The sequence below is a fragment of the Arachis ipaensis genome, chromosome B2 (genome assembly GCF_059453495.1).
Source record: "Arachis ipaensis isolate K30076 ecotype BB chromosome B2, ASM5945349v1, whole genome shotgun sequence".
NCBI lineage: Eukaryota > Viridiplantae > Streptophyta > Magnoliopsida > Fabales > Fabaceae > Arachis > Arachis ipaensis.
This window is the reverse complement of record NC_142437.1, coordinates 97,601,933-97,674,021: the sequence shown is the minus strand read 5'-3', so window position 1 is coordinate 97,674,021 and position 72,089 is coordinate 97,601,933. Positions and strand designations below refer to the sequence as shown.

Below are 72,089 nucleotides of genomic sequence, written 5' to 3'. Positions count from 1 at the left end.
ATTGTCTCCACACTTTCAGCACAAACACAATCACAGCAAGTTCCATGTTATGAGTTGGATAATTCAATTCATGCGGCCTTAGCTGTCGTGAAGCATAGGGACCTACGTTCCGATGTTGCATCAGAACACACCCCAAACCTTTCAACGAAACATCACAATAAATCTCAAATGGCTCATGGCGTTCAGGCAACACAAGTACAAGCATTGTAGTTAATTTTTCTTTCTGAGTCTAAAAACTCTCCTCACATTCGGACGTCCACACGAACGGTGTATCCTTGCGAGTTAACTTGATCATCAGCAACGCACTTTGCGAGAATTCCTTAATGAATCTCTGGAAATAACTAGCTAATCCCAAGAAACTTCTCACCTCTGTCACAGAGGTTGGTTGTCCCCATTTTGTCACTACTTCCACCTTAGCAGAATCCTCCGTTATACCTCCACGGCTCACTACATGTGCCAAAAATTTAACTTCCTCCTTTCAAAAGTCACACTTGGAAAGCTTTGTATAAAGCTTCCTCTCCGTAGAATCTACAACATTATTCGAAAGTGTTCTGCGTTCTCCGCCGTAGTCTTAGAATAGGTCAGGATATCAAAATGAACACGACAACAAACTTTTCTTGAAAAGGTTGGAATACTTTGTTCATGTAATCCATGAACACAGCAGGGGCATTTGTCAACCCAAAAGACATCACTGTATACTCGCAGTGACCATAACGAGTTCAGAAAGCTGTTTTCGGGATATCTTCTTCTCTCACCCTTATCTGATGATAACCAGACCTTAAGTCGATATTAGAGAAAACTCTGGCTCTTTGCAACTGAAGCATCAAGTTGTCAATTTTTGACAAAGGATATTTGTTTTTCATTATCACCTTGTTTAATTGTTTGTAGTCCACACACAAGCGTATACTACCATCCTTCTTCTTCACCAATAAAAAATCGGTGCTCCCTACGGAAAAACATTTGACCGAATAAAACTCTTATTTGTCAACTTCTCCAACTAAACCTTGAGTTTTGCCAACTCCAATGGTAACATCTTGTCTGGCACAATTGATATTGGTTTGGCTCCATGCATTAACTCTATTGCGAACTCTATTTATCGAGGAGGGAGAAATTCATGTATGTTTCTGGAAAATACCTCAGAAAATTCACTTACTATCAGAATCTAACTTAACTTCTGCTCATCTCCCAACGAACTCGCAACTAACAGCACAAATCCTTGACATTCACTCCTACTACAATTTATCACAATTGAGTTCAAATAGTAAACCTTTGCTACAATTGGCCCTTCTGACCCTTCAGTCATAGATTGAACCGAACCCTGAAAACAATCTAATAATACGTGGTATTTTGACAACCAATCCAAATCCAAAATTAAGTCAAGTCTAGTCAGTGGCAAGGATATCAAATCATGAATAAACTGTCTATTTTCAATTCGAAAGGGTACTTGTTGACAACTTAGCCTAGTTACCAACTCCTTAGAGTCTAGTATATGTACGTGTAAATCATAGCCTAAATAAGATATTTTCAACCCTAATTCATTAGCTTTCTCAAATGAAATAAACGAATGTGACGCCCCAGTATCATATAAAGCAGTTAAGATTTTGTTACCAATTTCACAGTTACCTCTGATCAAAGTGTCCGACCTAGCCGCATCATCCGCAGTCATAGTGAAAAATCAGCCATGTTCTCTAATGCGGCCATAAATTTCACCAGGTTGTTGCCGGTCGGTTCTTTTGGTTCTACATTACCTCTCCGTCCTCTCCCTCGACCACGTTCGCATCCACGAGACACCATTCAGATTTTGTTCACACCAAACAATTAAGATTAACTTGATCAGTCAAAATATCTTAAGTCTAGTGTTTCAAAGTCCCAAAAGTATTCTCATGAACATGCTATGTTTATCAAGCAGATATCCTAAATAGCATTTACACATAATTTAGAGTAGGCTCTGAAGCATAGTCAGTCCGTTCCTCAGGCTCTACGGGAACGAACTGCTCTGATACCATAATGTAACACTCTACCACACAAAGCTTTATGCCATAGTTGTAAATCAGAGATGGTGTGGCATTATGACTTATAAAAGCAAAAATACATACATATATTTGAAAGATAAAATATAGCTAGGAGCCTGTGAAGAAAGAAAATAGAAAAATGTCATACTGCACTTGAAAACGTTGAAAAAAAAAGCATCGGTATACAGAAAAGAGCGAGACATATAAATATATACATAAGATTCAAAAAGATACATAACAACACTAGTCTCGACCTACAAAGATAAGGCCGGCTAGATAGTATAATACAACCTGTTTCTCCATAATCAACCTCTAAGAGGGATATATAGTTACAATATACAAAAATGGAGAATAACAACATCTAAAACAAAATGAAAAGTCCCAAAAGACAGTCTTCGCATTCGAGAGGAAACCAGCACTCTCAACGAGGTGCATCGCATCCTGCATCTGTAAAATAAACAATTCCCAAAACGGGTGAGAACCAAAAGGTTCCCAGTAGGGTAATAATTTCAAATAGAGATAATATAAAAAGATATAAATCAGCTAGACAATCCTATACTCCGATCAACCCAAATTCAAGCCTAGCGTCCTTTCTAAACCAAATAAGGTAATCAGAAACTAAATATCAGCTAATTAGTGCTCTCAAATTTCTAATTTTTCTCAATACAGGTCATTAGTATTCTCATTATCACAATGGTTTCAACTCATTAATTTAGTATCAAAATTCAATTTTTCACAAACCTTCAATCATCACATCAGGAGCTACCGTCAGCGTCACCACCACTATCATAAGGGATCTTTTAGTTGTCCAAACACATACAAAATAATAAAAAAAATACACAAATAGAGAGAACAGATAGAGCAATTAGATCAAATAGCATACAGATACAGTTATTCAACAAGGCAAGCCAAATACAAGATGCACACCCAATCAATACACACAAATGCAAATGATGCATGTCTGCCCTATGGTCAATGAGTTCATCTGTCTGTCATACAGCCAAACCCGACATATCCAGTAGCGAACCTTGGACAGTCCTTCGGTACACGCATCCCCAAGAGGTATTCACTTCTCTTTGAGGAATCATCCGGAAAGGTATATGTGTTTGGCCACATCTTGCGATGGAGGATCAACAAAGTCTTAAATCTCAACCCGGAGCAAGTGGGGCGAACCACTGCATCTATCCAGGGAGTTCCAATCCTCAACCCAGATCAAGTGAGGTGAACCACACCGTTGCATCTACTCAGGGAGGTATCATATCAATCAAATTCAATTCATTATGCAAGCAGGATAACACACAGATCTCGCCATAAACAGATATTTAATTAATACACAAGCGGGATATCAATTAGACCTTGCCAATCTAGCCAATCAGGCCATACTCAGTCATCATCAATCTCATCGTTCATGTTTTATGTCAATTTAGTATTTAGTAAGTTCATTACTCACAAACTTTCATCAATATTCATTAACTTTAATCCACAATCTCATCCAAAATATCAATTTAATCCAATCCATATGTTCACACTCATTCTCGAGCCTAAAAACAAGTTGTCAAACCTCAATTAGGTGTTATGGAAGTTTATAAGCTTGTCGGAAAAATCAAACAGTCAAAAATAGAGTTTAAATGTGAAAACAGGACTTGTGCATACGCATCACCCTTGTGCGTACACACAACTTGAAAAATTTCTAGGCATGCGTACACATACCCCTCGTGAGTACGCACGAGCCTTATTGCCCATTCTGTGCTGTGCACATATACCATAGTGTGCGTGGGCACGCATACCAAAAATTCTGGTTTTCTGCATAATCTCAGAATTTAATATTTTATACTAGTTTTCATTCATTCATATCTTTCTCTATAAAATTTTGATTTCTTTCATTTTTAAACTATTTTAAAGATTTTTTAGCTAGCTTTGATTTGAGATAAATTTCGTACGAATCCAAGCTACGAGTGCCAAGTTATGGCATGCCGAAGTTGTTCAAAATTCTGTTTTTACCAATTTTATCAATTTGTCCACTTTCGCCAAAATTCAGTTCAATTTATTTTCAAACCATTCTAAAACCTCTTCTATGCATTTCAACACTCACTCATTATCTTATATCCATTCCACACCTAACCAAACAAGCTCCAACATAATCATTCCAATTTCATAATTTTTCCATCAAAATCAGACTAACAAGCTATTCATATAATCAAATCCTCATCAATCCAACAACAATTCACTCATGAAAAATTTATCACTTACCGTGACTTACCATATAGGAGATATCTCACTCCACCAATCAATATATTAATGATCATACCACAACATTCATTTATAACCTTAAATCTATATAATCATACATAGCTCACCCAACACACAATTTATACAATTAACTATATCACAATCCATCATCAACATTTTCATTCAACGTTAATCTAGGGGCAACTAACCTAGGTTTTCACATAGTCTTACACAATGCCTATCCAAAATCAAGACCCGTACCTTCGTTGACAGCGGTCTCAACCTCAAAAACTCTTCTTCGGTAATTCCCATCTTCACCGGCTTAAACTCTACCAATTTTACACCAAAGTGATCCAAGGAGTCCAATCCTGTACCAAAATTCACCAGGCTAGGTCCGCTTCACCTCAAAATCAATCTAAACAAGCTCTATTCCATCTAATCACAAAATTTTCACATAATTCATACCATGTTCATAACTCAAATTTAAACTAAACAATGAAAAAATATTCTCTTACCTTATTCTTTGTAGCCTTGGTTCAAAATCCTACTAGAACTCAAGATTAAACATCCCCTAAACATCAAAAATTCAATTTTTTTTCAACACCCAAACCAAAATACAAAATTCAAAGAGAAAAGGAGAACGGGGCAACAATTTTGAGTTTCTTACTAGAATGGCTACATTGAATCAAAGAGCACAGCAAGCGGGACGTGTGGCCATAAACGAGTCTTCGATCGGAGCTATGGTTTAGAAGTTATGGATAAAAGGGGTGATGATGAATAGTATTTTAGGGCTTTTGGTTACTCTCTCCTTCTCTTCTCCGTGGAACTCAATGAAGAAAGAGAAAATGCTGAATCTTGGCTTGTACAGGGGAGTTATGTATGTAGGCTTGGGCCCAATATAGGCCTGGTTCACTTGTTTTAGTTTATTAGTCCAATTTTAGACCAAAATCTTTAAGATTAGTATTTTAATTCGTATTTTAAATATTTTTATTTTTTTAATTATGAAATTTTAAATTTTAAATCCTTTTTGTTCATAATTAATTTATTAGTTAATTATTCATTATTTAACCGGGTTTTACATATAAAGTAAGAAGGAACAACATAGCTTAATGGCAAGAGGAGCATGCAATAACAAGGAGGATTGATAAACCCCGTTTTTAGGGTTTATCTTGTTTTGAATTTAGAGTATTTTGTTAACCTTTTTTCACATTTATTCAATAAAATAGCATAGTTTCATGATTGTCTTCTAATTTGTGCTTAAATGTGAAAACATGCTTTTGGACCCTTGATTTGATAATTTTAATCTTCCTTTGATTCCACTAGATGCCTTGATGTGTTTGCTAGTGATTTCAGATTGAAAAGGGCTAGGAATGGATCAAATTAAAGGAGTGAAGAGAAAGCATGCAAAGTGGAGAAATCATGAAAAGCCAAAGATTTGGGATACGTCCATGGACGCGCACGCGCACTAGACGCATACGCGTGGATTGTCAAAACCCCATGGACGCGTACGCGTGCTGTACGCGTACGCGTCGGTGCTGGCACGTAATTTTTAAGTGAAATTGTGCCTAGCGAATTCACAGAGGCTGTGGGGCCCAGTTTGGAACTAACTTTGGCGCCAAAATGCTTAAAAGGATCAAGGATTGAAGGAAAAAGGGGGACTCCATCATTTTACACACATTAGATACCATTAGATAGTTTTAGCTAGTTTTGGAGTTAGTTTCTAGAGAGAGAAGCTCTTTCTTCTCTCTAGAATTAGGATTAGGTTTAGGTTAGAATTTCTTAGATCTAGGATTTAATCTTTGCTTTCATCTACTTTTATCTTTCAATTCTTTGTTTCTACATCTTGCTCTTCTATCCTCTTGTTACAATTTCCTCTATTTTGTTTCCATATTTTGTAGTTGATCTACTCTTGTTCTCCTTGTTTTCTTTTAATGCAATTTGAGGTAATTCATGTTAATTGTGATTTCTTTGATTATTGTTGTTAATTCTTTGCAATTAATTGTTGTTAGAATTCATTCTTGTTGTCAATCTACTATGCTTTCCTTTTATGCCTTCTAAGTGTTTGATGAAATGCTTGGAAGGATGTTAGAGTAGAATTTTATGTTCTTGGCTTGAGATGGTAACTTAGGAACTCTTGAGTTACTAATGTCTAAGTGATTGATGATTCGTAGCCATTGACTATAGAATTTCACTAATTCAATTAGTGGATAGCTAGGATTTATGGACTTGGATTGATATAGCTCATTTGACCTTCCTTTACTTGTTAGAGGATGATTTAATGGGATTGATCCTTGCAATTATCATGTTGTGTTTAGTGATAAGGATAGAGATCCTTGACCACTAAATCTTGCCAAGACCGCTTTATCATTTGATTTCCATTGCAATTTACTTCTCTTAATTCTCATCCTAAAACCCCCAAAATATACAACTCATAACCAATAACAAGAACACTACCCTGCAATTCCTTTGAGACGACCCGAGGTTTAAATACTTCGGTTATTAGATTCATTAGGGATTTGTACTTGTGACAAACAAATTTTTGTATGAAAGGATTATTGTTGGTTTAGAGACTATGCTTGCAACGAGATTTCATTAGTGAAATTCTATACCATACAAAAATTCTCTCATCAAGGATCTAGGTTCAAACCACATCTTTAACAATTTTAAAATTTTCTCTAGCATGATTCGGTCGAATACTGGACCAGTTGTGAATTCTTTAGTTTATCAGTCGAACCGGTCGGTCCAGTCCGATTCTTACAACTATGTACTCATAAGGTATTTTTACTCGGTTATTGACATCTAATTCATCTTATTACAATATTATTTTAACACAAAATAGATCAATAAAATTACTTTATTACTTTTGCTGCGTATTATGAACACATACAAATCTTTTACAATGTGTCTGATGTAAAAAGAACCTTTGATAAAAATTCATATTTTTGCACCACCAAAGATTTTAAATTGCCAAATAAATTATGATGTTCTTTGACATACTAAAAGTCTCTCAACTCTAGATAATTAGACAAGGTCAAATGTCTGAATCTATAAAATGATACCTGTTTAATAAAATTTAAATATTAGCAGACAGAAAAGAAAAAAGAAAAACATAGTAACAAGAAAAGTATGGTCAAACAACATTTAAGCATGCATGTGTGTGGATCTTGTTGCTATGATTTCTCCTTAACTAAAAGTCAACGATAGACATAGGAAAAATTTAATTAAAACGATAATTAAGACAAACCTTATCTTCAAACATCTATCTTATTTATTTATTGTTCCATTCAAGTCTGCCTCCAATAATTTTCTTTATTGTAATTTTCTTCTATTTGAACTTTGTGAAGATCAGGTGTGCTTGTGTCTCCTGTAGAGAAAATTTTCATTCGAGGACATTCTTAATTTTACCAATACATTCTCCAACAATGGAAATAGAAAAGGGAGCATTTGCATGAGCAAAACCTACGCAACCTTGACAAGACTCTTTGCTATTGAGTATGTTATCAAATTGATCATTCCATTGCAGTTTGATACCTCCATAAATGTCAAGTAAGCAAAGGTAACAGAAGAAGGCACCAAGTTTACCAGACTAAAACACTGTTTAAAAACTATCATTTCAAGATGTTGAAGAATGGGGTGAATTTTAAATCCTTTTTTGCATATGTGATGAAGATCATGCAGCTGATATATATAGAATAAGGTCCTTTATTCATGCAATTCAACTAGGTATCTTTTAAAAATGATACAATATTCAATCTTTTATTACAATAATTTAAAAAAATTAAAATAAATACATCTAAAAATTATGAATAGATTTAATGTGTTTTTAAAATTAAATACACATTTAGAATATAAACTAAATAAAATTAAAATTAAAATTTTAAATTTTAAATTTCTGTTTCAGATTTAATATATTTAATTATTAATATATTATAATTTAAATACATATCTAAAAATCAAATTATTCAAAATTCAAAATTTTAATTTTAAAATTATAAAATAAACTTTAAACCATCTAATTATTAACTAAATCCGTACAAAACACTCAAAGAAGCATAGAAGTAACGTTTGCCCCACATCGAAACCCAGAGGCGCACATGAAAAACTCAGAGGCGCACATCGAGAAGTCATCCTCCGCCGTCGTTCATCCGCGCTACCTTCCTCTTCCGCGCTCATCCTCAACGCTGCCTTCTTCCTTCTCGGTTCTCATTCACAACGCCACATTCCCCTTCGTTAACACTCATCTTCATCACCGCCTTCCTCCTCCTCGTCACCGTTCGTCCGCATCAACGTCGCCATTCATCCACGCCGAAAACTTACCTAAGGTTTGGATGGGTTTCTGACACCATTACTTTTTTTTATCATTCTGTATAAATTTTTTATTTTTTTTGAAATAAAAAATCGAATAAGATGACCCGAAGAGATTTTTCATATATATTGCAATGTTAAATTATTTTTGCATGTGCAATTTCTGTATTTTGGAAGTGTTTCAAAAATATTTTCTGTATAACTTCATAATTTTAGATGTGTTACAATAGTTTTTTAATGTTTAAATTTAAATTTTAGACTTATGATTTTGGATGTGTTTCAAAAATATTTTCTGTATAACTTCATAATTTTGATGTGTTACAATTATTTTTTAATGTTTAAATTTAAATTTTAGATTTATAATTTTGGATGTGTTTTAAAAATATTTTTTATATAACTTAATAATTTTAGATGTGTTACAATTAAAAAAGAAACTACAATTGAAAATATTTTAGTTTGTGTATATAATTATATTCGACCATTCATCACTAGAAAGTTGCAAAACAGATCCTATATTTTATCAAAGGTACAATAAGTAAGGGATTAATTTTTTTCTAAATGCACTTGAAGGTTGTGGTAGGTTTAGAGAAGGGGGGTTGAATCTATGCATTCCTTTTAAGTTGCTTTTATTACCCTTTTAAAATGAACTTTCAATTCAAGTTCTGTTTGAACTCAGCAGCGGAAATTTATGAGACAATTTATTTTGTCTCATGAATATCAGAAAACAGAACTCAGCAGAAAAGAGAAAAACTAACACCAGCATGTATCCTGGTTCGGTTGCCTTGTGCTATGCAACCTACATCCAGTCTCCTCCACAACTATGGAAGAATTTTACTATAGTTAACTGTATTACATACACCCATTTCACAGGATTGACCCAATCCTCTCACACTCAAGTTCTAACCTAACTTGACATTGGCTATGCTAATACCTAACTATTCACTCTTAATGCTAACCCAACTAAGAAAGGGATACCCAACAGGTACAAGATACAAGACACTTAATCAACCTATAGAAATCTGAAATAAACTCTAGGCTTCTCTCTCAAGTGTTTCTCTCAGCCTTTTTCCACTCATGGTTTTTTCATAATCTTTCTCACAATGCCTTTTCTCTCAAGAAATTACAGAAAGATAAACTTAGAAAAGCACATTACAATCAGTAAAACATGAAGGAGATTGACTTCATCAGCAGCCTCTTTGCTATGCGCAAAACCAGATTTGCAAACCTCAGATGCAGTTCTTCAGTATTGGCCGAATGCTCCTTTGAAAGAAAGCATTATCCAAGCAGAGGAACTTCTTAACAGAACACTGTTCTCACACTCTGGTTTTCTCTCCTTGCCTTCTGAATGAACAGCAAGCTCCTTTTATCTCCTTGCATGTTGCTTGGTTCTTCTTCCAAGGTCAACACCTTGAGCCTTGAGCTTCACCAACCCACAGAATCACTTTTTCTCCTTAATCCTCAGAGTAGAAACTTTCTTTCTGACTTCTTCATCTTGACCAAAAGCCATAAAGCAGCAACCATAGAGATCTTCTCATGGTCAACTTGATCTGAGCCCTTGAAAACCAACTTGGTCCCCAAGTCTTGTTTAAGACCGTAGATACACAACAGGGAAGAACAGAAATCCTCTTTTCCTTGTATCCCATTTCGGATAGAGCAGAGGGTTGGGAAGAAGAGATGTAACCGAGTTGCATGTATGAGGAAAATATTTACCTATAACTTAAGCTTGATTTGGTTTGGATTTGTTGAGATGATTTCTGCCTTTCAAGCTTAGTTTCTCTTTCTTGCTTCTTTGATGACTATCTTGGTGAAGAAGCTCTCTCTCTTTCTCTTTCTTACTTTTCTGAAGTTGATTTGACTTGGTCAGAGAGAGATGAACGTTGCTTTTGGTTAAGCAAAAGAGAGGGATTTGCATTTCTGAAACCAGATCAGGCTTGGTTCGAGTATTGGTAAGCATGGCCCGATTTGATTTCTTTGGCTTCTTTCTTTGCTTTTCCTTGGGCTCTTAATTTTGCTTTCAGCCCAATATCCTTGCTGATTGCTTTCTATTCCATTTGGGCTATTAACATTTGGCCTATTAACATTTGGCCTGTAACAATAAACAATTAGTTAACAAGAAGATATAAATAATCAACACTAATTATTTATTTTGCCCAAAAATAATGTTTGTCATCACTAATTGATTTAATTTAGTTAATTTCTTAACTCAACAGCACTGACTTTGAATTCTTTTTTTTCTGTAGATACAAATTGAAATATTGTAGCAGAATAGAAGAAAGAAAAAAACCGTGTTACAAAGAGAGAGAAAACGTAAAAGGCTTAATTTTGTTGTACAAGTAGCATTTTCCTCTTATTCATGTGCTAGTTATGACTTGTCCTTCTTCACTAGAAACTCTATGATCTTGAAATATTTATGTAAAAGAACTCCATTATTCAACAGTTAATGATTCCAAATTCTGCGCATTTTCCAAAAACCAATATGGAAATGTGATGACTTCAATATCAAATTCGGAAACTCTAAGATGTTCAAGGTTCTTGTATTGGTCTTGTATGTGAATACATGCTTTGTAATATAACCTCAACATCATTATTGTTCACTATTAAAGCATTCAAGTTTGGAAATACCTGATGAATAAAAAAGACAATACAGGTTAGGACCTATAGAAGTTTATATTCCATTAATTATCCTGTGAATATATACAACAGCAAAGAATAAAAATATCTCCAATTCTCTAACACGATATATTATTTATCTTCAGAGTTTCCAAAATACTTTTTGTTACATAATGAGTGATTTTTCTTTCACGTAATTAATGATTACCATAAGATAATCAAAGAGAAATGACATTAAGTTACTATATTATTTGACTTTAAGAAAAAAATGACAGCTACACTAAATAAAAATAGTGAAGTTCATAATTCTCATATAAATATTATCAATATAGTTTTCTTATGAATATTTAGCAACACAATTCAGCTACTTTATCTTATCTAATTAGATTCCTTACACAAAAATGAAGAAAGACGTGGAAGTTCTTCAACTGTTAGTGGCATACGAATATTAAGAGCAATGCAAATAACTTGCCAAAAGAAAAAAAAATTAAAATAAATATTTCTGTCATTTTACCCAAGTGACAATTAATAAATTAAAGGTGGATAATATGTATTCAATCAAGTTGTTCCCTAATTCAATTTTTTATTTTCATCATGTCATTTGACTCATGCTAATATGCATGGTTAAATTTCACAAAATGACATCATTTTTTATGGTAGGCATCAAACAACACGAAGTAAGAAAATGTGTTGGGAAATAACATGATGCATGTGATGTGATGTGGTGTGTTGAAATTATATGAAATTTATATCATTCTTAATTAGGATCCTAACTATATATCTTTTATGATAAACATGTTATTTATTTTACAATTAAATTTGGACATCAATTTGAGCTTTACTGAAAATTTTTGCAGAATTGTTTTGTATTTGGATAATAACTTGAGTTATTGGTAGTGCTATAACACATGTTTCTTTGTCTTGTAGGAAAATTAAGAAAATTACTTGCAAATCTTATCATACCTGAAATATCAGGCATTCCAAACACACAAAGCATCGCTACTTATTTGGAGTTATTAAAGCCTATATTTGGTGAAGCCGCCAATTACTTAATGTGAAGAGTCCCTTTTATTGCATGATATATCGGATTCAGATAACATAGTTTGTAGTCCATATTATGATCATTGTTCTTATGTTGAACCAAGTTCACCGTGTGTTGCATAGGGGACATTTCACATAGAGGGTTATTTGGAGAGGAAAAAGATTAAGTGTGTGTTTGGATTACGGTTTGCAAACTGAGAGTTTTGTATAAAATTGATTTTGTAGAATTGATTTTGATCAAAAGTGAGTTAGTATTAACGTGGTTTATGTTTGGTAATTCTTATTCAAAATGGATTATAGTAAACTAAATATTGTTTGGATTACATTGTTCAAAATCACTTTTAGATAAAAAATTACAAAAAAGGACATGAATTTAAATAATTATTTTATGTTATCTTATAATTTTATTTTAAATATTTAAATAAATTTTAATATTTTTTTAGTACTCTCAATATTTTTTAGTACTCTAATAGAATTAATAGAATTATAATACAAAGTAAAAAAAAATATTCCATACAAAAAAGAAATAACAATAACAGTAAAAGAACTCATATAAAAAAACAGAAATTTTATAAAAAATAATAATATACATAAGAGAGTATTAGAAAAAAGTACTATAAAAAAAATAAACATATGAATAATGAAGGACATAATTGGTACATAGAACCTAAGGTTCAATCTAACGTGAAAAGGTGAACGGAAAAGCTAGAATTTTTAGCTTTTGGTAAACCTGGGTTGAAAGCAAAAATCACTTCTGCGTTTACAGCATAAAAATATTGCCAAACATAAAGATGAAGCTTTCAAGAAACTCAAACGAGCTTCTCTCTTCCCCAACGCAAATCCAAACACACCCTAAGAAGTCCACATTAATTCAGCCAAAAACTTGAAAATCAGATAATAATTAGATGGAAAAGAAAGAACTTCTAAAAAAAATTCAAAACTAGACAATCAAAACATCCAAAATTAAAATAAAAAAAAATTTGAAAGTGAAAAAATAAAACTAATTTCAGGCATTAAATTTAGGATTTAGAGTTTATAATTTTGGATTTAAAATTTAGAATTTAGGGTTGAGGGTGGCTGACCGGTGACGACAGCAATAAGGTGGCGGGCGACAGTAGTGGTGGCGGATGGTTGGTGGTATGGGTGAAATTATAGTATTAGAAAGATGGAAAAAAAATAAAAAGGATGAAAAGATAGAAAAAGTATAGGTAGCTAACTTTTCAAAAAATCTAGTTTTTAAATTTTAAAAAACTAGGTTTCCGCTAAAAAAACACGCGCCTTTTCACTTCACCTTTCTCACCTCTCTTATTGCTGATCATCACTCGTCATTCTCATCACTAGTGTTTGCTCTGTCAGTGTTTGCTCTCCTCTGCTTCCTCAGCGCCTGTGCCTCCTCTGTTAGTGTGATCCCAACCGCCTTGACTCTGTCGTAGTCGCCACGACATCGCTACTCTACCCCTCCGAATCCTCTTATTGCTGTACTGATTGTGCCTTCTCCTGCAAATTCACTCGCCGAATGCCGTGCCTTCCTCCTCTAACTCCTCTTGTTGCACCGCTGCCGCCTCTCTCACCAAATCATCTCGTCGTGCTGCCGCCCAATCCTTCGACGTTTCGATCACTTTCTTTGCCAAATCTTTTTTTTTTATCTTCTTCTTGTAGGTTTTGGATGATTTTTTTTTTACTAATTTTGAATGTGTCATTCTCTTAGGTCTCGGATGTAGCTTTTTTATATGTTTTTGAATATTTATTTTTCTTATGTTTTGGATGTTTTTTCTTTTTAGATTTTATATGTAACACATTGTATTTTATTATAACAAAATTAGATCAATAACCGGAGTATTAATATACAACATGGATATTTCGAATCTCATGAAACCCTGGTTTACAATCTCCATTATATGCAAATATCAAAGAATTGTATACTATTTACAATTGCTTGAATTAATCATGAATTACATGAAATTATGATGAAGTTACTTCACAATCATAGACCTTTGTCAATAGATTCAGAGCATCCTCACATTTGTGAGAGACTTCAGCCAAATGAACGTCATTAAACCACTTCTGTATTGCGGACATGAACAACAACCAAGAACAAAAAATTTTATAACAAAAGGATCAAAAGTTCTTTTTTTTCCCCCTTTATTCCCTTTTTTTCCTTTTATGCACATACCAAAAGATCAGAATTTTAAAGTTGATTTAAAATAAAATAAAAAGTTCAATTTTAATCACAACACTTCACCGTTAATAAAGAGTAAATTCAACATGCTTCACTATTTGGGTATGCTACTTTACCATTATTTTTATCAGTTCCGTCACAACAATCTATATATTATGGAAATAGAGTTAAAAGAAAAAAAAAATACTTCCTTCAAAAGTAGAGGCCACTAATTTATTAATTTTAACTTTATTATAAAGCAGACAACACTTATAAGCTATTGTTAAAACAAAAGTAACAAAATCTTATAAATAATGTGGACTAAAAATAAATTAGAATTGATGACAAATTGTAATGAGCTAGAGTATTACTGCATAATCAGCCAATATATCATGCAAACATGCACTGGCAGCAATTATTCTTTATTATTTGGATTTATGTTGACAATTATTACCACCAATAAACACAATAGAAATAGTAAACATGATGACCACCTTCAATTTCTCCATAAGAAAGTCAGCCTCACTGAGAACATCTCTAGCTTTTCCCACAAAAAATTTAAAACAGGAATCATATGCTTCAATGTCCCTGTTAACATCTTCAATCTCCTTATCAAGAAGCTTTTCAGACAATACACTCATACAGTCAAGACACAAAGACTGCTCAACCTGGGATGGAACAATTCAATTACTTTGAGTTTCTGGTCAATTTTTATGAAAAAAATATATGTATCTAAATAAAGATCATTTGATATGATAAATTTATTATTATTAGGTGAAAAGAGAAATGTATCAATGACAATTGCAGAATACAAAACATTCTAAAATTAAATATTATTTCTTCTTTATAAGTTTGAGTAATTTCTAATTCAGTTTTTTTTTTTTTTTTTTTTTGGTGGAACTAATGAATTTGCAGTTTCACCTAATGATTGCATTTGAGAAAAAGATCCAGATTGTTTAGATATCCTAATAACAATAAACTAAGCTTTGAAATTTGTAAACATCTTGCAAAGAACCCCAAGGACAGAAATGTAAGCTCTTATTTCCAAAGAGCGAAAATTCCCAAGTGTGCAAATTGTGCCTATATTCTTTATCAGTAACATATTTAAAGACATCTAGGTTTGGGACAAAATTTACTATCTCTGGCACCTGAAGATCTCTCACACTTAGAGGACATGTTATCGATAATACAAAAGAAAGGAAAAAAGCTAAGTATTAATAGATACTAAATAAAAGAATCATGTTTTAAATCAAGAAAGATATCCTTCACATGTGATACCCGTACACTTTCAGATAGTTCTAAGTAAATAATAATGGCATAAAGACAATTTCTGAGAATGGATAAGCAGTAAGATTATTTTCCATTCTTCACAAAAATAGTATTTGTTAGAGTATAATTAGGATCAATTAGATTAATTAGCATCAATTATAATTATTTAGTATATCTGTTATTATAGGATATTATTTCTTTATTACTTTGATTCGTCTAGCATCTATATATAGCCTCGTATATTGTATCATTGGTCACCACACTAAATAATAGACCTTACTTTCTTCAGTTTAGTCTCTTGTTTCTAACATATTATTAGAACCTGTTTTCTTTTTCTCTTCATGAAAATTAGTTTATAATTCTTTTTTTTTCTCTTCCGACAGTATTCTGTTCTTATTTTCACTCACTTTCTTGACATTTTCCTTCGTCACTAACCATACCATTGTCTTCGTCTCATCGTTCAAAGTACACAACGCCCAGCCCTGTCTCCGAATACTGCTGGACGCACCGCTACAAGGTCATTGTTCGCTTCCATGGTTTTTCTCTCTCTAGACGCTTCTAGCACCGTTGGATCTGCGGCAATGATCAATGATCCAGGAGCCTCACATGTGTCAAGCATCAACGCCTCCCACCAACCCACATTCCAACCCGCGTGTCACTCGGCCCGACCCGATGGTTTGACCCGCATGCCAAGCCACTCGTTGACGTGTCTGCTGACGTCGCAGATAGTAGGACCCCTCCTAAGATTTTTTTTGTGAGATCTTTCCGATTTTTTCTTCTGCTTCCTCGTTTTTTCTCTAATATTGCAGTTTCTTTCCTTTCTTTGTCTCTATAGAAAAATTAGATGTTTTTCAGCCTATTCCTGTTATTCTCAATGGCTTTAACTATGTTCATTGGGTTAAAGTTATGAGAAGATTTCTTAAAGTGTGCAAGTTATGGTGCTATGTGACTAGTGATGTTGTTTGTCCTATTAAGCCAACTGTGACTGAACAATCAAAAGATGGGACCTCCAAATTTAAGGAGGATGTTGAGAAATACTTTGTAGAGAAATTGAAAGATTAGAATAGTAAAAATATCAAATTGTCACTTGGTTTTGCAACACCTTTACTCCAGACATTAATTTACAGTTTGGACATTTTGAAACTGCTAAAGAAGTATGAGATTATTTGGCAAAACGTTACACCATTTCTGACCTCTCCCATCAGTACCACCTGCTAAAGGAGCTTCATAGCCTTAAGCAAGAATGTGGACAAGCAATTTTTGATTTTCTTGCTCAGATAAAAATTATTTGCGATCAATTGATCTCTTATGAGCCTGTTCTTAAAGATTCAACTGATGCTAAGGCATATGAGGATTATCGCAATTAAACACGTCTCATATAGTTTCTTATGGCACTTACTAATGACTACGAGCCGGTTAGAGCTTCTCTTCTTCATCAGAATCCTGTCTTGAAGATGCCCTTAATCATATTAAGTCTGAAGAAACACGCCTAGGATTGACTCACTCTATGAGTGAGACTGCCTTTGTTGTCACAGACAGAAAGGATAAATTTTGTGAAAACCGTAACCGTTCTGGGCACCTTTTTTCAAATTGTCCTTCTATTAAATGTCTGAAAATGCAAACAGAAAGGTCACTTTGGCTCCAATTGTCCAAAATTGTGTTGCCATTATTGCAAGGTCTTAAGACACTTGATTACTATCTGTCCTACTCACCCACCACATTCAGATCAGAATAAGTATCATTCTTGTCCAAACTACTCTAAGAATATGCCTGCTTCTACTGTTGTTGCTGCTGCTAATGAATCCACCAACTTTGCTTATCTCAACCTACCTTCTGTCTCTCCATCCGATATTGAGTCTCTTCTTAAGTAACTTCTTTCATTCTCCGCTGCTCTTTCCACACCTCTAGAGATTATAAATGGCATTTTGATTTTGGTCGTTTTAAGCACATGTCTCCTTTGTATCATCTTTTTTTCAAATTTGTCTACTACTACAAATACACCTTCTGTCAATATAAGGGTTTTATTTCTGATGAGTGGATATTTTATACGCTTTTTGACATCATTTTCATATAGTTTTTAGTAGTTTTTATTTAGTTTTTATTAAGTTTTTATAGGTTTTAGTGTTAAAATCACATTTTTGGATTCTACTATGAGTTTTTGTATTTTTGGGCAATTTCAGGTATTTTCTGGTTGAAATTGAGGAGCTGGAGCAGAAGTCTGATTCAGAGACAGAGAAAACACTGCAGATGCTATCCAGATCTGACCTGCCTACATTTGAAAGAGCTTTTTTGGAGCTACAGAAGTCCAAACAGAGCGCTCTCAACAGCTATGAAAAGCTAACTACCAGAGTTTTCCAGCAATATATAATAGTCTATACTTTGCTTCAGATTAGAAGACCCAAAACTGGCGTCCAATGCCAGCTACCTGCTCCCTTCTAGACGTCCAGTGCCCAAAGAGTAGAGCCCAACGTCCAAAGGCCCAGAAAGGACCCCTGGCTGGCATCCCACGCCTAAGAGACCTTAATGCACATGGATTTCATCAAAGCTCATCCTAAACACTCACCAAGTGGGCTCCAGAAGTAGATTTTAGCACTAAATAGACTGTTTTACCCTTACTAGTCATCTGTTTAGTATTTAAAGGATTAACTTTATGTAATTCAGAGTCTTTTAGACCACTTTTCAGAACTCTCCGATTCAGGAGAGCTCCATACACATTTTTATCTTTGTTTTATTTTGAGTATGAGTTTCTAAACCTCCTAGGTTGAGGGGAGGAGCCTTGTTGAGTCCTATGAATTAATTAAAGTACTATTTCTTCTTCTTCGATCCGTGTCTGATCTATCTCTAAGATGTATATCCCGATCTTCATCGTGATGAACAGGACGATCTGACAAATTAGCTATATTCATCACATTAAGACGAGCGTGCCTGACAAACACTCGTGTCTACTTGGGTTCGTGTGAATACTTGGCTGGAAAGCACGAGCCAACAGCTATGGATTTACATCTCTCAGACGGTTAATCCACGATTTCATTGGGGACTTCTCGAGACATCAGTTCAGCCGATCTCCGGGGAGATTAAGGTCTTCGTGGTATAGGCTAGATCCAAGAAGCAGCGTTCTCTAATTCGAAAGATTCTACCTTGTCTGTGGAGTTTTTAGTAGGATCGCCAAGAGAATGGATTGCTATGCACTTCATCCTCTATTGGATTGAATACCAAGGGCCCTGGCGTTCTTTTTGTAGCAGAGGAGATCAAAGACCATTGGAATGGCTTTGATCACTTACAGCCTGCCATAGAAGAAGATCATTCACAAGCAAAGAAGACGGTAGTACCAGAGTTACTTCAGAAAAACAAAGCAACTCCAACTCTCAACTCTATTCCCATTTGATATCTTTATTAGTTATATGTTTTCATAGTTTCACAACCAACTCCTTCTGATTCCGCCTGACTAAGACATGCAAGACAACCATAAGCTTGCTTCAAGCCACAATTCTCGTGGGATCGACCTTGACTCACTCAGGTGTTACTTGGACAACCCAGTGCACTTGCTGGTACTGCTGCTGTTGTACGAAATAGTGTGGGTTTTGCGTACACGCACACCAATTTCACAGTAAAATCTTAATCTCCCTGATACTTATTTTACTCTAAAATTAAAGTTTAATCTTATCTTTGTTGGTCAACTTGTTGATCTCGATTTTGATGTCAATTTTTTTATTTTGGTTGTCGTGTGCAGGATCATCAGACGGGACAGATCATCGGGACTGGATGTAAGGTCGGAAGATTGTTTGAGCTTGAGAATCTTCAAGTTCCTTCTACGTCAAATCTTTGTGTTTTTTTTTTCTGTCTATTCTTCACTTATGGCACCGCCGTCTTGCCCATAGCTCCTTAAAAAAATTTGCATCCTCTTATGTCTAAGGGTGTTTTAGGTCAAGTTAATAATGAGTTTTTTTATTGCATCTCTTGTCAAACTGCAAAACAACCGGCTTTAACTTTTTATAATAATTCATTGCTTGCTTGCTCTCCTTTTGGTCTTATTCACTCTAATGTTTGGGGCCCGCTCCCACGGTTTCTATGGGAGGAGTTCGATACTTTGTCGCTTTTATTGATGATTATTTACGTTTTACTTGGGTTTATTTTATGACTAATCGACATAAGCTGCCTCAGATTTATATTAACTTTGCCACTATGATTAAAACTCAGTTTTCCAATGTCATTAAACTTTTTCGTCGCGGTAATACTATGGAATACCGTAACTCCAAACTTTTAAATTTTCTTGCTAAACAAGGTACTTTGTTTGAGTTTTCTTACTCTAGTACATTTCAACAAAATGGACAGGCTGAATGCAAACACCGTCACATTCTTGACTATGTTCGTGTAATGCTTATTTCTTCTTCGTGTCTTGAGCATATTTGGGGTGAAGCTGTTCTCTCTGTTGTCCATGTTATCAATAGACTTCCTTCTTCTGTTCTTGTTAACATTACTCCCTTTGAGTGTCTTTATCATACTTCTCTAGATTACAACTCTCTGAGTTTTTGGTTGTGTCTGTTTTGTTCTTCTTCATCCCTATGAACATAATAAACTTGAACCTCGGGATCGCATGTGTTGTTTCCTTGGTTAAGGCATTGAACACAAGGGTTACCGTTGTTGGGATCCTATCTCTCGACGTATTCGTATATCTCATCATGTTGTATTTTGGGAGTATCACATGTTCTCTAATTTCTCCTCATTTGTGTCCATTCCCTGTACTCAGTCACCGTTTTTCACTAACCCTAATATTGATCTTTTTCCTAGCGATGATTATACAGGTTTTATGTCAAGTCATCCTCTCGAGCCTCTCATTCTTTCGGCTTCTCCACCTCCTGATAATTCCATACCGGACGATGATCTTGCCCTTGCTACCATGCCTCATCCCTCCACTCGTTTTTCTAGAGTAAGAAATTCACCTCGTCATCTTTTTTTATTATCATTGTTTTTCTACTATTCTTTGTCACTATGAACTTGAGTCATTCTGAGAAGCCTGCATCAATCTTAATTGGCATCAAGCAATGCAGGAAGAAGTCCAAGCATTAGAAAAAGCACACACTTGGGACTTGGTTGATCCTCCTTTTGATAAAGAAATTGTGGGTAGTAGATGGGTATACAAGATCAAGACTTGCTCTGATGGTTCTATTGACCATTATAAGGCATGATTGGTTGCTCAAGGATGTATGTAAGAGTATGGTATTGATTATGAAGAAACTTTTGCTCCTGTTGCTCATCTCACTTCTGTTTATGCTCTCGTTGCTATTATTGCGGTAAAAAAATGGTCTCTCAATTAGATGGATATGAAGAATGCTTTTCTTAATGGGGAATTAAAAAAGAAGGTCTATATGAAACTAGCTCCGAGATATCCTTCTCCTTCTATCAAAGTTTGTCTTCTTTATAAGATAGTTTATGGTCTTAAGCAAGCTCCTCGTGAATGGTTTGAAAAGTTTAGTATCACTATATGCAATCTCGGTTTTACTTGCAACCTTCATGAGAATGCTCTCTTTATTCGTAAAAGTGAACGTAGAGTTGTTCTTCTACTTTTGTATATTGATGACATGATCTAGCTGGAGATGATGTTGATGGTATCATTGATCTTAAAGCATCCCTTCACTAAACTTTTGAGATGAAAGATCTTAGTTCTCTCAGTTATTTTCTTGGCCTTGAAGTTATATCCTCTTATGACAGTATCTATCTCTCCCAAGCTAAGTATGCTTCTGATATTCTTACTCGAGCCGACATTACCGATTGTCACACTGAGTCTACTCCTCTTGAGCTTAATGTTCGGTTTACTCTTATGGATGGCACTGTTTTGGATAATTATACTCTTTATCGATAGTTAGTTAGAAGTCCCGTTTACTTCACTGTCACACGACCAGACATTGTCTATCTAGTTCATGTTATTAGTCAGTTCTTGTCATCTTCTCCTACTACTCATTATGTGGCAGTTTTTCGCATTCTTTGCTACATCAAAGGCACTCTGTTTCATGGCCTTTATTTTTCTGCCCATTCATCTTTAACCCTTCAAGTGTACTCAGGTGTTGATTGAGCCGGTGATTCCATTGATAGTCGTTCTATTACTGGTTATTGTTTGTTTCTTGGTGACTCTTATTTCCTGGCGAGCCAAGAAGTAAACGTTCACTGCTCGATCAAGCATCGAAACTGAATACTGTGCTCTCGCTGACACCACTGCTGAGGTTGTCTCGATTCGTTGGCTTTTCGAAAACTTGGATGCCCCTCAGTCGTCCCCAATTGATGTTTATTGTGACAATACCAATGCTATTCAGATTGCCCATAATGACATTTTTTATGAACGCACCAAAATATTGAGATTGATTGTCACTTTGTCCGATAACGTCTCCTTATTGATGCTGTTCGTCTCGTAGCTATTGGGACTTTGGACCAGACTGCTGATATCTTCACGAAGGCTCATCATTCTACTCGTTTTCGGACTCTAGTGTCCAAACTCAAAATGGTATCCTTAGTTTCCACTTGAGTTTGAGGGAAAATGTTAGAATATAATTAGGATCAATTAGCATCAATTATAATTATTTAGCATATCTATATATTTATTGTAGAATATTATTTATTTATTGTTTTAATTCTTCTAGCATCTATATATAGCCTTGTATATTGCATTATTAGTCACCACACTAAATAGTATACCTTATTTTCTTCAATTTAGTCTCTTGTTTTTAAGAGTCTTACAACTTTAAAGCATTTGTATCAAAAGAATAACACAAAAATCATGTCAAAACTTGCATAACACACAACAAAATATTTTTAATCAATACAAATTGGAGATATAAGCAATTATGTAAGCTTTTAAAAAAATAAAAAGAAAAAAATCACAAAAACTCACATGGACATAGCTTCATTGGGATCGAGGCATGATGAACACCATTCAAATACTGTCAAACAAATCATTTTTCCAAAGTCATAGCCATTAGTTTGTGAACTTAATAAGTTCAAAAGGGTATGATAATTTTTAATAATAACAACATATAGTAACTTACAAAAGAAATCTGGATATAGTCAAATAACAAAAAGATAGTTATATATCATGGTCAAATCTCATGTATGAATTTGGACGTAATATTCACAATAGTGACAGAGGTTAAACATACCAGATACAGAATAATTGTCTAAATAATTTATAATTGTAAAAATTTGGAATACTTAAATTATAAAATATTAAAAAATTATAGTTAGAATAATAAACATTAAAAATTGCAATAATTGTAGAATATTTGAATGTCTTTGTTTAGCAAAAAAAAAAATCAATTCATAAAGAATAAAATAATACTAAGTTAAGTAGATAAGAAAAAAATTACAAAATTCAGAATTTATAAAATTAATGAAATTTTGGAAGGGTTTTGTGGGTTTGTGTTTATTTTATTGAGTTTTTTAGTTAGTGAAAATTTAAGAAGGCCAATTATCTGAGTTCATCTCATCTATTAATCCAATATGTTATATATTATTACAATTGAGTTTGGATTTGAATCCAAATTCTCTAAGATAATTGAGTTAGGAAACTAAAAATATCAACCAATTGAACAACTAATACTACATATATCAAAACTACTAATTTTGTTTCAAAAAATTGGAGGGGGACGAGGAAGGGGGTGGGGGGTGGGATGGCCCCCATTTTCTAATTTATTATATAAATGTATAAAATATATGTGCATGTTGTGCGGTCAAAATATAGTTCTTTTCGAAATTGAAGGGTGAGAAAAACATTCCACTATAAGATAATCAAAATACTCTAGATACTAACAAGAATTTGCTAATGAACTGAGAAATGTGTCCAAATGGTATTCTCAATAAGTTGCGATTCAAAGAAAAACTTACTTGCACATACATACTGCATGCAAATAGAGGGCTTGACTTTGCAGAAGACCTTAATTTTTATTAGAATGTGAGACTACCTATTCACAAAACATAATAAAATCAAAATATATATCTGTCCTTAGTATGTAATTTCTATTGTACGGTTTTTATCAGTTCACTATTTTGATTTAAAGCCTCTATAAACGTACTAAATAGCAGAAAGTTAGAAGATATATATAGAAAGGAAATTTAAACTAGTCTAATTGTCTTACATATATATGTAAATTTTATAGTTAGATAAAAAGAATGAGAATTTTACAAATTTCTAATGATAGTGTATGCGATGCAAAAATCACAATTAATGAATTTTTTAATTAAGACTATGCTCTATATATTAGTCATGATCATGATTAGTAGCCTTCTTCCTACTTACCACTTAATCAGAGATTCAGAGTAATGCAAAAGGAATAAATAAAAAATAAATAAAAATGAAGGGTATATAACTGGCAGACTTTATGATCCTTTAGCTACATATGACACACTTGCAACAACGAGGATTTTAACTTTGAGGGAAAATATAAATAAAGTTAATGGTATAGTTTCAAATTTATTGCATACCTGATTATCTTTGAATAATTGTTCAATAGTAGTATTAAGATCACCTTTCCACTGCTTTCTTTGATTTTCCACTTCAACTGTCCTCAGATATGGTGCTATAATGGATCCTGGTGAGAAAACCTCAATTTGAGGACATGCTTCGACAATGAACCGTATCAAAGACGGGAATATGAGTGCATGTTTCCCATAGCAAAAGCTTCTCAAACTAATTAGAGTAGAGAGTTGTAAGTATTCCAAGTTCTCAAATATGATATCTTCCTCTGCTCCTTCTTCATCAACATTCACAACATCCATTATCATCTCACAATTTATTACTATTAACTTTTCTAGTTGCATTAAACTTTTAGCAACGGAGGATGTTATCAAATGAGTCATCCCCTTGCAGTTTTCAACATACAACTCTTTCAAACTTTGGAATGACACTGAAGATGACACCACGCTTGCCATATTAGGACAAGCGATAACACTTAAAGTCTCAAGATTTTGAGTGGCAAGTTGATCAGATAGAGATTCTTCGTGCCAAATATGTTTGAGATGCTCCATTTCAAAAAGCCCCAATTTCCTCACTTGTTGAGCAATCCTTGTACTGCAATGAGCACTTTCTTCAACAGGAAACAATGTTTGCATAGAACTTTGTCTTACTTGAAGAGTCACTATATTGGGAAATATTTGAAGCAAATCATTCCAACAAATAAGTTGTGTGTCATAAAGGCATTGCATGCGAAGAAATTCTACTTTCGAAAATTTAGCTTCTTTCATATGACCATTGATCATCATCATTGCATCCTTGCCATTTAGTGCCAATTCTTCCAATGAGTTGCCGCTTAGCTGAAATACCAAGCACCCAAAGGAAAAAAAAAAGGAAAAAATTCTCATTTAATGTCAAAAATAGAGTGAAAAAAAATTGTCCTAGTTTGTTTTATTTTGTTTATTTAAAAGTATAGTCCTAATTTATTTTGATCAATGCATATGAAGATAAACACAAAGTCATAATAAAACATAGCAACAATAATGTAACCAAGACTAGTGAGTACCTTTTCAATAGAAAAGAGTGCTTGAGGAATAGGCGGCGAATCATTAATTTCTTCTATCTGATGATGCTGTTGAAGACTTGAATGGTTGAAGGTAAACATTTGTAGTGCCTCACAGCGATATACATTTAATGTCTTTAATGAAGGGCACTCTAAAGTAAATCTTCCCAAATAGAAACTCTTGAGTTTTTTCAGTCGAATAAATCTCAAGAAACTCAAGTGAGGAAAGCTAAAGTTGATTTCAGTTGATTCTTTCTCCATTGAAACAATTTCTTTAACTCCACAAGACTTTATATTCAACTTTTCAATATATGGGAGATCAAGGCATACTGAGAGTGGAAATAAATACAACAGACTTTTGCACTTAACAACATCCACTGTGCACAAGTTTTCAAAACTAACAATTTCGCAAGGATCTGCATTCCATATGTGCCTTAACTTTAGTAAGCTAGACAAGCTTAATTTTTTCAATTTGCTAGCTTGTTTCACCATTGCTCCATTAGACTTCATTCCTTTCACATCAAACAGTGTTACTAATGAATCACAATTCCGTACTTCCAGTTCTTCTAATTCATGTAGAACTTGCAATGTGTTTGACGTAAAAAGAACATCTGACAAAAACTCACATTTTTGCACCACCAGAGATTTTAAATTGCCAAATAAATTATGGTATTCTTTGTCATACCAAAAGTCTCTCAACTCTGGATAATCAGACAAGGTCAAATGTCTGAATCTACAAAATGATACCTATTCAATAAAAATTAAATATCAATGGACATAAAATGGGAAAAAACATAATAACAAGAAAAAGTATGGTCCAATAACATTTAAGAATGCATGTGTGTGGATTTTGTTGCTATAATTTCTCCTTAACTAATAGTTAATGATAGATATAGTAGAAATTTAAACTAAACCAAAATTAAGACAAACCTTATCGCCAAACAACTTGTTTATTGTTCCATTCAAGTCTCCTTCCCAAAAATTTTGTTTATTGTTTTCTTCTATTTGAACTTGCTGAAGATCTGGTGTGCTTGTGTCTCCTGTAGAGAAAATTTCCATTCGAGGACATTCTTTCACCAATACATTCTCCAACAGTGGGAAGAGAAGGGAGCATTTGCATGAGCAAAAGCTACGCAACCTTGGTAAAGACACAAGTTCAAGTTTCTCCAAGCTGGAGAATGCAATTTCTCTGTCTTTCTCATTTTCATTTGTATTCACTATATCTTGTAGTAAATTGCATGACTCAATTTTCATTGTTGCGAGGTTGACAAGACTCTTTGCTGTTGAGCATGTTATCAGATTGATCATTCCATTGCAGTTTGCTACCTCCAAATGTCTCAAGTAAGCAAAGGTAACAGAGGAAGGAACCAAGTTTACCAAACTAGAACAATGGCCGACAGCTAACTGTTCAAGATGTTGGAGAACAGGGTCAATTTCAAATCCTTCTTTACATATATGACAAAGGTCATGTAGCTGAGCTAGATTAAGGTCCTTTAGTCGTGTGCTAATTGTGACTTGTCCCTCCTCAATACCAATGCTTTGATCATGAAATATCTCTACAAAAGAACTCCATTCAACATTTAGTGACTCCAAATTCGGCGCATTTTCCAAAAACCAATATGGAAATGTGGTGCCTTCACTTTCAAATAAAGACACTCTAAGATCTTCAAGTTTGTCGTATTGATCTTGTGAATACATGCTTTGCAATATAACCTCAACATTATTATTGTCTACTCCCAAAACTTTCAAGTTCGGAAGTACCTGTTGAATAAAACAAACCAAATATGATTATTTTAGAGATATTTTTATATACACTAATACACAAGATAAATAATTGATTACCAAAAAATAATTAAAGAAAGAAAATATATAATAAAAACACAAGATAAATAAATAGCTATAATCAAATATGGAGGGAGTAATAAGAATTTTTAATATATATATATAACCTCCAGTATTTAACTATTTATAGATATTGTACTACTTTCGTCAAATCACTCTTTCTTCTATTTAGTTAAATTACAACCATTTCGATTATTATCCTGGAAACCTATAAATATAAACCCACACGTGATTAATGAAAAGGATTTAACTACCCAAATTACTATTATAAAGGCAAAATAATTAAATAACACATGTTCATGTTCAAAATATGAATCTAATTATTACTTATTACCTATAGTTAATTAAGTGTTCCTATATATTTTTCATTAAAGAAAAAATTAAACTGGTACATAACAATTCTTTTTCTACTAATAGACATTTAGTAACCTAAAAAATCAACTTCTCACCAAACAAAAAAGTTTAACAAAAAATAACAACAATGAACAAGTGAGAGTAAATGTACTCGACATCTTTTATTTCTATAAGCATACAGCACTTTCTTCCTATATAAACAAAAATAAGCTAATCTTGACTTAATACCCTCACTATTAGTTATATTATATATATTGATTTTTTTGAAAAGTAAAATTATATAACTAATAATATCATAAATATCAAATATTATTTTTAATAAAGAAAAAACAAGAGACAAATATACATATGCCTATATACTTTAGTAGCTATATTTTAAGTTTACAATATTGCATTAAGAGAATAAATTACTAAATACAAAAATTTTGATGATTATATATCAAGATTTAAGATATATAGTTTTTCTCTATTCTACTAATATACTGAAATAACGAAATAAAAAAATAATTTTAAAATAAAGTATTATTTTGATCTTAAATGACTAGTGATTAATTAAAACATGAAACAATACATGCTCAAATAAGACATGTAAAAAATAATTACTAGACTTAGGGGTGTGCATGGCCCGACCCGGCCCGAAGACCCGGCCCGGTCCCGAACACTTTAAGGGCTATTTTGCTACGATTTCATCGGGTTTAGGGTCGGGTAAGGGTCTCAAAAATAGACCCGGTCATTATTTCGGGTCGGGTCCGGGCCATGACTCGGGTCACCCGAAGTCGGCCCGGTGGCCCGGTCATCATACACAATTAATAAAGGTAATGTAGTGTTAACGGCCCAGTTTTCACCCGGTTTTTACCTGGTATAATCGTGGCCCGAAAGTGTATAGGTTTCATCGGGTCTAGAGTCGGGTTCGGGTCTAATAAATAGGCCCGGTATATATTTCGGGCCGGGTCTGGGTCACATCAAACCCGGTTTCACCCGACCCATGCACACCCCTAACTAGACTTTGAATTCAACTACCTTCTTTTTCTTTCATGTTACCAAACTTTTATATTACTATGAATAATTATTTTTTATTGTTTCTACCATACGTAATAATATTTTGTATATTTTTGCGCACAAGTATTATTCGAGTTAATGTAAGACTCTCATCCCCTAATAACCACATTAAGAAATTAAATTACTAATAATATGTTTTATCTTCATGGATTTATTAACAAAAGCTATCTGGTATGGTATGTATAGTGTGTGCAAGATAAAATAAAATAAAAAATATCCCAATCATTCAATTTGAAAATATTGTTCTATAAATGAGATCTATAATGTATTAATGTCATAGAAAAAAATATTGATGCAATGGTATAAATTAAATGTTTCACGAAGAGTTGTTTTTTTTTTTTTTCAAAATTAATGTTCATGTTAAGAAAAAGTTTTCAACATGTGAAAAAATATTAAGAGAGTAACTGAGATGAAATATAATATTGTCCATACCTCTTCAACCTTAAGAAGAGGTTGATGTATTGGAATAGAAATTTTGTCATTCACAGCTCTTTCTTGGCAGCTGGGATATGGAGTCTGAAATAACTTCAGTCTTGGACAGTTGATCACATCTAAATGTTTTAAAGATTTACATTGAATAGAATAGATGCCAGAAACGAATGTCCTCAGATTAAGCAGATTTCTTAGCCATAGTTTCCTTAAATGAGGAAACACAAATTTAATCATCTCTCTTGGCCGTCTTTGATTATCAACTACTTCCACAATCCCACAATTTAATACTTCAAGATCTTCAAGTTGGGCCATATTTGTAGCTACAGAGAATGGAAAGAGACTTTTTAAACATGGACAATCTACAACAGAGACTTCACATAGATTCTGAAAGCTCGAAGTTGTGTTAGGATCTTCCTTCCAAATATGCTTCAAATTTGGAAGACTACAAAGAGTCAACTTTCTCAAAAAAGAACATTTCCTTGTCTCAATTTCTTCAGAAAATGTTGAGATATGAAACACAACTACTAGAGAATTACAGTCTTTTACATCTAACTCTTCCAAATTCACAAGCAGGCCAATTATATTTAGAGAAAATAACACACCGGATAAAAAGTCACACTTGTGAACTAATAGCTTCTTCAATTTGCTAAATATATTGTTCTGAAGTCGGTCATACCATAACTCTTTTAGCTCAGGATATTTTGATAGATTCAAATTCTCGAAACTACGAAAACACACCTGCGTTCAATAAAGTTTGTAAATTTATAACCGCGTGAGTAAACGTTAATGACATTTAATATTATTATATCTTTTTTAACTATGAAGCTATGTTTTTTGAAAAAGAATACTAACTAGAATATACGACAAAAACTCACTAACATGCCACAAGAAGAATGCAAATTCAAAATGGTTAAACTGTTATGTACTTTTAGAATAATAGACATTATTTTAATCAAATTTTATTTTGACCTTTTGTTTAGATGATTGGAAAGGATGAAAATAAGAAGGTAGTGAAAACAATGACCATTAATTCTTATCTATGCGATTTCAATATACTCATGTAAAAATGTAAGCAACAAATTCCCTGACTTCTAATAATTTATATCATAAAAATATAAATTTTTAATATTCATGTGAAAGAGAAATAAAGAAGGTGGCCTTTATAAATCAATGTTAACATAATGTTTTCATGACATATTAATATGATTTACAACAAGGATTTATGCCCCTTACTTTATTGTTTTCATTTTTCTTTCATTTTGGCAAAAAAAAAAAAAATGGGATAACTAATATAATAGATAGTAATAAAGTTTCTTTTGTTTTTAAAGTCACAAGTATTATATACCAAAGTTAAGTCATCTTGCATCCAATTTAGAAAAACCAAAGCAAATCTCATCAATAAAATAAATCATACCTTGTCTTCAAACATGTTTTTTATGGTTCCATTCAAGTCTCCCTTCCAATAAAATTCTTTACTATTCTCTGCTGTTAGCACTTTTCGAAGCTTTGGTGTGCTCACCCTGTCTCCTTCAGAGAAATACTTCATGCGAGCACATTCCCTAACTACTACATCCTCCAACAATGGAAATCTTAAGAAGCACTTTTGGGAACAAAATCTACCTAGACTTGGTAAAGAATCCAACTCCAAAGTTTCCAAGGAGAAAAATGCAATGTCATTTGTTATCTCCTCTCCCTCTTTGGACAATATTTCCTCAAGTGAATCACATTGTTTTACCTTCATTACGGTGAGCTTGGCCAGACTTCTTGCTGTACGAGGAGAAAGTAAGTTTATCATGCTATTGCAATTTGCTACCTCAAGATAGGTCAAATGGCAAAAGGTAACAGAAGAAGGAACAATGTTTATCAAACTTGAACATCCATCAACAAATAAACATTCAAGAAGCTCGAGAACTGGGTCAATTTGCAGTCCTTCTTCGCATATATGTTGAAGATTTGGTAATTGATAGAGTGTCAAACTTTGGAGCTTTGTACAATTTTTTTCATTTGTAAGCCTTTTATCTTGAAATATCTTCTTAAAGGAACTCCACTCAACAGTTAGCCGTTTCAAACTGTATATATTCTGCAGAACCTGATCAGGAAAAGCAGAACCTTCTGTCTTGTAACGGGATAGAGCAAGAAATGATATTTTGTTGAAGAAGGAACCTATATTTTGGGTTTGCAATATGTTGACAGCATCCTTTTCATCTATTACCAAGTGCTCTAAATTAGGCATTACCTTAAACATGTACAAAAAGCAATTTACAATAAGATACTATTTCCAATAAATTTAATTCACAATAGCCTAAGAAAAGAATAAAGAAAGCAAATATAATGTTTAATCAAAATTCAGAATAATCTTATACTTTGCTCGATTCAATCCAAACTTACTAATGGTATTTAAAAATCATTAGAAATCAGCAATCACTAACCTCATTATTCAAATAATTAATTGCATATATAAAAAGGTTTAATTTCTAATATTTTTCTCTCAACTTTTTCGTAAAATCAAATTTCTTTCAAGCTTAAATAAATTTTGGATAACTGTAAAATGTTCAATTTTTTTATTTTATTTCAATCAAATTTAAAAGTTATCTAATTTAATATAATAACATTGTCACAATATTTAATTTGCTATTTGATCATCAAAGAAGTCTCTTGACGACAAGAACAAGAACAATGATTTTTATATTTCTATAAAAAATAATATTTTTATTAGGACTAGAATAAGAATTTTATATTGACCAAAAACTTATATTAAGCCTTTTGTTTCTAAGATTTGTTTTAAAGTTAACACTAAATCCAATACTCATGCCTGAGAATGCTATTTTTGAATTGAAAAAATATTTTCTTTGATTTAACTGTACCAATTTTTAAATGTAAAATTTGATTTATCTTTAAATAAAAATCTGAATGAAAAGTAGAAAATCGTGTTCATATGCATTGGACTTTAATGCAAATTAGCATATGTAATCATGTAAACAATTCATACCTGTTCAGCTATCAAATGTTGCTGTGTTGAAATAATATATTCTTCATCTGAAAGCTTTTGATGACTACTTGTAGAAAGAGTTCTGTACAAATTTAACTTCACACATCCAGTAATATTTAATTTTCTCAAAGATGGACATGATAATGTGTAATTTCGTGCATAGAACCCTTTGAGCTTATGCAAGTACCAAAGCACCAACGTATTTAAATGGTTAAACTCAAAGGAAATAGATGAGAACATGGGTTCTTCCTTGAATCCAATAATTTCCTTCATGTTTTGACACCATTTAATTCTAAGTTCTTTAAGATGTGAGCAACTTGTGGCTACTGAACATGGAAATACAAATTCCAAGTTTATGCAGCTCTCTACATTTATTTCCTCTAGATTGCAAAAATTAAGAGCTCTTTCAGGATCCTTGCTCCATATTTGTTTTAACTTCGACAATCTTTCTAGAGTAATTTTTTTCAGCTGTGTTTGTTCTGTACTATAATTTTCATCAGAACTCAGTTGAAATATCTCTTCTACCGAAACACAGCCAGTAACCATTAATGTCTCTAGATCATTATATGCTTTTTGCATTGAAGAAGAAAAAATTGCTCTAATTTTTTCACAATTTTTGACTTGTAATGTCTTTACTTTAGAAAATTCTTTGTGCCATATTTTCTTCAAGCTCTTCATATTCTTCAAGATAATTGTTTGCAATTTGAAAAATCGAACCTGGATTCAAGAATTCAAAAACCATACATAACTTCTATCGTCATTAAACTGTTAACAAAGAATAAATACCGAAAAAAGTTATTAGTGAAGATATATAATGTATATTGATACATAGCATTTGAACAAAGGTCCTAATTTTTTTTTTTCAAAACAATAGAATCACTACTTAGTTATCATACCTCTTCTAGTGTGACAATATTGTTGTCACTATCTTCTTCTGCAGCTATTATCTCCTCCATTAGATGACATTCACTTATTTCAAGCTTTGTGAGGTTGGGAAAACTCTCCACCATTGTAGATGAGAACAAATATTTTAGACCATCACAATTCTCAACAATTAAATTTGTCAATTTGTAAAATGAATGTTGATTATCCTTCCAAATTTTATTCAATTTGAGTGAACTCAACTTGAGAGTGTCCAAATTAAAAAATGCAACCTACAAAGAATACAAAAATGTTAACATTGAGGAAACATTATAAAAAGCTTTGCATTCAATGTTATTCCAAAATTTGTACGAGTTATGTAATAATTGTTAACTTTCAGGGAGAACAGTAGAATAAGAAGATAATATTATATCTGAAGTTGTTGTGTTGAAGTTGTTTTTAGTTTTTACACGGTACAAGAGTCACCCTATATTTATAGAAATATTAACAACTAACCTCGTAAATTTTTATCTACTAACTACTAGTTATTGCTACTTAAATCTCAACTACTAACAACTTTAATAATATTTTAAGATGTCAACAATCCCAATTTGAATAAATTTTGATGAGATGGTTGAGGAAGAGATGTGTGGCGCGGTAACGCAGAGGAAGAGACGTGTGGCGCGAGACGCAGAGGAAGACAGACAAAGGACGAGAGATGTGCGGCTTGGGCTGCAACGAAAAGGAGGAACAGGGCTTCTGCTCTGGTTTGGGGAAGACGAAAGTGGCGTGCAGTAACACAGAGGAAGAAGGAAGACGCGTGTGTCGCGGACTGGCGATTCTGGTCATGGCGGAAAGGAGGAACAAGGCTACTGTTCTGGTTCTGTGTTTGAGAGTGAGACAGAAGTGAGATAAAAGAAGAGAAGAAGAAAGGGGACGTCGGGAAGCTGCGACGGGTGGCCGGCGGTGGGCCGAACAGATAGATAAAGAGAAGGAGAAAAGGTGGGGATAAGAGTGGTTCTTGACAGAGGAAGAATGAGAAAAAGGACCAAAGAGAAGATAAAAGAAGTAGAGAAAAAAAAGTGATGGTGAGAACAAATTTTGAGAGGCACGGGAAGACGCGTTTCATCTCTCAACAGCCATAATTTTGGGTCCGTTGGACTCAAGGACAATACGGATAGGATGGATTATTTGGTGAGGTGAAATCAGTAAAAAAAACAAAGAAAAATTATGGATGAAAAATATTTGGATGAAAAGAAATATGATGATTTTTTTCCAAAAAACTAATGGTTTATCCTTCTTAAAGAGGATATTATGGCTATGATATCTTGTTAAATTTCACGATAAAGAATAAAATAAGAAGATAATATTATATGTGAAGTTGTTGTGTTGAAATTATTTTTACATGATACAAAAGTCACCCCCTATTTATAAGGATATTACCAGTTAACCTCATAAATATTCATTTATTAACTACTAGTCATTACTAATTTAACTCTCAACTACTAACAACTCTAATAATATTTTAATAATAATCTAACTATAGAAAGAAAATCCAATAAAACAAAATTAATAAAAGTAGCTAATAAATAACTACTCATTTTTTTTAAGAAAAATCTTTTTTATGAAGTTACTCTATAGTAAAAGTTTTATTTTTTTTACTGATTAAATTGTATGTATACTAAATCTTTTTTAAAAAAAAATTTAATGATTAAATTATTTTTTTTTAAGATAAATTATTTTTTTCAAAAACAAAAATGACATTGACCCTTGCTTTTGAAGGTTATCCTTGGAGGATCCATAGTTCTCCTTCTCCACTTGGCTTTCTTTTTAGATTTTTCTAAAAAGAAAAAATAAAAATACAATAAAAAATGATTTATTAAAGAATATTTCGATAAATAAAATTTAATCACAAAAAATAAAATTTTTACTAATGAATATTTTTGTAAAAAAATAATTTATTTTTTTAAAAAAATGAATAAAATTAACATTAATTAACATGAGATTTTTTAAAAATTATAAAAGAAAAGAATGTATATTTTACAAATAGAGAGGAAGAAAATATCATTTTAACATTTTTTAGAAGAGGGGAATAAAATTTTCTCTTAGAAAAAGTTTATGGGACCATCACTTTTATTAAAATCTGGCCAAGATTTAACCAGTAAAAGAAGAGTGAGTAATCTCATACTGTTAGATGTAATCCCACACCATTGAAAACATTAATAATAACTAATTAATGATTACAAATCACAAAACTTGCTTACCCCTAACACTCTTCTTTTCTCTTAATCTATATAAAAGTCCTTAGTAGTATTTGTGACGATCAATAATTATTTTTTACAATTGTTAAACAAAATTGTTTTAAGGTAATTTTGGAGATACACAATCAAGTATAACAACGATGCAAAATGGACTTCTAATATCCTTTAGAACATACTACTACTTAATATTAATTAGGTATATGATTTGACATTTTGTTGCAGCTAAAACTCTTTTAGAAAAAGTATCTTACTTATCAACAAAAATAATTGTCTTAATGACTTTACGCTTATGTGAATAAAGATTAAAACAGTTACCTGATTATTAAAAAGGGAAACATGAGAAGATGTGGGCTCATGGGAGAAGAAGCTGGCAAGTGCATGCAAATGCTGTAGAGTCAGAGAATGGAGTGAGGCAAACTCAATGGGTTCATTAGTTTCATCATTCATTGCACTTGCATCACCGTCTCCAAACACTACCATTTCCATAAGATCGCATTGAGAAACTTGAAGCTCTGAAAGTTGAGACATCCTTTTAACCATGGAAACAGAGAAAAGGTATTTCACTTGATTACAGTTTTCAACTTTGACTGTTTGGAGCTTGGCAAAGGAACCAACTGCAAGTGGGCCATGACAAATTTTCTCCATCTTACTGAGATTCTGAATCACTAGATTTTCCAGATTTGGAAAAGGGATTGGAACATGAGTCCTCTCTTTCAAATCAACGATGTGCTTAATTATGGCATTATTTTGGATGTGGAAGTGTTTCAATTGTTGAAATCCATCTCCGTTTAATTGAAAGAGCACATTCGAAATGCCTTCAACTTCATCCAGATACAAAATCTCTGATCTTTTTATAAGTTCTTTGATGCTGTACTCCAAATGAATATTGGTGCCAAGCTTGAGATTCAACGTTTTCACTGAAACATTTGTAATTGCAGACCATTCCCAGATATCTCCAATGACTATTTTATAACTTTCTAAGTTATCGAACATCAAGTCCCTCGGCAACATGCATGCTTCCTGAACTTGTAGTTCTAGAGCTCTCAATTGTGGCAATTGACGAAGCTCATCAAGGCTGGCATTTTCTCCTTCATTATCAGAATTCATAATCTCCCACTTAATGGATGTATTGCCCATGTACAGCTCCTCTAATCTGATCAAGCTTGATATGATGTTTGGTGGGATGACTTCAATCCCAGAATCACTCAAATTGAGCATTCTTAGATTGTTCAATTCCCCTATTTCAATTGGTAACTTGATCATTGAAGAATAGCGGAAGATAAGAATTTCTAAACTTTTTAGTGCACCAATTGCATCCATATTTTCCAAAACACAATTATACAAACATAATGTTGTAAGTCTAGTTAATAAACGAATAGAGGTAGGTAATGAAGCCAAGTTTAACCTTGTTAAGTCTAAAACTTTGAGGCTTTTCATTCCCTCAAAAAAACAATCAGGGATATCAAGAGAACGATCCTTACTTTCCAGTTGAAAAATAGAAAGTTTTGGGCAATCTACCTTTTCAGGAATGGTATGGATCTGACAGCAGTGCAAGATAATCTGAGAGCACCTTCTAAGAAAATCTATTGTTGGCCACTCTTTTAACTCACCGTAGTGTTTAATTAACATGTGATGATCCCTTGAAGCTATGGAGATAGCTACTTCACGAACAACATCGTGCATTTTCACCTTCGTCTGAGTGTTATCTTCTATCAACAAACAAGATGCCTTTAATGCACTAATCATTATGTGAAGCCTGTCCTTGGCACCCTCCAATGTATCTGTGTTGTTGAATATGCCCAGACCCATTCCATAATAGAACAAGTCAGAAACCAAAGGATTTTCAGCAACTGTAGCACAAAGCAAGAATAAGGCTTTCATTTCATTTCCTTTCAGCCTTTTGTAACTTAACTCCAAAGCTGAATAGGTTATCTCCTGCAACTCTTCATTGTCAACCTTTTTTAATTGGTTCAATGCATCTTTCCACGCATGAATGTCTTGATTTATCAATGACCGAGCCATTGTAACTATGAGAACAGGCAATCCTGCACACTTTTTTGCCAATTGGAGTGCAATTTGATGCAAGCTAAACTCTTCATCTACATTACCAGCCAGAGCTTTGAACAAGCTCCATGATTCTTCTTCATTTAAAACTTCTAGTCTAAAATTCTCTTTGACCCCCATTTGTCGTAGCAAATCTAAATTTCTAGAAGTCATCAATATTTTGCAGCCATTGTGTTCACCTTCAGAGGGAATCCCTATCTTTTTCAAGTCAAGAGCTTCCCAAATATTATCCAATATGAGAAGGATAGTTTTCTCCATTTGGATTCTCTGGCATAGACGAGGTACTCTACCAGCAACAGTTACCTCTTCAAAACGAAGACCCAACTGATCAGCAATCTCCTCTTGAACGGTTTTGATGTCTGGTGTTTTGGAAATGGTGGCCATAACCACCTCATCAAACAACTGGTTTTCCTTAGCTATTTGATAAACTTCTTCAACGAGAGTGGTCTTACCAACACCACCAAGCCCGTAGACTCCAATCATGCTTACTTTGGGGTCTCTTAGAGCATGCATGATGTTCTCCATAATTGGTTTCCTTGACTCCAAGTTTTGACTACTCCTTGTAGTAAATGCTGACACTGCATCAAGTTTGGGACGGTAAGCTACCTGGGAAAAGTCCCCTTCTCCCCGTACGTCAACAACTTTTTTGGCAACTTTTGTAGCTTTTCTACTGAGTTGATGGCGTGTCACCACATTAGGAAATGACCATCTAGAACATCCAGCCTCTGCATGACGAGGATCATTTTGAAGTTGAGTTACGTCTCCAATGGCTTCATCCACATTCTTCAACCAATTCTGCACAACATCAGAAGTTGTTTTCCCATTCCTTCTTTCTTCTTCAACACGTTGCTTGATTTCGTCTCTTTTGTATTCAAGATCACTGACACGGTCCCTTAGCTCTTTAAATTTGGCTTTGTAGAAAATTAGATAACCAACTTGCCTTCCAATAGGTGCTACAGTGTACTCAGCTATTTTTGCAGCAACTGAAATGAGAATATCCATTGATCCTTTTGATTCAAGAGTTCAAACTACAAGCAAAAGTAGGAAAATTTTAAATGAGAAAAAGAGTTCATGGAAAACATTGTAAAATGAAAAACATACACAAATGTTAAATGCTGATACCTTTTCCTTTGGAGTTAAATTGGGCGAATAAAGAGAGTAATCGATATGCTTGAAAGATCAAATACTTCAAGGCACACCTTTTTCCTGTTACATAGATGTTAATTGCTTATTACTGGTTTCAAATTGGAGACAAAAGATACGGACTTGGTAAGGGTTGCACCCACAAAAATTAAGTAATTTAAGTAGACAGGCATAGTTTACGAGTAGTAAATAAGCAAAACAAGCCATGTTGATGATTCTTGATACGGAATTAAAAAAGAGAGTGAATTTTCTCAACTTTTTTTAACCAATTGTTTGAGAAAGTGTGATTTCTCACCATTCAATATGTTTTTGAGTGTTTATTTATTATTTTATTATAAAACAATTTTTTCAATTGAACCGCAATTGAATCGGTTGGACCAGTAAATCAGTAGCTAGAATTGTTCGATCCAAGGAATGCGTGTTTAAATGCGAATGGTATGATCTAAGTTTACGACAAGGAACATACAAGCACAAGGATTACGATATCACTGAAGTTAATGTAATTACAAAATATAGGCTCTACGGTCCTTTTACTCTACCTCAAAATGTACGACAGGTATATTATTTTCTTTATCCGAATTCATGCAAGTCTAGTTGGGTAGTTGTGATTAAGACTAAGTCAAGAGGCCACATTGAGTTTGATGATAGGATAGAGGGTTAGAAACCTTACCAGATTGATGACCCAACTCTTTCAATGGATGGAAAAGTTTATGAAAAAATAAAAAAAAGACTATTGTCAGAATACACCGACAATAACAGTCTAGCCAATTTTTTTTAAAAATAAATTAAAAAACATTTCCTTCGACATTATCGTCAAATTAATCCAACGATAAGATGGCGCAGAGACATATCAAATCACGCCAATGTTACTGACGTTCAACAGATCTCGTCTGCTTTTTAACTATACTCCATCGTTAAATTCGACAGAAATTACTGTTGGACAAAAAAATCTGCCGATGTTATATTATCGGCGAAATTTATTCCGTCAAATAAATACCGACACAAAATTTGACGGTAAATTCGATGGTATTCAAAGTTTTTTTTTTTTGTGTAATGCAGACCATTGCACCTACTAAAAGACTACTAAAAGAAAGATGGTAAAGTATTTAAATATTAATTAAATTAAGTTTTGTTAATACCATAATTGTATTTATACTTATCTAGCTTTGTGGTTGACTATGTGCAGTCCAAAGAGAAGGAGCATGAGTTGACTGACGCGAGGTCTTTAGGCATCTAAGCACCAGGAAGTAGAACAAGATTTTGTGGGTGGATAAGTAGTCCAAGCGTCAATATGTAAGTATTAATTTTTTTTAATAGTTATTCCAAATAATATTAATTTCAATTGTGGTAACCAAATCTCTTTTTAATGCATAGGGCAAGCATACACAAATCTTGGAGACTCGGACCCAAGAATCCTAACAAAGTGTACAGGAAGGCAACAGATCAAACAGTGCTACTAGTTTGCATCAAAATGTGGTATCGCAAGAAATGGTTGGAAAGCATACAAGACTTGCATTTATGAAAAAGGATCCTTTTTCGTCAACACACTTCGATTTGGTCCTCTAGCAACATCCTTCCATGGCTACGAGTGCACTTCTGGATTCTCAGGAGACCGTCACAAAGTTTGGATGATCAAGGTCGGCAATTCCAAGAGGCTTTGATCTGCATGACTCAATGGTACCACTAGACCTAGTTCCGTAAGTGGGGGTTTGTCATCAACACTGGTACCACCAACGCTGTAGGAGGATCACAATCAGCACGAGGATGATGCTGACAATTATGTGGACCTGTAGGACTTTGTTGTTTAATTGTTTAGTGCATCTTTTGTTTTAGTTGACTCTTCTTTTCATTCGTCACTTTATTTTGAATTTTTGATATTTTTTATATTATTGATATTTTAATTTATTGCTTTAATAAAAAGTATTATTGATTTTTAAATTTATTTAATCATGATTTAGAAATAAATTTTGATCACAAAATTATGAATATATAATATATTTAAAAACTTTAATTTTTAAAAAAAAATTATATTAGTGTCAAAACATTACGTCGAATTAAGCGTAGGAAAAATCTGAAGGTAATAATAACTTAGATTTGTCAAAAGGCCAACGATTTTTTGTTGAGAATAAAAAATCTGATGGTAATATATTTTTGTTAAGGGATAAAATCCGACAATAATATTATTTTACGTCAAATGAATATGTAAAATTCAACCAAAATTCGATGATGGTAGATAATTTTTTTGTAATGTAAGCATGTTATATGTTATATATTTATATTTTGAAGAGAACAAAAATTGTAGGACTTTCATGCAGACGTAATTATGATATTTACAAGACCAAAGAAGTATAGAACTAAGTTGTGCCACAAAGTTCATTTGGGCAAGGAAATCTTGAATAGGCTAACCATGCCTACACATGAACCGTCATTGAAGCAATTTGTTCTCAAAGTGGCTGAAATGAAATAGATTTATGAATACCCATGTAGTTTTTTCTAGCTTTCTCCCTCTTCAATTTTATTCTTTTCCTTTTCTCTCCATCTTCCATTTCTCACAGCAAAGAACTATATCTCTAAATCAATCTCGCACATATTTTGGTTGTTTTTCTCAATTTCTTAGTGTTCATTCTTTGTATCTAGTTTTGATTGGAATTTTAAATTTAGGTCTAATTTATGTATAAATTGCTATAATTTTAGTAAATGTTCAACAAATCATTAGAATTTAAGAGTTTATAACAACTTTTATATAGACAAAAGATTTCAATAAATTCCTCCCTAAACGTTTTTGCTAAAAAGTACTAAATACTATTAGAATACTATTTGTATTCAATGTAAAATTAATTATGGTATATACTAGAAGTCTAGAAGTGAATATTCTGTGAGTATTGTACTTTTTTAAAGGATAACTATTAATAGAAGTCTAATTAATTTTTTTAAATTTAGCATAAAAATTTGATTTTAAATTTTAAATTATATAAAAAATTTAATAAAAAAATTAATAAAATTATAAAGACCAATAAACTAATTAAATATTAATTTTATGAAGCATTTGTAACTCGATAAATTTGGAATTTTTTATTTTAATAAATAAAATAAATATAATAATTATCAAAATAAATAATTTAAAAATTATTTATCGATTTAAATTCCTCTCTCTTATCTCGTTTACACTATAAACGAGATGATTTTTCACGTATCTCGTTTACAGTGTAAACGAGATAAGGCACGTTAGGCTGCCACGTGTATGTCTCGTTTACACTGTAAATGAGATAAGACCTGTCGACGTCTATAAGTATATGTTATTCACAGCGTCATTTTGGGCCCCAGTTGGACCTTGTCAACTGTAAGAACCGCAACTAATAAACCGGTTAATTAAGTGATTATATTGCTCAAATTAGATCCCAAAAAGTCAGAGTGAAAATTTGAGGATTTAAATGTAATTTTTGGACTCAGTGGGTCTTTCTGAGTCAGAAAATGTGTTTTCTGCGAAAAACCGCGAACCAGCAGTTGAACCGGTTGAACCGGTTCAAGTCTGTCCGGTACCGCACGAGAAAAAGTGAAAACAGTCAAAAACCTTAGAAAAATATTAGAAATGAAAAACCGAGCATTAATTTTAAAGGTTTGGCCCGAAGTTGGGCCAAACGGACTAAAAACGCTAACGGATTGGACCGGGCCCAAATTGGGCCCAAGCCCAACATATAAAAGGTTCATTAATGAATCCATTTCCAGAACACACACATAAACACAACACACCCATGCTGAAATAGAAAGGGGAGAAGAAGAAGAAGAAAACACTATTCACCCATCTTTTCTCTTTGTGATATCTCGAGCTACGGTGCTCTAATTTGCGTGCCATCAGCGGCTACGCGTTCCTTGTGAAGAGCTCTACAAAACTCCTATAAGAAACTGGTAAGGAAATCTCGAATCCCTCTCAGTTTATCTCTTCAAAATTTCATATTTATTAGGGCTTTAGGTTAAATGAATTTTTGTGATTTTGGATGTTTATTTTGCTCTAATCCTTGCTTAGCATTGGATTTTTGCTATCAAATCTGTGTGAAAAGGTAAGAGCCAGTAAACCCTTGTGATTTTATGTTTAAATGAAACCCTAGGTTGATTTGTGATGGTTTATGTATATATAGTTTGATTATTGTGAATTTGGAGCTTGTTGGTGCTTGTTGGAGTTACATTGGTGGCTTACTTGTGGTGGAAAACTCAACTTGTGCTATTTTGAAGTTTTGGCGCATATAGGGAATCGGCCAAGGTATGATTTCGGTTTCCTCTGTGTACTATATAATATTCATAGACACTTAGACTAGTGACCCATAGGATAGGTTTGCAATAAAATGATTGTTGGTGTGTTGAATGTTAATGAATGATGGTTTATGATGAGTTGATGAATGTTGGGTGCAATTATGATGGTTTATAATGATATGATGATGTTGAATGATTGTATAGATTAGAAAGATGGTTTATTATGATAGATGTGATGTTAAGGTTGATGAAATGGTAACTTTGAATGTGGGTTGATGATAAGTGTTATATAATTGATGTTGAGGTTGAGAATAGTGAAATGTGAAGGAAAATGGGGTAATGTTGGTGTATTATGACACAAAAAGATTAATTTTGATGAAAAATGGAGTTTTGAATGGTTTGGTATGGTGCGGAATGTGTATGGTAAGAAATTGTGGAATTTGGTAAAAGTAGGTTTTTGGTAAACCTTGTATGATCATAATCTTTACCTCGGTTTTCAAAATTTGTTGAAATTTATTTAGAATTAAAGTTTATTGAAAACTCTTTTAATCGATATAAAGTTTGCGAAATTTGAAATTTTGTAGAGGAATTTATGATCATTCAAAGTTGGTGTTGAAAATCTGAAATTTTGCTAAGTTGCAGAATTTTATGATTTCTGATATGTGCACACGCACAGCCTTGTGCGCACGCACAACCCTGCAAAAATCTTAGTCCGCACAGACAAGGTTGTCAAACTCGCGAGTCTAAGTAAACTCGTGGAGCTGACCTAGACTCGACTCGCGAGTTAACTCGTAGACTCGTACGAGTTCACCTGTTATGAAGCTTATATATATATATATTCTTACATAATGTATATTTACTCAATTCTAACCCTTCAAAATTAATAATATCAATCTTAAAGTACATAATAAATTAAAATAGTAGTATACATTATAACAAATATTTTTAAATACACATTCAAATCAACTATAATTATTCTTTTACAAATACAACATAGAACACACAAAATTAAAAATTCTAAATCTGTAATACTAAATCTTTAATTAAACATTGAACAATATCAAATAATCAAATTAACTTTAATCAAAATAATTAATTACTAATCATCCATGAATGGATGAACCATCTGGCCATCTAACATAAACGATAAGCAATAGGCTAAAATTAGAAGCAATAAAATTTAAAAAAAAAAACTAAATCAAGAAGTAAAGGCTCAAAAAAAGGGCAAAAGGCATACGGAAAATAGAGGATGCAGAAGAAAAGAAGGGGCAAAGTCCCAGCAACAGCAGATCGAAGGCAAGGGTGCAGCAGGCAGCGGTGGTGAGGGTGCAGCAGCAGCACGAAACGATGGCGACAAAGAGTCATGGATTTCACGACGGTGCATACCAGAGCAGAGATAGGACTGTAGGAGAAGTAGTCGAACTCGTGAACAGTGATAGCACGATGGAGTTGCGGATAGTGGAGATATGAAGAAATACAAAACAGAGGGCAACATAGGTAAAATTCACAAAGACAATAGCGCAAATCAGAGCAGAGATAGCAGACACAGGCGAACAACGGTGGCTTGACGGGGAACAACGACTGCGGCAAAACATGGAGAAAGTGAGACTTGAGGGAAACGACGCAAATGAGTGAGTTGTGGGTGAGTTTTCTTTCATTTTTTGAGAGTGTTATCGTAACTCTAATAAAAAAAGTGTTTTTTTGGATTCAAAATAACGTTTTTTTGAGCAAAAATGAAGAAAAACACAAACTCGCTAACTCGGTCCTAAACTCACGAGTTTGTCCGAGTTTGACCGAGTCTAGCCGAGTTTACTCAGGATAGAGTCTATGTCCGAGTCAACTCGATTCTATATCTAAACTCGTAAACTCGTACGAGTTTACGAGTTAACTCGAGAGTTTGACAACAATGCGCACAGACCTATGCGTATGCACAGGCAGGAAAGTGCTCACTGGTTGCGGCGCTAGCACAGCTGGTGCGCGCACACATCAATGAAGAATTGCAACCTGTGCGCACGCACACGTTGGGGAAGCCTGTTGGGAGCGCTAGCACAGGTTGTGTGGGTGAACAGGCATTGTAAATTTTGGCACCTGTGCGTACGCACACTCCTATGCGTACGCACACGTTTTAAAACTCTCCAGGACGTGTGCACGCACACCCCCGTGCAGACGCACACACCCTATTCCTCAAATTTTTCTTTGTTTTCAACTATTCTACCTTCCCAACAAGGTTGTAAGCTTCTCTAACACTATTTTAGGACTCTTGGACCTAGTTTTGGATATTTAAAACATGGGAAAGAATCTAAGGGTTTTAAATGATATTATTTGGAAAAATCAGAAAACGGAGGATTAGGTTTCGGGTGTACTAAGGATGGTTTGACGTTATATGAAGGATGATTGATATATGAGATGAAGAATGATGAACTGTTGATGTTGGGAAACTAAAATATGAATTGACAGTGGTTGAGATGAGTCGAGGACTCTGAATGAGATGATGGATCCATGTAAACTAAAAATATTTTCTAAAAACCACTGAAGTACTGATTTGTACTGAGATTATGAGACGCTATGCGCCCGGCAGGGACGGTGATTAATCCCGCTTATGTTGAGATGTGAGGTCTGAGGCAAGAGTATCCCGCTCGCATCCCTTCGGATCAATAGAGCGTGCAAGCGCAAAATCCTGGACAGTGATCCGAGCACTATATCTCGGGGGTTCCCATATGATGATTCCGAAGGGCGACATCTCCATGGAGATGTGTCGGGTTGGCAGTTGAACCGACAATGTGATATTACAGCCAATATGGCAGGCATTCATCATGTGTATTTTCTATCTGCTTGCATGCTTTGCCGACTTGAAATTGCTTGCCTATTTGTATAACATGTCTAAGTGCTATTTGAATTAATTGCATATTATGCTCCTACTTGTGTTTTACTTGCATTGTATATAATTGTGTTTTCTACTGGGATTGAGGATGTTCGGAAGGTGGTGGCGATGGGATCGCATGGAGGATAGGTTGGTGAAGGTTGTGGGACAGCGGTGTTGGTTAGAATAGAAATCCCCTAAGATATAGTACCCTGTTTAGTTATGTTAAGGTTTTATATAATTATGCTTATTTGTTTTAGAATGCTTTAAGTTTGAATCTTGTGACGGATATGGAGTCTAGGATCGCCTTTGGCGTCCCGGGATCTTATATCCTATATCACTGGGCACTGTTACCATACTGAGAACCTCTGGTTCTCATACCATATTTCTGTTATTGTTTTCAGATGCAGGTCGCAACCCACCACGGTGAGTTGTTTTATTGGTGACAGGAGCGGAGGATCCGGATACCTTTTTTGAGTCTTTTTTATTTGTTATGTAGATGTCTCTCACTCTTGTATTTTGGTTTTTGCCTAGAGGCTTGTATTTGAGAGAACAAAATTGTATAAGTTATTTTTACTGTCTGGTTCTTTTTGGTCTGTATATGGCTAGCCGGCTTAAACTCCACGAGCCGTGGCTAGACTCTCATGATATTATACTATTATATTTTGATATATTTGTATCTAATTCTTGTGCTTTAAGTAGTAGCTTCGTTAGTACGTTTTGCGATTTGTAAATCCTGTTTTTGAGCTATATCCTTCATCGGGCTTTTAGATTATATAAATTCTTTCTATATATTATATGTATGAGTTTAGAACTGTCGTAACCTTTGATTAACCTTTGCTTTACGACGCGAGGTAAAGCTTAGGCTAATTAGGGTGTTACATCAACCACTTTCTCCTCTCTATTATCCATTTCTCACCCTATTTTCGACTGATATTGAGATGGCGCGCCAGGCGGGGAATGACGGAGACATCAACAGGCTGAACGAGATGTCGCATTACGTCGGAGCGGCCGACTTTGAGGTTAGTTTTATTCTGTTTGTTTAATCTAAGTATGTGGCCACGGTCAGGGTAGTCCCGAAGAACCATAACAAAGTTGGCAGGTTTAGTAGTAGGTCTTTAGGAGGAATTTAGAACTGTATTTTCTTGTGCAAGGTTGTTACGACATGATTATTAGTTTGGAACTCTATTTTTCTTGTGCTAAGTTGTTAGTATTTATAACGTTCTAGTTAGGGTTTGTTTAGTATGCACTATGTAATTTAGAAATATGTGTAAGTTAGAAACATAGAAATATGTTCTTAAGTAGAAGTAGATGTAAGTAACAAAGAAATATTTATTTTACTTTAATGTTTTGTATATCATGTTAAATTGTTCTAATTACAAAACTAAAAAGAAATTGTAAGAAATAAATAAACCAAAAATTTAAGATTATTTCTTTTATAAGGATGAATTTTTTTTATATTTTTCAGAGGCCTCGCCTTCTACTACCCCGACAAGTGAGTCATACCCTTTCTCCACCCGACGCCATCGTCCTGTATCTGGCTGAGGCTGGATTCGGCGACACGGTGCCCCTCAGAAATTTCATTTTTGACAATTCCCTGATTTCGAAACTCGTGGAGCGATGGCGTCCGGAGACGCACACGTTTCATCTCCTGTGGGGTGAGGTCACTATCACCCTGCCAGACGTGGCGTACTACCTAGGCCTACGTTCACACGGGAACCCCGTTGGGGGTGCCTCCGTGACTTCGGTAGGTGGTACCACACTGAGACGTGGGCGTTGGTGGCACCACTCATACCTAGCCTTGCATGGACTGTAAGCAGTGTTTATGAGGTATCTCTTTTCCTCAGCTAACTTGAACCGAGTCATGAAACTCGCAGCCATGTGTCTGATATAGTAAGCATGGAATGCTCTTGGGGGATGCCAACCACTATCATCGGAGCTTAGTGTGGCCTTGATGACCTGAGATCTGTTGGAGATAACCAGCAGGCCGTCTTGTGGGGTGACATGGCATCTCAAATTAGTAAGCAAGAACGACCATGACTCGGTGCTCTCGAAATCGACAACGACAAAAGCAATAGGCAAGATGTTGCTGTTGCCGTCTTGCGCCACCGCAATAAGCAACACTCCACCATATCTACCATACAAATGCGTGCCATCAACGGATACAAACGGCTTTCAATGCTTGAATACCTCAACACATGAGGGAAAAGTCCAAAATACTTAGTCGAACATGCTACAGTCGCGTACCAGGAGGTGCCCATCGTAGAACGGTTTGACACGTAGGTCACAAATGGTTCCAGAAAAATAGCTCTGCAGTGCCTGAAGCAGCTTCGACACCTTGTTATATAACTCTTTTCAATCCCCGTAGATCTGTGCAATTGCCTTCTGCTTTGCCATCCACACCTTTCTGTAAGAGGGTTTGAAGTGATAGCTCGCCTGGATCGCACCTTGCAACATCGGAATACTCACAGAGGGGTTAGACTGTATCTAGGGGTGTTCAAATTCAAACCGATCCAAATTAAACCGCTCATCCAATCCAATTCAAACCGAAAACCGATTAAAACCGCACTAATTCGGATTTGATTGGATTCTATTTTTTGCAAACCACTGGATTGGATCGGATTTCGGATTTACTTTTCATAACCGATCCAATCCAATCCAAACCACACAATGTGCTATAATATTATTATTTTATTATTATATTTACAATTATATTTATAACATGTTCAATTTGTTATACATTTTTCTATTATTCATCTATTATTATTATTTAATAAATATTTTATGTTTAAAATATTATTTATTTATTTATTTTAACTAACCTATAATTTTATTTCTATTGTTATGCTATTATTGGCTTTTTAAGATATGTTAAGACTTGTTGTGTCATTACTGATTATTTAAAATTTGATGTTAAGACTTGTTATATGTATTTAATTTTTTTTTATTTAAAAAACCGCAAATCCAAACCGATCTAAACTGCTTGTAATCGGATCGGATTAGATTTTCAAAAAGAGTTCATCCAATCCAAACCGCACCGCACATAAATTAAGTGTTCGGATCGGATGACTTTTTCTCTTAAAACCGAACCAAACCGCACCGCGAACACCCCTAACTGTATCAACGGCAATATGACCCTGCAGATGAGACTACTGTCTAACTGACGATGGTCTTGAGACATGGTGGGTGCTAGACAACTGTGCGCTCCACCAACCCTTCGAACCTCCCTAAACACAGCGAAACAGTATTACTTCAGCCATATCTCAAACCTCCTTAATATATTGCACAGAAGTACTCAAAAGCACAATTAAAGTTGAACTTACCAGTATCTGAGGTTCTACCGAAGGGCCACACAAAGGCTCCATAGACACCCATTGTTAGCTTGACGGCACTGAACATGATACTTTAACCGGTCCGATTCGATCACCCGGTACTCAGCACTCCTGCAAATACTGTAGTTCTTCACACCCTGCAGCACTGCCTCTCGGCATTTGAACCTGTGGCCGACCCGAAACTCTACCCCACCGTCTAAGTTGTAATCCTCTTCACCCGTGTCAGAAAATGGAGTCCTCTCATGCATGGCGTCTAGATCCAAACTGTGATAGTGACTTGGCACCGTGTGTAGCGTCGGAATTGGGTGAGGTGGAGGCAGGACATGGCGCGCCACAGTCTGGGCAAGCATCTCCGGCACAAAATCATCCTCATCGCCGCCTTCGGAAGAATCACTGTCTGCACTATCTGCCATATAATCTTCGTCCGACTCCTCCTCGCCCTTCTTCGCCTCATCCAATGGAATTGCGACATGAATGGGCGGTGGTGCAAGAGGTCGGTCGTCCTGTACATAAGTTGAGTGTACAGAACCACCACGACCACTATTTTCCACCTCGGCGGAAAGCTCCATTACCTGTTCCGCCATGATCCTCCCATGGATGTCGAACATCAGTCACACATGCTCATCCCCCTTGAAGTCGGAATAGTCGAAACCGGAAAACTCCATTACCCATGGGTGCCAGCAACATATATCCCACCCTTCCAATCTCCCTCACTTCTGTACCACCGAGCTTGCTCAATATCAAACTCTTCAACTCCGACAACGTATTTACACGCTAAGTACGCAACAATATTGGATTCTCACACTTAAATGTCACCCGTTGTTGCCATTTCCCATACGACAATTGGGATAAACACACAACAACCATATATACACTGTTATTGGCCATTGCTGCTTTGTTTTCGTGAGAAAAATAAGACAGAAAAAGGACATAAAATGTGTGTGGAGAATACCAAGGGTTACACATCCTTTTATAGCAGCTGCAAATTTGTCTTCTTTTATCTCGTTTATACTGTAAACGAGATATATTATCTTATTTACAGTATAAACGAGATATACACATAGCTGCCTGACGTGTTTTATCTCGTTTACACTGTAAACGAAATACGTGAAAAGTCGTAAACGAGATAAGAGAGGAGAATTTAAATCGATAAATAATTTTTAAATTATTTATTTTGATAATTATTATATTTATTTTGGTAATATATACTATAAGTGAATATTCTATGAGTATTGTACTTTTTTTAAAGGATAATTATTAATAGAAGTCTAATTTATTTTTTTTAAATTTAGCATAAAAATTTGATTACAAATTTTAAATTATATGAAAAACATAATAAAAAATTAATAAAATTATAAAGACTAATAAACTAACTAAATCTTAATTTTATGAAGCATTTCTAACTCGATAAATTTGGGAGCTAAATATCATATATGGTTGCTCTCTCAATTTATTTTTATTTATATATTTATGTTTAGAAATGAGATTCTTAATATATGAATAGAGAAAAAGCCAAATAAATGTGAGAATTATGAGGAAAAAATGGAAATATAATAATATAATAATATTACAATGGAACTATCATCAGACAAATCAAAATATATATATCTAATTAAAAGATTTCAGAAATACCTGATTATAGAAGAAACAAGAAGACTAGCACTTCAAATGGAGTGAATACTTTTGCTGCAAATTGATGATGACCACAAAATATGAAACTAGATCTTTTCTTTTCTCTCTTTTTTTTTTTGGGTGTGTGTGAAGTATTGAAGTTAAAATAGTTAGGGTTGATTAATATTAATATGCACACAAGAATATGAAAGCAAAGAAGACTCGAAGATGATTCGAAGTTTCAAGCCAAAAGGAAAAGAACGCTGAAATTCTCTGTCCGATCCAAAAGATAATAAGAAAAATCTGCAAGATATTTTTTTCTTTTCTTTTTTTTTCGGATTTGAGCTTGTTCAAGATGTAAAATCAAGAAAAAATTGATGATAAACAATAATAAGTGGAGCAGAAACAAGTAACTTTTTTTTTTTTTTTGAGATTTGAGCTTGTTGAAGATGAAAAAGAGTTTGTCAAGAAAAAGACTATGATAAACAGTAATAATTAAGAAGTGGAGCAGAAACAATTAACTTTTCTCCCAGAAACAAGTAAATTAGGGGAAATGTATATAGACTGAAGTTTAAAATCGAAAGAACAAAAATCAGCAGCAAATAGATTTTTTTTTCTTTTTTTTTTTGGTTACAGAACACAAAAAACAGGAAATAGATTTTAGTCTAAATAAAAACAAGATTTTCTGTTTTTTTTTTTTCTTTTCCGGATGTATAAACTGAAAAATGACACACTGAATTTGCAAGACAAATTTTACGGAAAACAAATAATAAGTGAACAGAATTACATAAACAAGGAACTTAGAAGGAACTAGAGACTGACAAGAAAAACAATCAGCGAAACAGTTTTTCTTTTGGATTCAACTTTTAAAGATGCAGATGAGAGTGGGTTTCAGGAATTTTTTTTGCAAGAAATTGGAGTGTGCATAAATCATAAATGTTCATCACATGGCGAAGGAAACCTGTTTTAATAGTCTGGATTAAATGATTGATAACTAAGATTCGAATAAATTATTAACGTGAAGTTTAGTTAATCCTTTATCCTTTACTCTTATTTACTTTATTCCTTTTTTCTTTAATCCTTTTTCCTTTACTATTATTTCCTTCAATCGCACTTCAACAGCTGCACCTGCATCTATAGATTTAACAACGATGAAAATATATTCCAGCCACGTCATCTCAGTCTGAATTTCTTATGAAGTAGTAACTGACATTTTAGCCTTAGATGTTTAAGATTTGTTTCATTATTATTTCGACAAGAGATTGAGAAATTGAAACTGGATCTTAATCATGCGCGCAATAGTTGGCGAGCACTAACAGTAAGAGTATATGAACATGAGTAACAGTAATAAAAAATGTTTTTTTTTTGGTGACTAATAAAAAATGTTTAATATACACTAAAAATTAACCACCAAATCAACTATTAATATAAAATATATATTAAAATATAAAATATATATTAAAAATAAATTAAACTATCCATATATTTATCCATTAATATATCTTGGTGGATGATTTTTTAGTGTGCATATAGTATTTAAAAAAATATATATTTGTCATACACAATGGGAGTACCGATTAATTCTTCATAAAACCAAACTCAAGAATCACAATACTATTACCAAAGCTATACAATACAATAGATGAAACAATCCAGAGTTTATGAGAAGCAAAAGAAATGAAAAGCAACTATAATGTGTACCTTGTCACATTATTTCTCCCTTCCTCTCTTTGCACCATTTTCCTTCTACCATTTTGTTTTATTATTCACAAAACCGATTAATGTTCTAATAATCATACATATATGTTAACAAACATATTAGACTACCAAAAAGAAATTAAAAAAAAAAATCCATGTAGTGACGATCCCAAATGAGTGAAAACACTTCAACAATTGAAGCCGTGGCAAACAGAAAGAACAATTATGAGAATCAAGGCAATTATGATGGCAAGAACTATTAGTTTTATCTTCATGTTCTGATACCACATCTTTCTCCTCAACTGGGTTCCCTGCTGCCTGAAATCTTGTGCCTGAAAAGCCATTCCCAATTACAGCCGTTACACCAAAAATAAGCTTGTGCAAGGCACTATTCGAATCCCGATTTAATGAAAATGGAGATTGGATGTTGTGAAGAAAGAAAGAAATCGCTACTAACCGTAAACACTATTATCTTAGTTGTATTACTCAAACACTTGAACTTGGTTTTATCAAGAATTGAATTAAAGGTTCAATTTGGCCTCCAAATTGAGTAATTAATTTTAGTCCTTGAAAACTTCAAATTATATATTTAATCCTTGAAGTTACATTCTCTGTATCATCATTTTAGTACCATGTAACTCAATCATTAGTCAACCATCATCATTCTAATAATGTATCATGTTAATCAACAAGTCAACATCAACATCCACCACATGGTGTTGACTCTGATGCCACATGGCATGCCATGCCACACAATCATCAATCAAAATCACCTGGCATACTAACATAGTGACATGTCTCTTGATGTAACACGACTCAACACAAATGACACATGCCTAAAAACTGATCGATCAAGAGCTAAATTAATTAAATGACCAATGGGGTGTAACTTAAATTTAAAGACTAAATAGTTAATTTTAAAATTTCAGTGACTAAAGTGAATTACACTAGCAATTTCAGACTACTACCGTGGTTTGACATAAATGAACATGAATTTGAAAATTCCATATTATGATCAACAACAAGCTACTTGAATTAATGGAAATAATAAAAGCATCTAAATTCTAACCTGATAGTGAAGGTTCTCAGTTTTATCCACCAAAACTTCAATCTTCTCTCCTCGATCAAGAACCTGCATACAGCACACACAAAAATAATTAGCAGGCAGAATTGAAATAACCTTGCAAAGAAAGACTGGGGAGAACTAAAGGGAGCATTTGGTTTGCATTTTTGTTTTCTATTTTCTTTTCAGTATTCTGTTTTCAGGATTTTGTGAAGGAAAAAGGGAAAACAGAAGGTGAAAATAGAAAACATGGTTTTATCGTTTTTACTGTTTTTTCTTTTTTCTTCATAAAATCCTAAAAATAGAAAACACCGAGAATGAAAACAAAATAAAGACACAAACCAAATGCATCCTATGATGTTAGAAAGAAAATTTTGGTGATAATTCCTACACACATTTGTCACATTTCTTGACATTTAAAAATAAGAAGAAACAAGAAGTTTAGATGTTAAAATGAAAATAAAGGAGATATTCCCTACATTCTACCCATCACAAAGACCATTCTATGGAAAATATAGTAAGTCACAATTTGTCACAAACCTTCCAACAATCAATTCCTCAACCAAAAAATCATTATCTGCTATAATTTTATTTAGAGTTAAAGCCCAAATTGGTCCTCCAAAGTGTTATGAGGACATCATTAATAAAATTATGATATCAATTGGTACTCAAAAGAGGTGTTAGGACATTAATTTAATGAGATCAATCTAGTTCTAGGGGGACTAAAACCCATTTCAAATTAGTCCAAACTTTGACAACTTTTTCGACTAACTTGACGCAAAGTTTAATCTTTGAAGAATTTAATATATATAACAAATCTTTTGATGACCAACTTGATGTGAGGACCAAATTTATGTCTTACAAGTTACAACTCTTTCATGACATTACTTGTAAATTGATAACTGAAGTAGCGAACACTTCAAAGGACTGCAACAGAATGCAACATTTTCCAGAAATATGAAGTGTTGTACCTTCTCAATGTTTTCCATCATAATTCCTTTTACTTCAGAAACCTGATCTTTCACTTTTGCAAGTTTGCTAACCTCTTCCGGATGCTCCACACAGTACTGCATATGCTCCTTCAGCTTTGAGCTGAAGCATATACAAAACAGAAACTTCATACTAGTGAAATTCACAGGAGAGAGGAAAATTTATTTATATAGAAGATTAGATTAAACAAAAAGTACCCAAATTCTCTGTTAAGACTTTTAGCAGCTGCTGTCGCAGCTTTTCCTCCACCGAATCTTTTAGTAAAATCCTCCTTGATGCGTTCAAGAAAGGCCATTGGAATCTGTCTACCAACAGATTCCACTGCCACTACACAGTAAGCTACAGAAACAGATCATGTTGGTCAAATTATGGAACAATTTCAACAAAACATGCATGAATTGATATAAAAATAGGGTAAATGTCAGAGCTGGGGCACAAGAAGCAATTTCGGCAAGTAAGGATCATTGCACAATATCTTTGTAAAAACTCAAGATTTCATTTGATATATACATCAGGACCAATACTTCTTAATAGGTCATAAGAATATGATAAGAACATGCCATTCAATGAAATTGCTACAAAATAGGCAAGTTTATTATGAAAACATCCCACATACAATTTTATAAACCATGCATGAAACTAAACAAATAATTTGAGGGGTAAGCAATAACATTTCTGCCTAAAATTACTGCAAATTGATACAATGAAATAAGTGGTCTTCACAATTGGATTGTTTTTCTTCAGGGCCCAAAATCAGAGTGCTTGATGGCCCAAAAAGGGATAGTTTCCTCCTACTTAGCTAATTAAGATGCTTACTCCCACAAAAAGTGAAGAATGATCATGGAACTACAACATGCAATGCTATCCGCATATGACATATCTTATTCTTATTAAAATAATACCACATTGATAAAATGGTTTTTCCCATTTTGTCTTCTAAAAATTATGTGACCTATTAATAAGTATAACAATACCAGCTTCCCTGTTACATTAAAAAAACTTTCAAAATGTCTTAATTAGAGTAAGCAGAAGTAAAACTCGGCCTCTAGCCCTCTACCCATAGTTATCAATAGAATAAATGCAAAAGTAGACTATAAACTTCCCCACATATTGAAGCAGCTCACAGAAGCAACCACATCTAGTTCACCATAAATGCCACAGAATTATTAATACTTGAAAATGATCATCCAAATAGATCATCTTGAATCGGCTCATAATAAAGACAAGAAATCACAATCCCTATGTTATTCCCATGATCACATCACTACAGGGTATCGATATCAACTAAAACTTATGCTGTTATAGATCAATAATACAAGGTTTTTTTTTTTTTTTTTTTTTGCATGCAGGCGAACAACTACCTAGTTCCGATGTAAACAGATCATCTTCATTGTTGACCAATAACTTTGAAGTCTAATCTTAATAAGGCATTATGTACAATAGCAACAAAAGCTCTGTCCAATGAATTTCTTTTATATGCAAAAAAATTTCATAGACAAGGAGGTTTTTCAAAACAAAAGTTCATTCTTTGTCACCAGTTTCGGACCCTATTAATGAAATTAATCCAACTTAAGTCTTGAACTCAAGACCAGAAAGGATATGAGTTTGACTACGACTCAATCAACTCAGTATTAGTTTTCATCACAAAATTAGATAATGATCATACAATTTTTTAATAAATAAAACATAAAGAAGACAATTTTCTAAGATCAAGTTCAACTTCAACCTTAAATCCATAGAAAATAAAAAACTCAACAACCCAGTTCCGCCTCCAAGGGTCAAAGCTTCATCCTTTCACGGTTTAAATTCCGAACCGAAAAACAGATTCATCAAAACAAAACTAATAAATAAAATTTAAAAAAAAAAAAAAACTCATTTCCGGCTTCTTCTCCGGGATTCCCAGGTCATAAAAGAAAAAAATTCAAAGACAAAAAAAAAAAAAAAAAAAAACAGGAGAAAAAGGAAACAAGCAAGGCACAAAATCGGAAAAGCAAAAAAGGCAGTTATGAAAAAGGAGGAGGATGAAGAAGGAGGTGGCGGTTACTGAATCCGTTATCGACGAGGTAGTTGAAGGTGTGGCCATCACAGTTATAAGTGAACTTGTTGTTGGAGGCAGGGAGCTTCTGAAGGCACTGGAAGGCTATGGTGGTGAAGTTGCCGCTGAAGTCGGTGTGCTCCGCCAGGATCACCGTCCCACGCGCCACGAAGCTGTAGATCAACGATTGCTGCCCCATCCTCTCTCACGCAAACCCCCTCTACAACAACAACAAAGTGAAAGGAACGAGAATGAAGGCAAATCGAATGGAAAGGGCTGTGACTTGTGTTTTGTTGTTAGAGAGAGAAAACAAATTGAAGAGAAGGGGATTTTGAATGGGAAAGGTTTTTGTTTTGAAGTTGTTGGGAAGAGAGAGAGAGAGAGAGAGAGTGAATTTGTCAACTTTGGAGGGCTTAAATGGAAACTGAGATAGGTATTGGAGAAGAACTAGACAGCGTCAAGGGCTTTCAGGGGAAAATGTGGGAAAACTATTACCAAGGTCTTTTATTCTAGAAGCAAATCCAGCAATACCATTTCATTTCTGAATACTGAATACCGTGTTGAATTTTTTTTATTTCCTAAAAAATTAATTTAATTTGTATGTCTCATTCACCTGAAAGAAATTTCGAAATTTTAATTGAAAAAGAATCAGGTAATGAAACTATGAAACAAAAACAATCATCCTCGTCCACATGATTCTTTTATTTGTATGACCATATTGTTACTTTTTAGTTTTTATATTAATTATCTAATATTAAAATTGGTATTTAAGCGGATGCTAGACACCAAAAAACAACATTGAATGCGTTTTTTCAAATTAGACATAGATCAAATATATTTCTTTTAATTTTTCAATGCTATTAAACGGAATTTTTATTTAAATAAATAAATTAATTATAATAATTATTAAAATAAATAATTTAAAAAATATTTACTAAAATAAATATTTACACTAAAAAAAGGATATTTATTTTGGTAAATATTTTTTAAATTATTTATTTCGATAATTATTATAATTAATTTATTTATTAAATAAAAATCCGCTATTAAACTTATATTAAATTATGAATGAAATGTACCCCTCCCCTCCAAGAATAAACTTATTATTAATAGATTTTTCGGATCAAACATTTTTAAATTGAAAGAACTAATAAAATAATAAAATACATATGTATAAGTTATAAATTTAATATTTTATTTTGTCACTTTATTAATTTTTTTGTAAAATATTTAAATTTGGTTTTTTCTGCCAAAATTATATATGTATAATCAAAGATGTTATTAGTTTGTTGATATTTTATTTTTCTGTATTGTGCTATCAATAGGACAATAACAAAACGGTTAATTTAAATACGTTCAATGCCAATGGCCCATTGAAATCCATCACAGATAAGCTAAACTTAATTATCATTTTATTATTAAGTTTCGACTAATAATTTGTCACGCATATATTTGAATATTTGATTAAGACAGTTTCTCTATTTCTTTGTTTTGTTTCTACGGTACATACCAAGATTTGGATCAACGGTCAGCTTCCGCGAAGTTCACTGTTCTTATTTATTTATCTTTTTCAATGCTGGTTCATTGTTTGATTAGGATATAATATCTAATCGATGTCTGCGTTGAGAAATGGTTTTGGGAATTAAACTATCTTAATCTTTAACGCTGTGTTTGTTTAGATGGAAATTGGGGGGAAGTGATTATGAACGGAAAGAAAAAAGAAGGAAATATGATATTTCAATTGTTTGGGAATGAAAGAAAATGTAAAGGAAAAGAGAGAACAGTAACAAAAAGCTAGTGGGACCCACTAAAAACTTTCCTCTCCACCTAAGGCGAGAAAATGGAAAGAAAACGCGTTGCAGTGGCTCATTTCCGAATCCTACCCTCTTCTTTTTTTTATTATTATTATTATTATTATATCAAATTTGTATTCCTAACTTGTTATATTATAAATATAACTAAATTTTATTGTTATTAGTTAATCACATTTATGAATATTTATATAATTATATACATAATAATATTACAATTAATATGAAGGGTAATATTGTCATTGTATAACTTAATTCATTTTTCCTCTCTATTTTCCTTTTTAAACAAACAACATAAATTATTTATCTTTCAATATCTTTCCATCTTATTTTCCTTCCATCCAAACACACCTATAGAAATTAAATTTCACTTCCATTTCTTTCCTTTCTAATTCTTTTCACCCAATTTCTCTTCTTCCTGTTTCTTTCCACTCCCAAACAAAGTGTAAAAGCAGCCAGCAGATATGATTTCTTACTATCTTCTCGAGGAAGGAAAATTCATTTTAAATTTTTAACCGCCACATTACAACCATCGTTTGTGTCTCACTATTTTTGCTTTTAGGTAGTCGTTTGTTTAGCGTGCGTTTAATTGGTATTTATGTACATTATTGTACACTAAAAATATAAACATAGTAGTACATATTTATTATTTATTTGTTGAGATATAAATTTTTAATGGACATAATAATACACAAATGTATATAAAATATATATTTTTAATATTTTTTATTTGAATTGAAATATTGAAATACAATTTATAAGATATAAAATTTTATATTTTTATTTTTTTTTTTAAATATCAATTATGTACTTTAACTCTAACCTTTTTTTTTCATTATCTTTTTCATTATGAATTTCTAACTCCAGAAAAGCATAAATCTTTTAACATCCAGGTACCTTCTTCCTCTTTCTTTCTCCTTTCTCCATTCTCCTTCTTTCGTTGTTGTGTCTCTTTCTCATCTATCTTTTTCTACCACTACCCTCTTCCTTCCATCATTTCTTCCTTTTCTACCGTCGCAGCCTCCACTCTTTGCCACTCATCCACATCCGTCGCCTACCACTGCAACAGTCGCAGCGCCGTTGCCATGCAGTTCTCACATAATAGCAAAATCAAAGTGGCGTCGTCGTCTAGCCGTAACGAGATAGGAAGTCGCGGCGCCGTCGCAGCGCTGTCATCGTCCACCTCTCGCAACCGAGCAACTCACAGCGCCATTGTCATCCACCTCTCAAGACCCAGCATCTCGCAGTTGCTACTATCTTTTTCTGCTCTTCTATTGTTGTCAGCGCCATCTCTCATTCTCTTGATTTTTTTTTTATTTTGGATTTATTCACTGTGATTGCTGTCTTGCTTCTCTCTCATTTTTTTGAGATAGATAAATGATTATTGTTAAAAAATTTATCACAATTTTTTTGTTAATTATATATAAATGATGATGATGAATCTGATATTGGTACTAATGATGATTATAGATGATGGTGGTAATTGTAGATGTCGATAATGGTGGTGGTAATAGTGTTACTAATGAGGGTAAATTTGGTATGTTGATATGAATGTAAATTTAGTGTATTATTGTGTATATTGTTACCAAACACAATAAAAAATTTGTGTATATTTATGTCTATGTCTTTGTATCTCTGTCCATTATTTTGTGTCTTTGTTACCAAATGGAGCCTTAGTGTCTATGTCTACTAGAGACATAGACACGGTGTCACACAACCGTTTGTTTGACGAGACACAAATTTTTATAAATACGGTGGTGTACAAGTATACATGAAATACATGTATTTAGTGTCTATTTTCTTAGCTGAGACACTAATCTTAGACATGAGCATAGATTTCTTTTTACATTTTTGCCTTTATTATCTTTTGTATTTTTATTTTTACCTTTTATAACCTAATCTCTTACTCTTCTCAGATCTCCCTTCTTCGTCTTTCTTCCTCCTTTCTCCCTTCATCTTCTCCTCTCTCTTCTTCTATCACTGCTTCTCTCCATTTATCACTGCTCCATATGCCACCACCATTGTCACCGTCATCACCATCACTACACCCTCATCTCTTCGTCTTTCCCTTTTTTCTGAGTTGCCCAGCACTCTCGCGTACGTGGCCCAGGTATGCGTACACGAAATGGTCCAATTTTCTTGTATGCATACACGGACGTACTTTTTAACCCTATGCGTACGCATGGCAGGGGTGTGCATACGCACACTCCCTATTTTGTTGAAAAATAGTTTTTTTTTCACTTTGCAAGGGTTCTCTAGCTTTCCAAACTTTTTTATCTACTGTTTAAGATTGCTAACTAGTAATTAGATCTTAAGACTAATAGAGATGCATTAGTGAGCTAAATTGGTAATTTTCTATATGAGCTTAGAAGACAGAGACTTAGGTTTCTGAAGTTGTGGGTGAATTAGCGAAATGTTGTATTGGCAATAGTTTGAGAACTTGTGAGTGGATGGTAGCTTGTGGAATTAAGAACTGATGATGGTTATGATGAGCTTGATGGATATTGAAGGAGAGTGTGTCAGGCACTATATCCTTGGAATGTTGAGACTTGAGAATTGAAAGTGTATTGAGATGACAAAATGGTGATAACTGATGATGATTTGAGGTTGATGGACTTATTGGATGTGGACAATGTGCCAGGCACTATATCCTTGGAATGATAGTGTGCCGTGTACTATATCCCTATAACGATTTATGATGAACCATATGTTGCTGTTGTTTTCCTTCTCTGCCGCAAGAGTGTGTCAGGCACTATATCCTTGGAGCATGCAAGTGTGTTAGGCACTATATCTTCGAAACGATACAAAAGCGTGCCAGGCACTATATCCTCGAACGTGGCAGAAAGGCGACATCCGAAAGGATGTGTTGGGTTGGTATTCATGGACCGACAAGTGATATCACGAGCCAATAGGACAGGCATTCATCATATGCATCTCTTATGTGCTTGTTTGCTTTGATTACTTGCAGTTTGCCTAAATATATTATATGCCTACTTGCTTCTTGAATTACTTGTTATACATGAATATTACCTGTGTATTACTTATTTGCATATATCTGTGATTGTTTGGTACTGAGGAGGTCAGGTAGGCAACGGCGATGGGATCGCTCGGAGGTTAGGTTGGTGAAGGCTGTGGGATACAACGATGTGACTAGTTTTAGTTAGAAATCCTCTAAGATTAGATAACCCTGTTTATGGTTTAAATTATTTATTTTCGTTAAGCTTGAATATCTGTTTGGTGTGAAGTTCTAGGATTGCCTTCGGCGTCCCGGAACTTTACATCTTACATATTGGGTACCGTTACCATACTGAGAACCTCCGGTTCTCATACCATATGTTGTTGTTTTTCAGATGCAGATCGCAACCCACCTTGGTGAGTTTGCAGGTATGGTGACAGAGCGGAGGGTGATCTTTTTATGCTTTGTTTTACTTTACAATTGTTGTAGTACTTTCTCTCACCTTTTTATTTTAGACTTTATGGCCTTAGAAGCTTGATTTTATACATAAATTGTATAAGCTATTTTAAACTTCCAAAAACTCTTTTGTATTCCAGTTTGACTAGCCGGGCTAAGCTCCGCAGGCTGTGACTAGTCTTCTTTTTGGTGTGTGTGTGTGTGTGTATATATATATATATATATGTCTTGTTTATTTTAATTATTACCTTGTGTATCCTGGAGCTATCTACAAGATTTTAAAAGTATTATGGCTTGTTCTGTTCATACCTACACGTTTAGTTATCGTGTGCGAACGCTTTGCGTTGAGTTATTCCGCTTTAAGCAACTTTGAGCTTTATTCCTTCATCGAGCTTCTAGTTATATAAATTCTTGGACACAATATATATATATATATATATATATATATATATATATATATATATATATATATATATATATATATTATAAGCTTTAGAACTGTCGTGGCACTTTGTTATCCTTTGCTTTACGGATAGAAGTAAGGTTTAGGGTAACGGGGTGTTACAGATGCTATTTGTGGGCACTGGGTGCCCCTCTTTTGTTTCTCTTGGGCGCTAGGTGCCCGCCCTTACTTCTTCATGGGCACTGGCCACCATTTGTAGGCACTGGGCACCCACCTTTAGATGCTTCATGGGCGTTGGATCCAGTGTGTGGGTGTTGGGTGCTCCACCTTCCCTGATTTCTTTTAGCTTTTCTTTTCATCGTCTAAATTTTCTTGAAAATATCCTAAACATACAATAACTTTAACACAACTCCAAATAAAATAGATTAGTTGTGAAAACCTCAATTATCTTAAGAAAACTACTACTTTTTATTAAAAAAATGCTAAAAAATTACTAAAGATGCCAAGACATTACAATTCCAAACTTAAAACTTTGCTAGTCTCCAAGCAATAAAAAAAATGCACAAAGAATGTCTTAATGATGGAAATTGAAGAAGTATTTCATGAAGTATGGATATTGAGGTGTGAGCATCTTCTCTATCTTTTCCTAGTGAATTTGCATTCAAATTGTGGAGTTTAATCAAGATTTAAATATCTTTTAGCAACTATGAATGCTACTTTGAGTTGTTTGCAATTTCTGTTTATTTCAGGAAGCATTCGGATGCATTTGACAGAGTTTTGTAGCAGAAAAGGAAGAAAGCGAATGATGTTGTCAACTACGACCTCCTTGCACTCAAACAGAAATAACTTGAGTTATAGAAGTCCAATTGACATGATTCTAGTGGCATTAGAAAACTAACTTCTAGATCTTTCCAACGATATATAATAGTATACCCTTTTCTTCCATTCCACACGGTCTTCTCCACGCTAAACTTGAGCTTTTTCAAGTTCAGCGTGGAGCCCAACGCATCAAGGAAGCTGCACGCATTACTCCACGCTGAACTTGGAAATTCTCAAGTTCAGCGTGGATTTAAGGAAAACAAAGTTTGCAACACTGCCTCGTCCATGCTGAACTTGAGAATTTCCAAATTCAGCGTGGACCTTAATGAATCAAGTGGTCCCCAATTCGTCCAAAGCTGCACGGATCAATTTAAAATAATTTTGATTTAAATTTTTATTTTATTTATAATTAGGAAAAGATATTATTTAGTTTAGGAATGATATTTTTACATTAATTAGGATTAGATATAAAAGGGAAAAGAATCAGCCCTTCGGGAATCTCTTATCTTCTCTTCTACCTCATTCCGAAATTTTACAGTTTTTACGAATCCTAGTTTTCTCTATGAACCATGAGCAACTAAACCTTCACCGTTAAGGTTAGGAGCTCTGTCTATTGTATGGATTGATACTATTATTTTTCTATTTTAATTCATGTACTGATTTATAATTCAAGAATTGTTTTCGTTCTTTATTTTATGAATTTGGGTAGAACGGAAGTATGACCCTTGTTCTAATTGAGTTCTTGTATAACTTGGAAAAACTCTTTATTTGAACAATAACTTGAAAACATATTCTCCTAAATTTATAATTATCTGGACTTAACGGAATACGTTACATATAATCCTCTTATATTTGGGTAATTAGAATTTTTGTGGCATATAAACTAGAATTAAGTTTCACCCTCTAATTGGAATTAAGTGACCAAGGAATTGGCGGTTGATGAGAGTTAGAGGAGACTAAAAAGGTCTAAGGAATTAGGGTTTAGTCACATATAGTTTGTCATGAATTAAATCTTGCATGATTAAAATAGTTAGTAAGAAAAGTCAATCCAAAAAATAGATAACTCTGAAGCCTTAACTGTTTCTACATATATTATTCACAACTTTGTTTACTGCTTGCTTTCTGATATTCTGAATTTATTGTTAATGCTTTTGAACCTTCAAACACCATTTTCTATTTGCCTAACTAAGTAAATCACTTAACCACTGTTGCTTAGTCCATCAATCCTCGTGGGATCGACCCTCATTCACCTGAGGTATTACTTGGTACGACCCGATGCACTTGCCGGTTAGTTTGTGGTTATAAATTTCGCACAAAATTTTTGACGCCGTTGCTGGAGATTGACTGTAATTAACAACTATTAGTTGTTTGATTGCTTAGATTAAATAATTTTTAGTTTAGTAAATTTTTTTTTTAGCATTATTCATTTTCAATTTTTAATTATTTTTTTCTTTCTTTATTCTCGTTCACCCCTCCCCCACCGCGTTTTCTTTTTATTTTTTTTTACTTTCGTTTCTTTTTTTAATTTTTTATTCCACTTTCGTATTGTTTTTTCATTATTTTTTTATTTTATTAGTTTTATTTTATCCATTTTTTATTTCTTTTCAAGCTTTCTTTCGTTCTTTTTTTTATTTACTTTATTTTATTTCATTTCCGTTTTCTTTCTTTATATATTCATTTTTTTTATTTTTTTATTTTATTAGTCTTATTTAAATTTTAGCTTTAACTCTTGAATTTTTGCTCAATTATTTTTTTTATTTTCTAAAATTAAGTTTAGTGTCGCCTAGTAAATTTATTTTAATTTACCTATTTATATTTTTTTATAAAAAATAAAAAAATAAAACTATTTCAAAGGTTTTAATTTTTTTTTATTTAGTTGCTTTATTTTATTTCTTTTACATAGGTTATCTCATTGGGAATTCTCTGCACTCTAACGTAGAGATTCCCATTTTTTTTTGTTTTCTGTCTGTTTATGAGTAGAAACAGAGATAAGGAACCTCTTTTAGACCTTGATCCTGAACCTGAAAGGACTTTCAGGCGGCGTTTGCAACAAGCAAGACTGTACAAGACTGCAGAGTCCACTATGGATCATAATAATGCTGTTAATGCCAATGTGACAAATCCAGTTGGGAATGAGCAACCTAGAAGAGTGCTTGGCTCTTACACTGCTCCTAATGCAGATCTTTATGGCAAAAGTATTGTGGTGCCTCCTATAGCTGCAAACAACTTTGAACTGAAGCCACAGCTAGTTACTCTTGTGCAACAAAATTGTCAGTATTATGGACTTCCTCAGGAAGACCCGAATCAATTTATTTCTGATTTTCTACAGATTTGTGATACTGTGAAGACCAATGGAGTGAATCCTGAGGTATACAGACTCATGCTCTTCCCATTTGCTGTGAGGGATAGGGCAAAGTTGTGGTTAGATTCTCAACCCAAGGAGAGTCTGGATACTTGGGACAAGGTTGTCACTGGATTTCTGATTAAATTTTTTCCACCTCAAAAGTTGACTAAGCTAAAGGTGGAGGTTCAGACTTTCAGACAGAAAGATGATGAGACCCTTTTATGAAGCTTGGGAGAGATTCAAGCTACTGACTAGGCCATGTCCTCCGGACATGTTCTCTAGATGGACTCAGCTGGATATCTTTTATGAGGGCTTATGTGAAATGTCCAAGATGCGCTTAGATAATTTTGCAGGTGGTTCTTTTCACATGAAGAAGACACCAGAGGAGACTATTGAGCTTATTGAGTTGGTTGCTAACAACCAATACTTATATTCCTCCAACAGGAATCCTTTGCACTCTGAGACCTCTCAGAAGAGAGGTGTTTTGGAAGTGGAAGCTGTTGATGCCCTTCTTGCTCGAACAAACTTTTATCTCAGCAAATAAATCTAATTACCCAACGGTTGAGTGGAATGCAAGTTTCAGCTGTCAACACCCAGAATACACCTCAAGAGGTCCCTTTTGACATGACAGATAATTTTGTATAAAATGATATTCATGATTATACTCAATCCTCTTCTGAACAGGTCAATTACATGGGGAGTGGCCCTAGAAATCCCAACAATGATCCATACTCCAAGACCTACAATCAAGGATGGAGAAATCACCCAAATTTTGGGTGGAGAGACCAACCTCAGAGACCACAGAATTTTAATAATAATTCTCAAGGTGGTTTTCAACAGAATAATTTTAATAACCACCAGTTTCAGTCATCTCAGGAAGCAACTTCTCAGCCCTAGTAGAACAATGATTTGGAAGCAATATTGGCAAGTTTTAGACAGAAAACCAGAGCATCAATCAAGAACTTGGAGATTCAGATGGGTCAATTAGCCACAAAAGTTAATGAAATTGATCAGAGGACCACTAATAGCCTTCCTGGTAACACAATTCCAAATCCAAGAGAGGAATGCAAGACTATCACCTTGATAAGTGGACAAGTGGCAAGTACGGAAGCACAAGTTAATGAGGAGCCTGTTGAAAAAGAAGCTCCAGAGGAGAAGAAGGAAGAAGTAGAGCACGTCCCTCCAAAGCGTGCGGACAACCCATTCCCAGACTCTCTTGACATTTATCCTACATTGCCAAAAGCTCCTGAGTACAATCCTAAAATACCATATCCTCAGAGACTTCAAAAGGAGACCAAGGACAAGCAGTTTTCAAAGTTCTTGGAAGTCTTCAGAAAGTTGCAAATCAATATTCCTTTGTTGAGATTTTGGAGCAAATGTTTCTCTATGTCAAATTCATGAATGAGTTATTGTCAAAGAAGAAGCCTTTAAAGGGAGATGAGATAGTGGTCTTGACTAAGAAATGTAGTGCCATAATTCAGAATAACTTGTCAAAGAAGATGCCAGATCCAGAGAGTTTCCAAATTTCATGTACCATTGGGAGCATCACCTTTGAGAAATCCCTATGTGATTTGGGGGCAAGCATAAATCTAATGCGTTTATCTGTGATGAAGGAGTTGAAAATTCAAGAGGCACAACCCACAAGGATAGCATTACAAATGGCAGACAAATCTCTAAAGCCTGCATATGGACTAGTGGAAAATATCTTGGTCAAAGTGGGTAAGTTCTTCCTCCCAGCAGATTTTGTGATTCTTGACAAAAGGGGAGGATGAGAATGCCTCTATAATTCTAGGAAGACCATTCCTAGCCAGAATTTTTCAGAACAGAAATTGGACACTTAAAAAAACTTTTGCCCACTCTGAAAAAAGTTGATTCTGCCAGGTTTACGCCAAACTTAAAATTTTTCAAATTCAACGTGGGATTTGTGCACAAAAATGGAATTAGTCACTGTATTACCCATACTAAACTTGAAAAATCCCAAGTTCAGCATAGAGAACGACGCAAAAGAGTGCAAATTTAAAAAGAATGGGCGCTGAACTTGCCTATCTCCAAATACAGCGTGGGAATTTAAAAAAAAAAAAGGGGAGTTGGCGCGGAACTTAGTTTCAGCGTGGAGGTGAATGCTTCATTCAGGACTTACAACGCTGAACTTTCCTTTCTTCAAGTTCGGCGCTGGCTTAGTCAAATTGGCCTATGTTAAAAGCAATCTCATCTATTCCCAATTAAAACCTCTTGCATCCGATCCCCCATTCAATTACAAGATTTCCTCTTCTTTTTCAAAATCCCCACCCCCCTGATCCGATTTCCTTCCCCATTCCCATTCCATATATATAAGATATATTACTCCCCCTCTTATATATATATATATATATATATATATATATATATATATGTCATACCCCCTTCCTGATTCCCTTCCCTTTTTCTTTTTTTTCCCAACCCCCTAACGCCCCCACTATATAATATATATAATTATAATACTACCCCCCTTTATATACGTATACATATATTATCCCCCTCCCCCTCCTATATATTTTCACGTCTATAACCCCCCCCCTATCTATTATATATATAAATAAAAAAAAAATATAATAACTAAATACATAAATAAATGAATAAATAAATAACTATATATATATATATAATTCAAAAAAAAAAATTAAAAAAAAATACAAAAATATATATATTTTAATTAGTTTTAACTTTTTTTTCTTTTTATCATTTTCATTTTTTTAATTTTTATTTTTCCTCTTCGGTGCACTTTTTATATCTCTTTGTTTTCAGATTTTCTTTACTTGAGGACAAGCAAACTTTTAAGTTTGGTGTTGTCGCTTCGCTTGTAGATTTTCTGTTTATTTTAATGGCACCAAAGGGAGGCGAATCATCTTTACGGAGGAGCACAGTCCGGAGGAATGAGATAGCCACCAGTATAATTGAGGTGGTTGAATTCCTTTCATTCTATTTCCCCTTCCGTTCTTATTTTGTTGTCTTCTGTTTTTTATTACTTTGATTGCCTGCATGATCTTTAGTACTTTCAGTTCTTAGATTTAGTTTCATTCTGTAATTTGCTTTTAGTTAAAAAAATTTTGTCTCATGTATTGCTCACTGAGCTTGAATTCAAAAGAAAAAGAAGTGATGTATTGCATGAGAAATTGAGTTTATATTTAAGAGTAATCTTATTTACTTAAATGTAGTGGTATTATTTGTGATTCTAAATGCATGACATGAACAGTACATATTTGAATTTGAATAAAAGGATATTGATGTATAAGGAATAGGAATTTAGAGAACTATTATAAATACTCTAAAGTAAACAAAAGCTTAATCCTTGAAGCAAAAGAAACAACAAAAGAAAAATAAGAACAAGGTCCAAGGCTCTGAGCATCAATGACTAGGGAGGTCTGACATTATTAAAAGCTCAAAGATTTATTTTCCTAGTCATATGCTTGTGGTGTAATTGTGTCAAGTAATCCTTGAGATAGAGCACTAAGAGTCAAGATCAAGTGCATTTAGCAGAGTATGCCCAAGGCTTTGCGCACCACTGTCTGGGAGTAACTGAAAGAAAAATCAGAACTTAAAGAGAGTTCCCCAGTTAAGTGTTTGGGGTGTTTTTGTGTCAAATAAAGGTTGAGACAAAACATTTAAAGTCACGACTAGGCTCAGGGTGCAAAGCACCCAAGAAAAGAGAATTAAAGGAAATTTGCTGTGTTCAAGGATTAAACTGAAGCATAAAATATTAGAGAATTCATAATATTATCCGGATTCTAATTCCGAATGACAGTAATATTCTTCTGATTCAAAGGATAGTGAGATGCCAAACCTATTCAGGATTGCAGTTGTAAACCCCACTTTAAGAAGAGACATGAGTTTAATTGAACTCTCACTCTCATACAAATTCACATCCTAGGCCTATATTAGTTTTGGTTGCTTGAGGACAAGCAATAATTCAAGTTTGGTGTTGTGATGCGTGAGCATCTTCTCTATCTTTTCCTAGTGAATTTGCATTCAAATTATGGAGTTTAATAAAGATTTAAATATCTTTTAGCAACTATGAATGCTACTTTGAGTTGTTTGCAATTTCTGTTTATTTCAGGTAGCATTCGGATGCATTTGACGGAGTTTTGTAGTAGAAAAGAAAGAAAGCGAATGATGCTGTCAACCCCGACCTTCTTGCACTCAAATAGAAATAACTTGAGCTATAGAGATCTAATTGACGTGATTTCAGCGGCATTAGAAAGCTAACTTCCAGATCTTTCCAACGATATATAATAGTATACTCTTTTCTTCCATTCCACACGGCCTTCTCCACGCTGAACTTGAGCTTTTTCAAGTTTAGTGTGGAGCCCAACGCATCAAGGAAGTATTATATCCCTCGAATTTACTCCCCCAAGTCTCTTTTCTTGACACAACACCACAAACAGATAACTAGAAAAATCTTTTATCTCATGTATCCTAGACAATGGTACTGGGAGCCTTGAGTATTTTTCTCTTTTTTCTTTTTTTTTTCACCATTCTTGTCATTTCAACTGCTTCACGGTTTTAGACTATTCCAAGAATTCTTATAATATTTTTCTAGATCTCACTCTCAAATGTTCTAGCTCTATATTTATGCAAGTTTTCACACATATTTAATCCGTTATGTAATCACATTTTTTTTCACATAACTCAATTTTTTTAATCTTACATATCCTCTTTTTATATTTTATTCAATTTACTCTACTTAGACTTTCTCTGACACATACAGATACTAGACAACAAACAATTAAACAAACTAAAGCCTAAACTAAAAACAGAATGGAAGACACATAGACAATATAAATATAGTGCAAAAAAACAAAAACAAAATAGTTAAAGGCACATGGCCGAGAATTTAAAAACAACAAGAAAGTTACCACTTTTTTACTTTTCAATTTTCATCATCATCAGCCTCTTCTTCCTCTGGGCTATCCTTTTCTTCTTGTTGTATTCTCTTTGCATTTCAAAGTCCTTGCTTTTTTTCTTCTCACCTTCTTTGCCTCTAAATTTTCTCTTCTTGCCTCCTCTGACTCCAAATTGGATCCAGTGCCGCAAAGAGCAGAATTTTTGTTGGATTCGATAGATGAGTTGCAACATAGAGATAATCTAACTTGTGATTTGTTTGTACTTTAAATTCTTAGAAATATCTATAAACATGTTGTATGTCAATTTTTTTTCCTTGGTTTTCGCTTAATCCCACTTGATTTTCAAGTAGAGGAGGTAGACGCCGTTCAGGCTCATCTCTATGAGTTTCTTCAGGGCGCCTTCTTCGCTCTCTCCATTACTGCCATAGAGATTTCTCTCTCTATTTGAATGTGAATGTTAATCAACTCTATTTTATCATTCTAATTTGTGTTAAAAAGTATGGAGTTTATCAACTATCTTACACAATTTCAGCTCAATTAATTAAGTTTTTCAAATCTTGTTTCCGATGAAGTGTGTGTGAAAATATGCTTTTTGTGCTCCTAATAATTAATTTTTTAATCTCTATTTGTGCCATTCGATACCGTAATAAAATTTATTTAAGTGTTTCAGGATTAAGGTGCATCAATGGTATCAAAGGATCGAAAAGAATGGAGCAAAAAAGCGAATTAAAAAGCAATTTAAAAGAGAAGTTGTCTGGCAGCTCGCTTAAACGAGATTCTCTCATGCATGAGATGAACTCACATGCCTGCTTTAATGAAATATGTGCATTATCATTTATGAGCTTTCTAAGGCCCCAATAGCTATTTCTGATGGTATTTGAAAGCCAAGATGAAGTGAGGATTGATACATTCTCATACACTCACTTATTTTTACATTTTCTTAGGTTTTTAGTGCGATTATAGAAAGAAAAGCTCCAACTCCTCTCTAAAATCCCTAGGGTTTTACTTCATTTTCTCTTTAGTTTTAGGTTTTACTTTTGTTTAAGTATAGTTTTGCTCTTATTTCTTATTCTCACACACTACTTTACTTGGAATATTTTGTTAATTTATTCATCATATTATTTTAGTTTATGAACTCTTGTTGAATTTTCAATTTTATTTAATGAATTTGATCTTTTATGTTTTATTGTTGCTTATTTGAGTTGATATTATTGAATTCTTGTATGTGATAGTTATAGATTTTATTATTTTTTGTAATTTATGATGTTTTATATTTATGCACTCTAGGTGTTTGCTAAAATGCTTGACTTAGTTATAGAGTAGATTTTTCATTCTTGACTTGGGTTGGGAACTTGGATGTCCTTGAGTTATTAATGTCTAAGTTGATTGATAATTTAGAAATATTAATTAATTCTTGTTTTTATTAACGTTAATTTTTTACTAATTTAATTAGTAAGTTAGTTAGGAGTTATAGATTAAGATTAATTAAGCCTAATTGACTTTCTTCAATTTGTAGAAGTTGACGAATTAGGTTTGCTCTTTGTAATTATCATGTGATTAGTGACAAGGTTAGTGATCCTTAACCCTCAACCATTACCAAGATCTTTTTAGCATTTGAATTTACTTTCTTTTATTAGTTCATTGTCTTTATTGCTTCTAGTTTAATTTCTTTTGACATTTACTTATTACTTGCTTCTTTAATTTCTTGCTATTTCAATTCTCGTTAATTGCAATTAAAATTCCTGATTTTTCCAAAGCTAATGATAATGCACTCAATTGTGATTTCAAAGAAGAACGACTTGGGATTAAACTACCGGTTATTATTTTGAATTGTGACACTTTTACTAAATTTTGAAGAATGTTGAATTTTGATTTAGAGCTACAAAGAATTTCGAGCTTTTAAACTTGTAAGATTCTAAACCAGTCTCTAGCGCTCACCAAATGTCATTTTCAATTATTACCCCTGCGACTTCACAGAAGCGGTGAATGAGGCTTGGAAACTCAAGTCTTGTTCTCAGGTCTAAGTTTTGAGCAATATTGTTTAGATTCTTAGTGATAAGCTTGTCCATCTTTACTTCTACTCTTATCATTATGGAATGGATTAACACTACTCTATCCATAGTGACCTCAGATCAGAGTAGTTAGATGTGGGGTGAATAAAATGTTAGATAAAATTAAACCATTCCCAAGCTGTTGGGATAAGCTCGATCTTTTTCAGCTGATTTGGTTCCCCTTTGCATCTAGTTTATATTGTATTCCTGGGACACATATGTCGTGGACCACATCTTCCAACCTTGGGTTCCTCTTTATTCTTATCTCATAATCCGTGCTTGAGGGGTAAGAATGTAGGTGGAAGACCCTTCGGTTGTTTTGAGATCCAAAATCAATTGGTTGTCCTCGGACATAGCTAATGTAGTTCGGGTCCTTATTCTCCTCTTCTTCTCTTGTCTTCTA

General features: G+C 33.7%; 3 protein-coding genes across 3 annotated transcripts; all 3 read right to left on the bottom strand.

The window, feature by feature from the left end:
- Positions 1-14,635: 14,635 nt before the first annotated feature.
- LOC107625538 (uncharacterized) lies at positions 14,636-51,202 on the bottom strand. The gene is made up of 13 exons (XM_016328190.3): positions 50,202-51,202; positions 38,109-38,192; positions 35,238-38,014; positions 32,697-32,954; positions 31,801-32,517; positions 30,226-31,047; positions 28,812-29,549; positions 26,055-26,885; positions 25,128-25,871; positions 24,094-24,921; positions 23,497-23,573; positions 22,508-22,556; positions 14,636-15,023 (listed from the first exon to the last, which is right to left on the bottom strand). The coding sequence occupies exons 3-11, from the start codon at positions 37,986-37,988 to the stop codon at positions 23,547-23,549; spliced, it is 7,716 nt and encodes a 2,571-aa protein (XP_016183676.2). The 5' UTR covers positions 37,989-38,014; positions 38,109-38,192; positions 50,202-51,202; the 3' UTR covers positions 14,636-15,023; positions 22,508-22,556; positions 23,497-23,546.
- On the bottom strand, positions 48,146-49,510 carry LOC110268925 (uncharacterized). The gene is made up of 2 exons (XM_021116038.2): positions 48,561-49,510; positions 48,146-48,464 (listed from the first exon to the last, which is right to left on the bottom strand). Exon 1 carries the CDS (start codon positions 49,175-49,177, stop codon positions 48,575-48,577), a length of 603 nt encoding a protein of 200 aa, XP_020971697.1. The 5' UTR covers positions 49,178-49,510; the 3' UTR covers positions 48,146-48,464; positions 48,561-48,574.
- A 555-nt stretch (positions 51,203-51,757) lies between the features above and the next one.
- On the bottom strand, positions 51,758-56,435 carry LOC107625537 (vesicle-associated membrane protein 722). The gene is made up of 5 exons (XM_016328189.3): positions 55,976-56,435; positions 54,129-54,270; positions 53,913-54,033; positions 52,948-53,010; positions 51,758-52,210 (listed from the first exon to the last, which is right to left on the bottom strand). The coding sequence occupies exons 1-5, from the start codon at positions 56,163-56,165 to the stop codon at positions 52,067-52,069; spliced, it is 660 nt and encodes a 219-aa protein (XP_016183675.1). The 5' UTR covers positions 56,166-56,435; the 3' UTR covers positions 51,758-52,066.
- Between the last annotated feature and the right edge of the window lie 15,654 nt (positions 56,436-72,089).

Bases quoted from the DNA above. Each gene is read 5' to 3' on its own strand.
- LOC107625538 (XM_016328190.3), bottom strand. From the start codon at position 37,988: ATGGATATTCTCATTTCAGTTGCTGCAAAAATAGCTGAGTACACTGTA. The intron at 26,886-28,811 runs GTATGGACAATA...TTTATTCAACAG, and splicing joins CTCTTCTTAAGGTTGAAGAG to GTACTTCCGAACTTGAAAGT. The intron at 23,574-24,093 runs GTATGCAATAAA...TTTTGTGAATAG, and splicing joins AATTATTCAAAGATAATCAG to GTAGTCTCACATTCTAATAA.
- LOC110268925 (XM_021116038.2), bottom strand. From the start codon at position 49,177: ATGTTCGACATCCATGGGAGGATCATGGCGGAACAGGTAATGGAGCTT.
- LOC107625537 (XM_016328189.3), bottom strand. From the start codon at position 56,165: ATGGGGCAGCAATCGTTGATCTACAGCTTCGTGGCGCGTGGGACGGTG. The intron at 54,034-54,128 runs GTACTTTTTGTT...TATATGCTTCAG, and splicing joins AGTCTTAACAGAGAATTTGG to CTCAAAGCTGAAGGAGCATA. The intron at 52,211-52,947 runs GTTAGAATTTAG...ATGGCTTTTCAG, and splicing joins CTGAGAACCTTCACTATCAG to GCACAAGATTTCAGGCAGCA.